The sequence below is a fragment of the Mytilus galloprovincialis genome, chromosome 8 (assembly GCF_965363235.1).
Source record: "Mytilus galloprovincialis chromosome 8, xbMytGall1.hap1.1, whole genome shotgun sequence".
Taxonomy (NCBI): domain Eukaryota; kingdom Metazoa; phylum Mollusca; class Bivalvia; order Mytilida; family Mytilidae; genus Mytilus; species Mytilus galloprovincialis.
In genome coordinates this window covers 90,319,960-90,392,048 of record NC_134845.1, presented here as the reverse complement: position 1 = coordinate 90,392,048, position 72,089 = coordinate 90,319,960, and the positions used below count along the sequence as shown (strand labels likewise).

Here is a 72,089-nt window from a genome sequence, read left to right as displayed (position 1 = left end):
TTTATGTCCACCATATTGGATATCATCGGAAGTAAGGGTTTTAAAGACATATGTCTTATACATTGTATCCATGAGAAGCACCAAAGAAAGGTTCCTGCACAATATAATGATAGTAGCAATACTTTAAAACACATTTCAATTACCCTCCCTAAAAATAAGCTTATTCTAGTACTTTATCCGCCATGTTGGATTTTACCGGAAGTAGGGTTTTTGAAGACATCTTATCTATATCATATATCCAAAAGTAGTACAAAACAAAGGTTTGTACCAAATATTATGATAGTAGCATGATAATAACACATTTTCACATACTAGCCTTCGATATTGGACTAATTTAAGTATGATGTCCGCCATTTTGAATTTTACCTGAAGTGAGTCATTTTTTTCAAATGCCTCCCTATCTGAAATGAAAGAGAAATAGTTGAGGAAGGTCTATGTCAAATTTCATGCTTGTAGCAGTATGTGCACAATTTTTCACAAAGCCGCCGTACTATATACCGCTGTTCGAAATTCATCAATCGATTGAGAAAAAAACAAATCCGGGTCAAAACCAAACCGATGGAAACACATCAAATATAAGAGAACCACGACACAACAAAAACACAACATTCATTAAAATGAAACACACACAGAAACGAACTATAATATAACAATAGCCATTTTCCTGACTTGGTACAAGACATTTTAAGAAAAAAAATGTTGGGTTGAACCTGGTTTAACATTAGTAATTTTCTATAAACGTACATAGAAGTTTATCTATAACTCTCTATTAAAATAAGTGATATAAAGATATTGGGAAAGAGAGAGGAGAGAGGTGAGAAAGAGACATTCATACTATTGAGTAAAAAAAAAAGGAATGTTGATGTTGTACATACTATTTATATAATATTTATAATTAAACTTTAAAAGAAAATCATATATGTCTGAAGCATTTAAATGCAATAATTCTCATAATGCACTTTCTGTGTAGCATTCTGCATTTTATGTGCAGACATTAAATGAAAACCCACAAACATTAAATGCACTCAACAGATGGATATGTGTAAAACAACAATCATAAATGTTACTGTTTTCAAAACTGAACATGCGTATGTCATACACTTATCCGGGAATTACCCTTAACCCGAAAATTTGACTTTATCCCATTACCCTTAACCAAGGAACAAAGATATTCTCTGATAAGCAAAAAAGTTTTTTTTAATTAGATTTACAGTAAACTAATAAGCATTTATCGGTATATAGTATTACGATATTTTTTTAATAATGCACAAATATTGAAATCATTCGATTTTGCAAAGGGAGAATACATTAAAAATTTAAATTCAAGGAAAGGGAGACCACTGCAATGTATAATCTTAAACGGAAACGCGTTTACTCTTATCCAAAAAATTAAATGTTTTATTTATTGACACACATATCACATCTCCTTACTTTTATAAATAATCATAATGTGTGATAAATAATTACAAATACTGATAACGAGTTTAATCCGTAATTTTGATTTTTCAGAGTCGTGAATTCGAATTCCAAGTATATTTTTGTGAGATCCTTTCTAGGTTTATCTATTAAATAGACTAAGTCGATCTTTTATCATTTATAGGACTGTACATACTATTTCTAAATAGCAGATAGATCTCAGTAAAATTGTAAAACATTTATTATGCATACCCATAGTCGTTTTTCCATTTTTTTCTGAGGCCAATCGATTCGCTCTTTTGTGTGCATTATATTTATTTACGGTGTAGACTCTAAATAATATTATAAAATCTCAGAAGAAAAACCAAAAAAATTTTGATTTGTTCTTTCTGTCGAATCAGTAATATTTTAATTGATTTGTGATAATGTTTGTGTTGCTGTACAGTATTTGAGTCTGTACATTCCGATTGAATAAAAAAGTATGCAAACATATTCTCTTATCCACAACATTCACAAGAAATAGTTTTAAGTTACAAATTTTTTAATCCCCCTCCCTTTACACCCTCGCAAAATAAAATGTTCGTCACATTGTCATACAAATGTAAGAGAGTGATGCTCAAAATCATAGATTATATGAGTAATTAGGTTTAGAACACTTGCCTATCTAAACTTAAGATATCTTACGACTTTTCTTTACTCGACAAACCCTAACAGTGTTTCTTGAACTCTCGGTATTTGAGAACATGTCAAAATAATCAAATAGGGTAAATTGGGTTATGGTTGGAGCGTTATAAGTTACACAAATGTATTTTGTTTTTCTCTAATCATTTGGATTAAAATATTTTGACACGAGTAAATACGATTTCGGCTTATTACTTGTACTATGATGATTGATAAAATTGTTTGTACAAGGATTTTTTATCAATTAAAATATAGTCACAAAAACTTAATACATAACTTTTCATTTTCATTTCTGTGAGAGTTGAAATTGTTACCAGAAGAAATAATAAAAAGTTAAACACCATCAAAATTGTTGAAAACTTCATCTTAATAACGATCTTCGGAAACAGCGCGAAACAGAGCTGGTTCCTATTTCAAAGTTTTCTACCAAGGGTAACAGATACATGGGAGACATTATTTTAAATCTCGGAAGCTTTTTCAGTATTAATTTAATTAATTTGTAACCAAATAATAGTAAATGCATAAAAAAAATACAATTCATTAATTAATTTAACGATCTTAATTAATAGAACCGTTTGTTAATTCTTGTAGGTATATATTTCGTAAGAGTATATTATCGCTTTAAAAGTAATTCCCGGATAAGAGTATAACATACGTAAGTAAGAATAGCACATTCAAAATAAAACCTTCAAATTAGTCAAATAATTAAATAAAAAAAGAGCATCATTTCTTAAAAATCAAGACGACAAGCCGTTCCCACATTCAGTTACACTAAAATATAATAATGGCATTCTTATTAATGTTTACCTCCAAAAAATATTCCCTGAAAACATGTAAGTTTGTTTCAAGACTTTTATGATCATATTTATGTTGTATTTTATAGTTGGCCAGTACATGGACGATTTTAGTAAGTTTGTATATATTTACGCATAAACGATGTATTTTCCATACAATATAGCATGGCAAAATATTAAACCATCAAAAAACACAATCAAATTCAGCGATAATTTGCAATTTATGTCAATTGACCTTGACCACTAAATAAAGGCAACAGTAGTATACCGCTGTTCAAAACTCATAAATCCATGGACAAAAAACAAAATCGGGGTAACAAACTAAAACCGAGGGAAACGCATTAAATATAAGAGGAGAACAACGACATAACACTAAAATGTAACACACATAGACAAAATCCCACGAGAATAACAAATATAACATATATATATAACATTAAAACCAAATACATGAATTTGGGATAGACAAGTACCGTGACACGTCTTATCGCAATGTGAATTTACACTCAAAAATAAGAGAAAACAAACGACACAACGTTATAATGTAATACACACAGAAACGAACTATAATATAACAATGGCCATATTCCTGACTTGGTACAGGGCATTTTTAAAGGAAAAAGTGGTGGGTTGAACCTGGTTTTGTGGCATGCCAAACCTCGCACTTTTATGGCCATGTGAAATATAACATCAAAATGACAACACAGGACTACAATATAAATAAATTGGAGAACAAATAATCAGATACTTTAGGTATAGATTATCGGGTTTTCTACACATTGATCGTAAAAAATCCGATTATTTGTTTTTCGTTCTATTAATGATAGAGTCTATCCCCCCTCCCTAACTACCTTAGACAGTTTTACACTTGACAAACGCAAGCTTGGTAACGTCTCCTCACACATTGCGACGTCGCTGTTAACTTCTATTTAGACATTATGACGTCACTGATAATGCCTGTTCTCGTTATAAAGCCGTGACACGAGAAATACGGAGAGACTTAGCAGGATGATAAAGGTATACGGAAGGACAATAAAACAGATTATAAACTTGTACATTTGTGGTTCTGCTCATGTCATTAAAGACTCAGTTTAAGACGGTATCTTGGAATGAATCAAATATTTTAGTTTTTATTAAATTTTGGAAAATCTCAAAAATCTTATCACGAATGAAGATGACATGGTTCAACACAGAGTAACAAGTAAATAATTGACTGAAAATCCTAAAAAGAATTAACTTTAGTAACTTTTATTAGAGAATTCAAAAACAAGGTTCAATAAAAGGTAAGGCATTATATGTTGCATCATAAGAACGGTTTGTGACATGAACTTTCCAAAATATGCTATTTAAAATGATTCTTTCAGTGGAAAAATATGAGAATGTATGTCTTCATGACCAAAGTCTAAATGATAGATATGAATGAAATGTTTAACCGTGTAACGCTTTGATACGTAAATTCAGTAATATATTATTGTACGAATACATTTTTTTACTTTTTAACAATGCTATATTTAAGCATGTGCAAAAACTGTCGGTAAGTGTGCTTTATGTTTACATCCCCTTTCCTTTCGTACGATTTGGCTTTGTTTTTTGTTTTTGCCTTTCCTATCCTTTTCCTTTTCTTTGTTTGTTTCATAATCGCTTCATTATATTTTGTACGGAATGGCTTATGATAATGTGTATGTACTAAAAATAGATATAAGAAGATATGGTATTAGTGCCAATGAGACAACCCTAGATCAAAGTCACAATTAGTGAAAGAAAAATCATTATAGGCCAAAGTACGGTTTTCAACTCGGAGGTTTGGCTGACATCAAAAACTATTTTCGTTTTCGTATACTTTAATCCATCCATTATATTTCGTCTAATTCTATAATACTAAAACAATCTGTGCATATGTTTCAATACATTCATAGTTTTGCATGCTATATAAACCTTTCATGTCCATCGCGATGTCAAAATACAATTATGACTAAATTGATAAATTGATTTTACCTGCGTATTACCAACAAGTTCAGATTGCAACATGAATATATCAGTAGGAGCAATAAGGCCTTTAATTGGCCAGCACGTTACAACAGATTTAACGCAAAACCGAAAAACACGTATAATCCACATCAAGAAACGACAACCATTGAACATCAGGTTCAATTTTTTCTTACAGTCACACTCTCGTTAAGAAAATAAGCGAATAATTGATGTAGTCGTTTTATATACAAGTACAACGTCAAATGCACATGTCTTGTTCAGCTGTCAAATTTTACATCGTTCATTTAAAAACTTTTCGTACTCTTAAGAAAATAAGAAAATTTCAGGTAAAAAATGTGAGTGTTTTGTAAAATATTGAAGAAATTAAATACATGTAAAGTATGTTCATGCCCTGTGCATCGTCTTTATCTTTAAAAGTCATCAATTATCAAACGCATAACCAACGGAGATGTCGTTTTATCGTTACATGATGCTAAATAAGCCAATCAAATTGTCGCAGATTTTTGTCTCACTTTTTATCATATAATATTTATAACATTGAGATGTATAACACTCTGTGCAGTGTGATACACGAAACATCTCGTCATTCAAGCACAAATATGACAGATCGCACATTATCTCATAATGCGTTGGCAATACGATACACACTTACGTCGCGTAATAGCATTCAAACATATGTTATATGAATACTCTATGTAAAGTGAAACCAAACAAACTTACTATAAATGAAAGAAATTGGACATAAGTTTACTATGTAGATTTTAGTTCAATCAGTTGGTATGAACAACCAGTCAGTCAATGTTACCATGTTAAAACAATTGTACATATAACTCATAAGAACAGCAAACACATACCAGATGGTCTCAATAGTAAATATCCTACGGAATAATGAAATGAATGGTCGGGTTGTTGTCTCTTTGACACATTCTCCATTTCCATTCTCTCATTTTATTTTATTTACAATCTTATTTACATCAAACAGTTAATAGACCACTGTAAATACTAAGTTCATATCTAAACGCTTAACTTGTTCGACCATATGCATGGTGTTCCATCATTGGACAAGAATTAAAATGTTACCATTTAAGCTATTTAAGTTGTTTAATAAATAACAAAAAAGGAAGAAAAATAAGAAATAAGCAATTAATTTTAACATGTTATATGTAGTACACCAGGACAACACCAATCAGGAACTGTCGTTGTCTATAAATACAACTTATCTGCTGGTAAATGGCAATATTTGTTCTAGCTTTTTCTAAATTACATTTGTTTATGCATATATCACAAAGAAAACGGATTATAATAATTTTTAACAAAATATCAAATATAAAAATAAATGTATGTCCTATTAAACTTGTTAAATATCATCTCTTTTAGATATCTGAGGTGGTTTTTTCTCAAAGAAGAGAAGAAACAGAAAACTTAATTAACAAAGCAAATATACATAAGAATTCATTGAATTATATACCTATACATGTTATACTTTATAAGAAAATGCTGATCAATTTAACGGTATTTGAATCTGTATTGTAGTGTATAATTGTACAAAGTTTATAAAATCTTTATAACCATGCAGCAAATTTTATTGCTTCTTCTGTTTCAATCGGTTATATTTTCTTTTCCTTCAGATAAATTTAAAACATTTGAAATGTTAATTTGACATGCTATACAATAACAATGTTCTAATCTTTCGGTAACTGTGATTATTTATTTTGCAAGCGTGTTGTCTATTGTTTTTATCTTATTATTTGTTTGTGACAGTATCGATCTTTTGATTAAATCTATTTGTAACTAATCATTAAAGTTTGTTCTTATGTTGTGATGTCACATTACTGTTACAGTTTAGAATGAGGATTTGGCATTCACAAATATGTTTAACTCTGTCAGATAAAGTCAATATGAGTAAGATATATTTATTTTTTCTTTTAACTATGGCATATACTTTCAGCCAAGGGTTTTATTACAAATGAGTTATACTGTGATTACGTAATCACTTTGTGTGTTTAAACAATTAATTGTTTCCTCTTTATACATGTTTTTTCATATCCCTTTGTGGGCCTTTAATTGGTATTAAAATTTGTTCTTGTTCTTGTTTTTGTTCTTATCCATTCTTTATACATAAAAAGAGAAGATGCGTTATGATTGCTAGTGAGACAGCTTTTGACAAGAGATCAAATGCCACGTACACTAAGAACTAATGGTCATCGTACAGCCTGCAACAGTGAGTAAACCCATACTACAAAATCAACTGTAAGTAATACGTCTGTCCCAAGTCAGGACACTAAAGAACATAGGTCGTTTGTTCATGTATGTCATATTTTTTTTCAGTTTTCGTGTTTGAGTATTTCATAGCCGACCATACAATAAATTATTTTTCATTGTAGAAAGGCCGTACGGTGTCCTTTGTAACAACATATTATTGACGGGAATCATATCACATCTCCTCATATTTATAACAATGAAAATATATAAATTGGATCTAACGTTTGTTGCTACAGATAAATATCTAATAACGCAATGTGTCCCTCTTTCTCAATAATGAGTCAGCTTCAAACCTCCTACTATTGGGTTCTCTGCCCTGAACCTTGTGGGGGATTTCATACTCATCTCCGAGGTTCAAGCGTACATTTAAAAATTGCATTACTACTCAACGGTAAATTAAATTCCAATCGCAACAATATTTAATTTTGTCCCAACGAAGACGAGAGTTGCACAAAGTGTACTTGGAACGAGTGAATGTAAGTAGTGTCCGGTAGATATCGAAGTCATGTTTTACCAAAAAGTTAAGCTGTGTGTGACTGACGGTTATATATATTTGCTATTACATTTAATACTGTACCTGCGTGCTGTTGGAAATTGACATCGACGTCTAGTATGTCTCTATTTTATGGCGAAACATGGTCTATCAGTTCCAACACATTGTCCCTTGAAAAACGATAGCGTTTGATCATCTCGGCATCTGTATATATATCAAGTGGGTTCGGACGGTCTCTTAATATTCTTTCTGTACTGAAGAGGCGTCTCAAGAATAACACATGCAACGCAGCAACCATTTTGTAAATAATTAAGATACATGTAATCGTTAGAGTGGACGGAAGTATTTCTTGGACAATAAGTATGGGTAGAGGCACTTCTCAGTTTACTTTTTGTAAGTTTCTTCGTCAGTTTTATGTGAAATTGGATTTTGACTTTTAATGCGTAATATGCTTCATATTTTTTTACAACCATAAATATAAGATGTCAATTGAAACGAAAACTGAACAAAATATATGACATACATCAACAATCGTCATATTTCATGTATTTATTTTATCTTTAAAGGCCAAACACTTATTCGTTTTTCTTTTATCAATTTAGAAAACAACTAGCAAATGCAATGTACATATAGGAATGTAGATATTGTAAATAAGGATCACATACTTTTCTTGACATGATAAATTTAAGGATGCAACTTTGATTAAAGTTACAGTTCTCGAATGAATTCACAGAGTGAGTTGTGAATATACTCATGTATTAAAACATCATCAGACACAATAACATAGGCTAATAATCGAAATTTATTTGCATGTATACAGGTGGACATATGCCGAAATAACTGTAAACTATTTTTAAATTATAATGCAATAAAATTCTAATCAATATAGACAAAAAAATATCATTCAGAAGTGTACATATGACCCAGTCAATCCTTCATATAATACGCCATAATTTGTAAATCACTATCAATCAATCAGAATATGAACATTTTAACGTATATGTATAGTCAAATATAGCACAAATACAAGCAATTGAAATGGATAAATAATAACATATAATTTGCAATTGTCGATATAAGTGTTAAAAGTTAACCCTCTTTGCCAATATTTTATCATCTTCAAATAAGTGTTATCTATAATGACTCGAGTATACGTCTAAACACAGGTATTGACATTGAAATATTTTACCTGTTTTAACTTAACGTTCATAAAGGTGAGATACTGTGTACGTTGGTATTGACATTATTCAAAAATGATATACATTTTAAAGTAAACAAACACGTTGCAATCTTGCTTACATATTATATTATGTATATTGAATCTGATTCAGTTCAACTTTAACATATTCATCGATAAATATCTCTGTAAACGTGTGCATTAATAACTTTCAAAAATGTAGATAGGGTAGCAAGTCCCGTAACTTTCTGTTAGTCTCGTCCGATGTCGTTTATTTTTTAGACAAAGCCTGTGTCAAGGTAACTTAAAAGAAAACCACAAAAATGGCACAATCAGCTTCGAAGTCCTGTGACATCTGTATGAGTGGACCAGGGCGTAACTACTGTGAACAATGCGATCAATGGATGTGTGAAAATTGTAAAACTTTATATTTAAGGTCAAAAATATGTAGAAATCATACCTTTCTAAGTGAGTCAAGTATTAACCCGGAAGAAAAATCGTTTTGCAACGAACACGACGAAAACTTTATATTTTATTGCGTTGATTGTGACATGCCAATTTGCAAAATATGTAGTGTCAAAAAACATAAAAAGCATGATATGTCTGAAATAAACGAATCGACACAAGAATTACAGGCAGAAGTGAAAAAGATCATTGAATCGAAGATTAAATCCGTAAAAAAAAATATAAATAAAATTGAACAAGGTACAGGAGAGTACCAGAGCGAAATAAAAGAAGCTATTCGTGTTATTACAGAAGACGGGAAACAGATGAAGCAGTGGATTGACAAGAAAGTACAAGCACTCATAACATCATTGCAGGAAAAAGTGATAGCAAACCTGAAGGTCTTTCAATCAATTAAAACTGGGTTTCAAAATGATTTAGGAAAGTTCGTGGAATGTCAGACTGCCTTCAACGAGTGCCAGAAAGTAGTCAATGCTAGTAAACTTCTAACACAATTGAAAAATATTAAAGCAGAGTTGGATGTAGAAGGTGAAAAGCAGCTACCGGTCATGCCCAAAATAAAATATAACAAAAAGAACGTATCAGAACGAGAAATGTTCAATCTATTTGGAGACATATCCTTAAACATGTTAAAGTAAGTTATTAAATCTTTTAAGTCTGCAAAGTATTGAAATGCCAATACATTATTTTGCCTATTTCATTTCCGTTGTTAATTTGTTGTTAAAGTTATTTTCAAATAATTACTTGTTCTTCAGGTTAAAATGTTTTAGGCAACAACCATTTTTTTTATTTAGGGGGGGGGGGGGGTAGTTTTCATTGTGTTCATAATTATTTTTCAGAACCTTCCTCCGATAATTTTTTTTTCTTATGAGAAGGAAAGCTAAAAAAATCCTATCATGTGGAACAGAAATACTTTTCACAAAAACCATGAAAATCACATAAAATTTTTTTTAATTCTTAAATTGATGTAAAAAGTAAAGTGCATGACTCTGTCTATATCCTGGCATTGGCTGTTGTCTGTTGTTTTTTTAGCCCACTTTCTACATAATGATATTCTCTGAGTCTGTCATACAGGTACTGCAGTCCTGATTGTGTATGACACAGACTTGTATACCGGTAGTATTTTCCGTTTGAATCATTCTTTTTACCTCTTTTTTCAATGGAATGTCAATTATCATAGTTGGATACAGTGAAGGTTTATACTAGTTGCAATTTTGAGTATGGTCTTAATGTAGTAACACATCATGCGGGAGATTTGAATGCTTTTAAATATTTCTGGATCAAACACTATTACAGGAACATACGAAAATGATAAGGTATAAATAGAAATCTTACCTTTATCTGTATACTGCACAGATGTTTATTATCTGCTGTTTCACTGTCTCGTCTATTGTTAGAATCAGCATCCTAAAATTCAGGAGTGCAATTTGTTGTTCAAGCAGGTGACAGTATAATTTGTTTTCAGCTACAGTGCAAAATCTGAATTAATTTTCGGTCAGCTACGCCATCAAAATATTGGTTTTAACACCAAAAACAAACCAGCTCCCACCCCTGATAAGAAAAGGGTTGTTGCCTTATGTATTTAAAATTCAAATCTCATCGTAATGCATGTAGCAATGTATGCATATACACATTCCATATTACACGCAGATATTGGGTAAAAATAAGACAAATAATATCACGAATAGGGAGTTACATTGTATATGTTTACAGAATACATACCAATCTAGTTGAAATGCCGAACCCGGCCTTTTTTAATATTTTAAAAGTAATAAGTGCATCAGTCAATTACATGTATGTTTTAATTTTTGGATGGTCTGAATCATCAAACAAAATCGCAGTAACCCCTTGGCCCATTAGTAATTAGACGTTGCTTTATCAGATCGGTGTATGTAAATGTGGACACATGATCAGTATTTTAATATTATAAAACACAGACTCGTTGAAAGTAATGTAAAAAAGACTAAAATTAGAAAAATAACGATACACGCATGATACTTTTAAAATCAGAAAAAAAAGTTGCACAGGAATGAAAACAGTGTACACAATATATAGTTGAATGTAATTCGTTACAACATAATCAAAATGTGTTATTAAATTTTCTTTCTCTATGGAAATCAGTAAAATAACAGTAAAATAACTTAATCGAAACTTTTGAAAACATATTTTCATAAGTCAGTGAAACTAGTGTACTCCCTATCTTGTTTTTATGATTTAAGTTCAATGTGTGTGTTCACAAGATTTCACCAATTTACGATGTAAACGTATATACATGTACATGATATATAAATGTAAAAATTTGACACTGGAAGGCGGAGCTTACATTTTAATTTGCATAAGGACAGTCTATTTGAAGATGTTTATCATAAGGATGATTGCCGTTATAATTATAATTGATTTCTTATCGCCTATCAGTATCACCAATCGGATTAACAATGACCATAACTATACACTTCATTGATGAGTTCATCCTGAAACACATATCAGTAGATGGACTGGTCAATGATGAGCGAACCGATTTAACTCACGAAATAGTAAATGATAATTTGTATGCTCTATTTTATTTCGGGGAAAATGTTTACAACGAAGAGCAGTCGTCAAAGAAAAAGACCAGGTATTTTCGTTATTTTGATGAGCTGTTTCCTACTTTCATATAATTCATAAAAAAACTAAGGAAGGAATCTGATTCGTTCTCTTGAATATTATTATATGGGTTTAAAAAATATATGATGAAAGTCATTATTTAGTCTATAATGGAAAACCAAAGACAATGGTGTTTGATATATGTATCTGTAGAGAGGTTTCAAGTGACGTGTACATTTTAAATTGAGTGGTTTCTTGGCTTTGAATGCATATAAGTTTGTATTGTTTGTTCGTTAAATATCGTATTTTATGATCGCAATTGTTTTATTTAATAACAATCATTTTTGTAAGCCAAAGTAACAAAATAAAAATTTATTCAATTTTGATAGCTAATAACCACCCATTAAGCGAAAGTGGTAAAATTTCACTTTAAGGATGTTTGCTCGTCGTGTTTTGGAATTTTTGTCAGATTTTCGAAATCCTCTGGTTTTATCCATTTGAATGTCTTAAAAATGTTTGCCCATGAACCCCCATTTTTCTTTTTATAAATCTTTTACATGTATGATTATAAGCAATTTATAAAAGTCTTATAAAATCTTATTTATTTTTTAATAGTTTTTGACAAGTTTAAATGGTCAATGATCAAGCTATGAAAAAATCAAAATGTCAAAGGCTAATATCTCAAAAAGAAGCACATTGACCCCTATATTTTGTTTGCTATTTTGATTCCTCAATTAATCCCCTATCAATATATACTTGTTTTATGGAAAGTTATTTATTTTGAAACTGAGCAGCAAACTTCCTTAAACGCAGTTTTTAGAAGAAAAAAAAAAACCACTAGAACAACCAGTTGTAATGTTTTCCCTCTCACACCAAGGTTACGATAACTTTCAATAAACACAGCTTTTTTATTTGATTAATTTATTCCTAGCATAAAAAACACTCCTGCTAAATGTTATTTGTTGACAATAGACTCAATGTAACTCTTTTCAATACAATTGAGTTGCTCTTCTATAGAGACAAATTCCAACTTTTTTTTTAATTTTATGCATACAGCCTCCTTACTGCTGAAAGTTTCAATACCTGTATAAATGATTTTAATTCAACTGTTGAGTTTGTTCATTACAAGTTGTGACTTGCAACATAGATACATTGTAGTAGAATTTTTATTGGAGATGAAATTTTTATACTAACACCATGAGTAAATCATTTGGCAATATATATGATGAGAATTCGAACAATTTTTTTTAAAAACCCACACAAATACGTTTTAATATGCATATTATTTAGTAAATGTTTCACTTTCATCAGTTTATATTTCCATATCACTGATTTCAGCGTACAGTTAACGAAGACTAACAGATACACATGCAGCCATTGTGGGTAAGAAGGAGTTTTATTCCTGTTGGATATGAAAAGATGTTTGGATATCATAAACCATCCGCTTGAATAAAATACCAGGATAATCAAAAGAAAAATATCGAGAAACTTAAAAAGCAAAATAACGCACTACACAAACATGCTAAAAAAAAAGATCAGAAATAACATCAGAGGATAACAAATGGCAACATCCTGACAAGAATATCTGAATATCGGCAAACACACACAACACAAATGGTATTGTTACGTTTAGCATACTAAAGGACAAATGTTATTATATGGCTTTAACAGTTTAGTTTTTGAATGTTAAATAACTGTTTAATACCTGAACATCTTTGGTATAATTGAACACTAACAAACGAGCTCGCACATTAGAGGTAACATACTCCACATGCTAAGCTCTTATTAGATCAACATCAAATTGTTAAAAGACAATCAAAAAATTAAAGAATAAAAATAATGAATTGAAATCAGGAATGTGTAAAAGAAACAACAACCTGACCAATGAGCATATAACAACCGAAGACAACCAATTAGTCTTCAATGCAGCGAGAAAATCCCAAACCCGGAGGTGGGCATAATTTTTTGGTGTGTTTTTTTTTCTTGGCTTCCCAGCTTCTTCTCCTAATAACAAGCATTTCTGCGTATTACATGGCAATACACAGTCCCCTACCAGTTAAACATTCTTAATTTCGGTAAATTTTCTAAGTCAAAGGACCATTACTCTGCACAACATCATCAGACGGAACGAAATTCGAACTTAATCTGTAACTACTTACCTGATGCAACAAAACATCAAATATCAAATCAATGTCTTAAAGCACAACGCAAAGTGTGGAAAACTGATTTGTCGGACTGACGGATGGACAGACAGAAAAAAAAGACAGACAGACAGACAGACGGACGGAGTACAAACTTTTAGTCCCCATTGACTGCGTTGGTAGGGCACTAAAACTGACCGCCATGAAATAGCACAAAATTGCGTTATAAAGACCAATGTATCAATACCATATGCGCAGAACAACATCATGAAGTTGCATACAAACGGACAAGGTTAAATAAATTGAACTTTTCATGAGGATTGGTCAACATTGTGAAAAGAACCCATGTCTTAAATGGGCATTACCTGTCACAATCCTTTTGAAGGATTTGACTCCAATTCTCATATTATGATTTATAACATACTTAAAGGTATACTCAAATTACAATGAGTCTGAAATAAACAGTTAACAACAAATGTACTACATGTAGATAACATTTTATCAGTATTTCGTGTGAGTATTTGAGTGTATCTGCCACCTGATTAACAATCGTGATGACCTCCGAAGACTGTCGCCGGTCGCATGAAGCCAATATAGACATGAAGATAAACATAAAGAAAGAAAGATAACGACCTCTTGCAATTGGACCCGTCTGTGTCAGTTTTATTTAATGTTTCAGGTTTTTTTTTTTAAAGTTCATTATCTTTACTTATAGAAGAATTATTTTTTGTGAATCGAATCAGTCAAGGAAATGGTTCACCTTTATTTCACTTTCAATGTTGACGTTCGTTTTCCTATTATTGTCTGAACATGACTAAAACATGCGGAACTAATATTTAGTTTATGGGTTAAATCAAAAGTAACACTAATACGGATTCACTTGCAATAATTCATCAGCGATATTCATTTGTTTATTTGACAAGATTGGTCAAAATTGGCTGTTAAAGGCGGATGATCACTTCATTATTTCACTTTTATCAATGATTGAAACAAAGAAAGTCATATTCTAAAAAAAAATCACATCTCATAGCGCATGTCCTTATCATTTAAAGGACCCACAATACTACACTGAGTCATACCCAGAAAACAATATTATTTATGAACTTGCTCAATTAATGTCTTCATCATGTTTATGTCCTTTTGCAGGGGCTATGGAAACGTATTGTAAGTTTGTATATATTATAAACATTAACAGCGATTTTTTTCTCTCTCTTCAATGCTACAAAGCTGAAAATTAAATTGAAAACATCCTATAAAACAAGTCAGCGATATCTTGTCTATTATCTTATTTAAACAGTGACAACTAGATTCAGATATTACAAATACTTGGAGTCAATTTCACTAAATAAGACTAATTCATTAACTTGTGTTCAATCTTAGTTGTAAGTTTTTTGGTGAAACCGACTCCAAGAGTTATTAAGCTATATATCTTGGTTTTCCTCCTAGGTCCAGTTTAAAAAGGATATAAGACACTTTTGGATTTGATTTAAAAAAAAAGAAAATATAGATTAGATGGTTTGATAAAGAATCAAGGTAAATACTAGAAGAAATGACTTGTGAATCCCGATTGTGATAAATCTTCAAAATTTTACAAACTTTTCTGTACAATTTCAGGATCAGTCAATACCGGGTAACAAATAATGACCTGCACCGTAGTGACATTAATTGAGGCCTTTGAATCAAAAGGGATAAGAAAATGACAGTCGCACATTATCAAAAATGTCAAACTATTCATTCGTTTATGGTCAAAGTCTAAATTATTACTCTGAATGAAGTATCTTACTTTTTGTAACTAGTAAACGTTTATTTCAGGAGCTGTGATAGGTGTCAGTAAGTATATTCTAAGCTGATAGTTGTTTTTGCTTGATTATAATTTTTGTTTAGTATATACTATTTCTTAAACAATGTTTCGATCTTAAAAGAACTGTTGAAATCTCAAATGACCAAAACATACTTGACAAGACAATAGAAAGTAAAGCAGTGGGATTAATCCATCAAATATTAGGTCACCGTGATTTCATTCATTAAAGTACATTAAAGACATGTCACTCAATATCAACATTATACTTCTTTCAAAGAAGAAAACTTTCTACAGTTCACAGATTTTTAACCTAATCATGATAATGAAGGATACAATTATTGAAATAAAAGCAGTCTAACATTTACAATGTAGATTTCAGTTTCAAAAAGTTGGTCATGTATAGAATATCCAGATAGTAAACAATAAATATAAAATAGTAATCTGTCATATCATGATGCATTGCAAAATAACAAACGCATATCTAGGATGTTGCATAACGTAAATCATTTGATCTGCATGTATTAGTGATCTTAAAAAGACATGTTTAAAGTCATCACATAGGCAGCCAATATTTATCAATTTTATTATCGACCAGACCAAACACAAATATTTTTTTACAACATACCAAGTATTCAATGTTTTCGTCACTTAACATGTATTTGTCATATTCGCCATCTTAGTACTTCACAAGTATATATGTATAATATTTATATATTTCAGATATCGTAATATTTGTTACAGGTATAGAAGATGGTTCGAGTCGGAAAGTAGAAGCTAAGCAAACAAGCTTTACAGTATTCCAGCAGCCACATTTTCTAGTTTTACCTTGAAAAATTATGTATTATTATCCAAAGAAAATTCTCATTTTACGGTCATGACATTTACTGTTTGATGAATATTAATATTCTAGTATATGCTATCACCTCCATTATAAAATGTATTTTTTGTTTTGGCAGGATGTTGTATCAAAATTGTACATGTTATGAAACACGGATTAAATGAAAATACATAGCTATTGGTGCATATATATGATGATGTGTGTTAAAAGAGCACATTGATTTCTACTTTGTGTATTTTTATTCTACATTTGCTAGAGTTGCAGGGATAGGGTTGAGATCTCACAAAACATGTTTTACCACGCTTCAATTTTACAAGTGCCAAGTCAGAAGTCCCTGGATTTGTAGGTCTTTTATGATTTTTTTTTTTTAATTTAGTTCATTAATATGTTTCTGACTTGAGTCACACGTCCATTTTCACTGAAATAGTAAACATTTTTGTTAATGAGGCAAAATGGAGCACACCCCGGGGTGGGATGTTCTCTCAGTGTTGAACACCCATCGGTGGCTTTCGACTGTTTTTTTCTCTTTAATCGTGTTGACACATTCCCAATTTCCGTTTACAACGTTTATAGTTGTTTAAAACAGTCAAGAGGACGATAAGCCAAACCTTTCCACATAGTTTCTTTTTATTTCAATTAAAAAAAGTTCTGGGAGTGCCTTCACTAGGTATGCATTTCTTTGAAATTAAAGTTAAGTAAACTGAACAAAGCTACACTTACAAATTGACAATAATCTGTTTGTCAAATAAAATATTTCAAGATTTTTATTAAACCTGTTATATTACCTCAAAGTTTTACATCATTATAAAGCCCATCATAAATTCATAGATATAGGAAGATGTGGTGTGAGTGCCAACGAGAAAACTCTCCATCCAAATAACAATTTATAAAAAAAAACATTATAATTAAATGTACGGCCTTCAACATTGATAAATGTCAGATATATTGAAAATTATAAGCATTCTGTGAGTATTGCATGGCAATACTTTGCCCACTACCGGTTAAAAAATTGTTGCATTGGCACAAACTTTTTTTAAACTTGATATATATATAACTTGTCATGGAGTTAACTATATAACAAATATCAAGTCAATATATTCAAGCATGTTAAAAAAGGTACAGAAAACTGAATAATTTATTTGAGTTTATTTTCTCTAAGTCCAAGCACCATAACTCTGCACAAAATCATCAAACCAGAACAAATTTTAAACTTGATCTTTAATTTGTCTTAATATAAGTATAAACTATTTTTCCAATCAATATCTTCAAAAAAAAAAAACATGTATGGAAAATTGATAATTTAAGTGAAGTTTCTAAGCCAAAGGACCACAACTCTGCACAAAATCATCAGATCGTAACAAAATTTTAACTTGATCTGTAACTAGTCAAGATTAAACAATACACAAAATATCCAATCAATAGCTTTAAGCATGAAGAAAATAGAGTGGAAAACTGATTTGCCAGACTGAGGGATGGACAGACAGACAAATGGACAGAATTTAAACTTTAAGTCCCCTTCACCCTCATATGTAGGGAACTAATTAATCAAAGCAGGTTACCATTCATATTACAAATAACATATGGATAAGGCTTAACTTTTCGGTGTTTTGATATTGTTGGTGGGTTCTGTTGTTAATCATTACTTTTTAGAACTCTTGTTTATAGCAGGTTAATATTTTTTTCTGAGTTTCATCATTGAACAACTAACTCTGGCCATAGATATTAAAAGCATTTATCTAATTCCTAACTATATATAATTATTTGAAAGCCTAGAACACATACTATAGAATTATGTATCAGATCACAACATTTAAGTGGTAAAACAGTAGTTAACAAGAGTATCATCAGCTCAGTAGTCAGTTCATTTCTGGCATGATTTATAACAAACCCTGACTTAATTATTCTGTTTATAAATTTATAAATTATGGAAAAAATAAGGTTTTACTCCTTCTGTCATATTACCCATAGATGAATTAGGTTATTATTTATTAGGTCCTTTTTGTATTTCAACTCTTCAACTTTTCTGTTGTTATACAACCTTGTCATTCAAATATGTGGCTTTCAGTGTTTCCTGATGAAAGAAAATCCAGAATGGTGCAATATAGAAAGTGTTGTTTTTATTTTTAAGGTGGTACCTAACACTACAGGGAGATAACTCTATAAAGTCAGCTTAACGTTTTAATTACATTGTGTAACTTGTACAAGGAATATGAAGCTTCTCAATGATCAAAATTGGTGTTTGTCAAATTGCTATATAACCAGTGTATTTTTTCTGACAAAACGGTTGGTTCAAATTTTTTAAAATTTTTATATTTTTGTTTAAGTGTCAAAGTAAATACTTTGACCAAATTTTATGATAATTAAATGAGCCAAATTTATTTTAGTGAAAGTGTTGGGTACCACCTTAACATGTAAAATCTATAGTTTCAAAACCTGATAATATTGTTTCTAAAAAGATGAAGTATGATCACCAATGAGAAATCTCTTCACAAGAGACCAAATGACAGAGAAATTTACAACTATAGGTTACTGTACAGTCTTCAACAGCAATTTTAAACACATACAGTACTTGCAACCTTAGGCGTTACTATTTCAGCGATCAATCAGCGGTCATCGATCAGTCACCGATCAGTCAAGTTCGCGTCAAACTCACGTCAACAATCCGTCAGACTTATAGTAAAAGTAATTGACTGATCGGACTGATAGTACCGATCGACCTTGATGACGGATTGAACTTTAATACGTCACATGATGAACTAATACAAATTACGGAATCTTAGTTTCGTTTAATTTTTATTAAAATTGCGATTCGTGAAAATCGAACGTTCAATGATATATTTTGTTTATTAATTATTTAGCAAAGTTTTATGAATTGAAATGAAAAGAAATGTACAGATAAAACCTAAATAAAAATATCATCATTAAATAATGGTCTTTTTCGTTTTATTTAGGTTATATATTTTCAAACCCGGCGAGTGTCTACATCGCGAAATTGATTTTATTATTTTCCGAACATACTCGGGAAAAACAAAATGAAAGGATCAGTTATTGAAAAATGTAGTCTATTTTTTTCAATATTTTAAATTTTTGTATCCTTATCATCATAAAATTAAAATCATAATCATGGACTTTCTATATTCTCGTCACAATCGAAGCCTTTAAAATAACAAATTACAAAAATAACTACTAAACAATAAAAAGTACAAAAATCCAATGGTGGTAAACATAAATACATTCCTTAAAAAGAAAGAAATAATCTTAAGCAGATTTATTCTTGAATAATTCACATTTTCTACAAAAATCATATGAAAATCACTTATAACAACTGATTGCAATTGAAATTACAATATTTTCCAATATGAGAAGAAATATTTGCATTTTGGCAAAGAGTACAAAAAAATAATATCTTTTTCCTTAAAGTAAACATAATTTATGAAGAACAACCAATCCTGATGAACGAAAAGTAATGAAATCATATGGCAGTTAATAATTTATATCATAATAAAGCAATAACTGCATTCTTATTCCACACAAAAATAAAAGTTTAAGCATTTTAAGTCTCATTATATCTCAATTCTAATTAGAAGACATGTCTCAAGATGGAAAAATAACTGATTTCAAATAAAATAGTATCATTTACAATAAAAAGAAGAATAGTTTTGGTTATTTTAAACGATGCGAATAAAATTTTAGTATGATTTCTCTGACATTCTTTTAATTTTATAAAAAAAACTATTCTAAACTATAAAAAGTACAAAAAAATAATGGCGGTCAATAATTTTCAGTAAAATGAAGAAATATTTGCATTTTAGGGAACGCGTACAAAAATTTAGTATCTTTTTCCTTAAAGTAAGCATATCTTATCAAGAACAGCCAATCTTGATGTATAAAAAGTATTGAAATCAAATGACGGTTAATAATTTGTATCAAAATAAATCAATAACTGCATTCTTATTCCACCAAAATAAAAGTTTAAGTATTTTAATTCTCATTATATCTCAATTCTGATTAGAAGACTTGTCTCAAAATGGTAAAAATAAGTGATTTCAAATAAAATAGTATCATTTTTGATCAAAAGAATAATAATTTTGGTTATTTTTAAACAATGCGAAGAAAATGTTAGTATGATTTTTCTGATATTCTTTTAATTTTATGAAAAAAAAAACTATTCTAAACTATAAAAAGTACAAAATTTAATGGCGGTCAATAATTTTCAGTAAAATGAAGAAATATTTGCATTTTAGGCAACGCATACAAAAATTTAGTATCTTTTTCCTTAAAGTAAGCATATTTTATGAAGAACAGCCAATCTTGATGAACAAAAAGAACTCAAATCATATGACGGTTAATAATTTGTATCAAAATAAATCAATAACTGCATTCTTATTCCACAAAATAAAAGTTTAAGTATTTTAATTCTCAATATATCTCAATTCTGATTAGAAGACTTGTCTCAAGATGGTAAAAATAACTGATTTAAAAAAAAATGGTATCATTTTTGATAAAAAGAAGAACAATTTTGGTAATTCTAAACAATGCGAAAACAATTTTAATATTATTTCTTTGACATTCTTTTAATTTCATGAAAAAACAACCTATTCGAAACTATATTCGAAACTATAAAAAGTTCAAAAATCCAATGGCGGTCAATAATAACCATTTTCGTAGGAATAAGTTTATGTTAACAGAGTCATATAATACAATATGATGTTAACAATATTTAATACAAAACTATTAATCAACACAAACAATTTAACGCTCTAAGCATATTATTCTGTATACTATTTTCACTTTTTTATTGCAACCAATTTTATTACAAATTAACGTGTAAATTAAGGTGTCTTCGTAGAGGTCCGCGTTCATCGTTTGTAAATACTGTCGAGTTCGGTTTACATAAGAATTTTAAATATATACGTATCCGTCCGATCCGTGCATAAATTTAATTTACTGATCGATCGGTGACAGTTGTCAGGGTAACTCTCACATAGGTTATTTGACTTATCTGACGGATCCTATGGGTCACCGATCACCGATCACTCATCGATCAGTCAAACATCCGTCACCGATCATTCACCGATCAGTCAAGTTCACGTCAAACAGTAACGCCTAAGGTTGCAAGTACTGTAATTGAGATTTATTTGTCCAAATATTCAAATTTTGTAAATGATTATAATGTACAGATAAGATGAATACATGTAGTTTCAAAAAGTACAACATTTTTTATTTAATACTTAAACAATAAACAAAGTCATTTCTACATCCAACAACTAAACAGTTATCATAAACAACAGGTGAGGAAAATATTTGTCCTGACAGGAAGTGCTTTAAAATTATCTCCCCTGAACAGAAGTCAACAATATAAAGATTTCCAGCAGTAGAAGCAAATGTGACAAATTTCTTTACTTTTCCATTCTTTTGTATGGTATTAATCTTTAAAGTATCAGTTTTTAGTTTGTTACTTTGCTCACCTTCAAACAAATTACAAGAAGATTTTTCAAATGAAATATCTTCTGGTTTGGAATTTTTTTTAGGACAATTTGAAAGAAAATACATATTGTTTTGAACATCTTTTGTTTTAGTTTTGATAATGTCATGATCTTGTTGAAAATAGTTCAAAGTGAAAGTAAATGCTGAGGAATAAACAGCTGACTCTACTTTCACTTTCCAAATAAGGTATCCATCCATTGATAAACAATACAGGTGACGATCATTTGACCCAATTAGAATCACATCATCAACAACAGTAGGCGAGGAAAACACTAAATCTTCAACAGTGTACTTCCAAGTCTGCAAACAAAAATAAAATTCGATAGAATACATTAAACAGATTAAAAGTTGAAAAAAATTTGACCAGATGATGAGTTATCTGCCCCTTTTTTTGTGATTTTAAGATAATGGATGAAGCATGCAACTTGTAAATTTCTATTGTTACATATTTTGAGGTTCATCAGTAATATGAATCATCTTTTGACTGATCACTTATTGATTCAAGTATATTCAATCTCATTTATTAAGTAATTGTGTGCAATAGTTTGTGATTATCTATTTTAGTGTGTTCTTCAAGGCCTAAATTAAAATATTGTTTGTTTCCCCAATCCCGACCCTGCCAAGCCAGGTGTGGGTAGGTAGGTAGGCAAATAATTTTATTTTTCCAAAAAGCTTGAATATTATCAGACGATCCGGCAAGCCTGAAAATCCAAAATGAATAAAATAGTATTTGACTTAGTTTTGACAATAAAATTTGATGAGTAGCACCAATTTTGCAGGGTCGGTCGGGATTGGGGAAACAAACAATATTTTATTTTAGGCCCAATCATAAAAGTAAGGTCAGCTTTAAGAATAGGTTAACCATGAATTCCATATTAACTATTGGAAATAAAGTAACATACAGGTAATATATGGTTTTCATTTACCTTTTGTTAATTGTGCCGCAAAGAGGCAACCAGAACTATTCAATTTTTGTACACACTGAATTAAATCTATATTGAATTATTTTTTTCACTCTTGATGAACGGCTTAGTGAAAATAAAAATCAGTGCAAACAAATTGAATTGGTTTATTCTTCATTGGACCAATAATTGTAGTGTTTGATAAAGTAATCACTCTCATCAGGACAGTTTTATCTTGTCCAGAGGTTGATCTAAATATGCATGGATGGCATAAGTAGTAAATGTATATCTATAATATATGACTTTATTTGCAAATTTACCGCTCAAAGCAGCAATAAAGTTACTACCCCATGTGTAGGGTTAAGAAAGGAAGTGTTAACTATTCTTTATAAATATTTACCTCTTGGCCTTGGAAATTAATATGATATATTTTCTTTTCCACACAACCAACACATATGCCATGTTTTGTCAGCATAGGTGAAGAGAATATTGGTTTTCTACAGTTAAATTGCCATAACAATTTTCCATTGTCCTGATAAAAAAACAAAAAAAGTTAAAGCACATGTTTAAACAGTGTAGATATAGAATAAAAATTACCTGTTTAATAATTTGTGGATGTAGCTGTGATGCTGCTGTTAAGTCTCCATTTTTCAACTTCAATGAAGATGGCCAAGGTGCAATTAAAAGGCAATTTTGGGGGGGGGGGGGGGAAATACCTTAATAAAATTGGTAACCAGACATATCTTTGAGAACAAAATTCATACAAAAATGACAAAAATGATAAAAATTGAAAAATATTACATTTCAATGCTATTGACCAATTATATTCACAGACATTTACTTAAGGTGTAATATTTTAAGATAATACTTACTCCATGTAATGCTGCTAAAATTCCTCCCAGAGTTGCACATAAAATCAAATGTGGTTGAGATGAAACACAAGGTGATGCAAAGATACTGCCATGGCCAATCATGGTACACCAAACTTTCTTTTTAAGCTAAAATAAATATGCATTAAAATTAATTACTAAAAGAGACAATGTGTTCTTCTCATATATGTTATGATGGTAAGATACTAAATCTCTAACAGAAGGGATTGTGTCTGATATTCATATGTTGAAGACATAATCTTTCAATCAGTTTTATTGAAGTCTGGAGCTGGCATTTCAGTTAACTGCTAGTAGTCTGTTGTTATTTATTTATCATTGTCATTTTGTTTAGTTTCTTTTGTTACATTTTCTGACATCAGACTCAAGACTTTTTTTAATGTGCGTATTGTTATGTGCTTACTTTTCTACATTGGCTAGATGTATAGGGGGAGGGTTGAGATCTCATTAACATGTTTAACTCCGCCACATTTCTGCGTCTGTCCCAAGTCAGGAGCCTCTGTTTGGCCTTTGTTAGTCTTGTATTTTTTTTCACTTTAGTTTCTTGTGTATAATTTGGAGTTTAGTATGCATTCATTATCACTGAACTAGTATATATATTTGTTTAGGGGCCAGCTGAAGGATGCCTCCGGGTGGGGGAATTTGTCACTGCGTTGAAGACCTATTTGTGACCTTCTGCTGTTGTTTGTTATATGGTCGGGTTGTTGTCTCTTTGACACATTCCCCATTTCCATCCTTAATTTTAATATAATCTTAGCTTTAATGATGTTATCCCAGCAAACTCTTTTTTACTTTTTTATTTTTTATCTCAGATTAAATAAAGGAGAAATCCCTATCTCAATGATTACAAGTGATTCAGTTAAAACTTCTTGGACCATTTTGAGTATAGTATATACTGTGGATTTATCATTATCATTATTCGTAAAATATAAATATTCCTGGATTTTGTGGGTATACGTGAAAAACAAATTTGAATGTTTAACTTAGTAAAAATGGTATGCTACATATATATATCATAAATTCATAGAATGTGCTAGTACCATGTACTAATGACACCATTATCAATTCAGAATATGACAGTTCGTGTCCATTTGTTTTTGATGCATTTTGTTATTTGATTTTGCCATGTGATTATGGACTTTCCGAATTGATTTTCCTCTGACATGTCTGAGTTCAGTATTTTTGTGATTTTTTCTACTACATCATACTCTCTGAATAACCAATAATGATAATGGAAATCAAATTTTTAGATAAATGTCATGATAAAGGGTGCCTTAAGGTGGTACTCAACACCTTGACTAAAATTAATTTGGTTCATTTAATTTTCTTAAAATCTTTATAAAATATTTACTTGGACCCTTTGAAAAAAATATAAAAATTTCAAAAGATTTGAAACAATCAATTTCTCGTAAAAATTTGGTTGAATATATAGCAGTTTGACAAACACTAATTTTGATCATTGAGAAGCTTAATATTTCCTTAACAATACAATGTGATTAAAACGTTTAGCTGATTTTACAGAGTTTTTTCCCTGTAGTGTTAGGTACCACCTTCAGTTAACTTTCAGCACTTAGTACAATTAACTGTACATGTATAAATAACTATGACAATTTCTAGTCAATTCGTAATCCTTATTTGAGACACTGTCAATTCAAAAGACATTAGATCAATTACTGCGATTTCTCTATCAGATATCGGAATCACAATGCTATAATTGAGATCAACAGTTATTGATTCAAGTGCACATAAATACAAAATTCATCATAATTTTTAAATTTACAGTATTCAAAATTCTTTCTGCAGACCAAAATATATGGGTTTTGCTGATTGTTGAAGGCCATACAGCGGTTTCTTCACTTCATTTGGAGTTTGTTGGTTAGTTATCTCTTTTACAATCATACCATTTGAGTATCTCCTTATTTTATATCAAAGCTTACTTTCACATCTACTGCATGCAAGCATTGATCATGTGACCCAAATATAACCAATGAAGTGACAGGATCTACAACTGGTGAGCTTTTAATCTCTCCTCTAGTTTGGTATTTCCACCAAATATCTCCATTCATACTGTTGACAGCATATAAATTATAATCGTAACAACCTGAAACAAAGTGACGATATCATCTTGATGTTATATTAGCATGCTATTAGTTACACAGTGTGCAATTGTCCTAATACGAGAATTTATCGGGTCAATAAAATTCATATCAGGTGAGGCGAAGCCAAACCCGATATGAATTTTATTGACCCAATAAATTTCGTATTAGGACAATTGAACACTGTGTAACGAATTTATCCTGATTTTGTTAAATTACATATTATTATATTGAAATTAAATTTTAGAACAACATCAACAAATATATTTTAGATATTTAATCTAAAACTATGAAAAATAAAAAAAAAATTACGATTAAAGCAACTCATTTTTTTTTATTAGGTCAATGGTATAAGGGAGATAATTTCAATTGACGAGATAAATAAGGGAGATAATTCCAATTGACGTGATAAAAAATTGTACTGAAATTTATTAGGACAATATCAGCCAATCAAATTGCGAGAAATTACTCGAAATCAGGATAATATGTTTTATACATGTCAATTTAAACCCTACACTTGGAATGAATCAACAAAAACTTATACATGACAGGTTTTGATAAATGACATATGATTTCATTTGTTTTATGTGGGTATTTTTAAAGTGTAAATCAACCACTTAGTAAATCATACAAGCACCTATTCTAAGTCAGGAAACTGTTATTCAGTGGTTGTCATTTATTGATGTCATGAATGTGGTTCATAAGTGTTTTTTATATATATCTTAAAATTAGACCTTTGGTTTCCCAGTTTGAATGGTTTTACAGTAGTCATTTCTGGTGCCCTTTATAACTTGCTGTTCATTGTGAGCCAAGGCTCCATGTTGAAGTTCCTTCTTTGGCCTAAAATGTTTTACTCTTACAAATTTGGGCTTGGGTGGATAGTTGTCTCATTGGCACTCATACCACATACTCTAATGTCTAAAATCTATATTCAATTTAATTACATTGCTGGTGGAAGTCAATGGAAATATTTTCAAATCTAAAATATAGATATTGTGCATCATATGTATATCATGTTTGTAAAGAAATAAAAGTTCTAACTTTTTTTTACATTGATAACAGTATATGTGTATGTATGTAAAAGCCATTTCTTTGTGAATAAAACAATCAGGAGCCTGTAATTCAGTGGTTGTCGTTTGTTTATGTGTTACATATTTGTTTTTCATTAATTTTTTTTACATAAATAAGGCCGTTAATTTTCTCGTTTGAATTGTTTTACATTGTCTTATCGGGCCTTTTATAGCTCACTATGCGGTATGGGCTTTGCTCATTGTTGAAGGCTGTACGGTGACCTATAGTTGTTAATGTCTGTGTCATTTTGTGGATAGTTGCCTCATTGGCAATCATACCACATCTTCTTTTTTATATAATATATTATTTCAATGAACAAAAAAAATGAATGGCATAATTATATGAAAAACATAAAATCATAAAAGTTTGCAATGCATTAAGATAACATACCAACAACAACAAACTCTCCACATAATGTAATGCAGGCTGAAGATTCTATTCTATCTCCAAGAGTTGTCTCCCATAGCAACTCACCACTATTAAACAATATGGCAGAAAATTTATGAGAATGAGATCCAATGAACACGGCCATTCTACCATCACTGAAAATGGATATACAAAATAAGATTAAATAATTTTTCCTATGTCATGTCATGTGACCTGATTTTTATTCTATCAATTTACAGTTATTCATTGGTAATTAAAAAGATCACCAGGGGGACAACTCGTCAATTTTGTAATTTAGAGTGTTTTTCTATTCTTTGTGTTGTAAAATGCATATCTACCTCTGCACACAAAAAAAGTGTAGAAATACACAAAATGTGCTTGTTTCAGTAGAAATTAAAAAAATTCCGTGTCCTTTAGTCTCTGACAGATGGTTGTTTATTTTACCGTCTCAAAGCATCACTTTACTTTTATACATTTATAAAGAAATACAGCTTTACAAAACATGGTAATACACCTTATCATTATTTGTCCCTCATTACTGGACATCATCATTATTTGTCCCCACTTACTGGACATCATAAAGGTTACTGTAAAATTTTGATGTCACATTAGAAAATATGTGAAGCAACATTGAACGGAAAAGTAATTGTTATATGACATCAATCAGTCAGGGGCATTACTTAAACAACAAAAAATGAACAAGTAACTTTTAAAATTACCTATATAAGTAATGTTGAAAACGAGGCTATTTTAAAAATTACTTATATTTATAAGTAACTTTTCTAAATATTATTTTTATAGGTGACCAATTAAACAAATTTTACTAGTTTTAACAAATTTTTACAGACATCTGGTTATTTTTCCCATGAAATATAAAATCTAATCCTTCTGAAACACTTTAGAACTGTTTTTCTGACGCACTTATCTCTGATATCAACGCCTTTTGGTCAAAGATTGGTCTCTTGGGACTATTAAAATATCGTTTTCCTTCAAAATCTTGAAGGTAGACAGATATAAATAGATAGAAACTTATGAATTAATTAAGACTTGAAGTTATAAATTTTATAATTTGTAACCCAAAACAATTACATATGTTCCTAAAATAAGTGTTATTACTAATTCTTTCAAAGATGTACAAAATAACTTATTCAAGTAACATTTTTGTCATTATTTTTAAAGTCACCCTATATGTCTATTCTCCTTTCAAATCTTACAAATTCTTAAATTTGTGATATAAAATGATGTAAAAATTCATAAAACTACATTTAGTCCCTGCTTTTATTGAAATTTAAAATAACTCTATTGAGTAATTTTATATTTTTTAAAAACAAAAATTACCTATATAAGTAACTAAACTAGAGGCTCTCAAGAGCCTGTGTCGCTCACCTTGGTCTATGTGCATATGAAACCACACAGATAAATTCATGACAAAATTGTGTTTTGGTGATTATGATGTGTTTGTAGATCTTACTTTACTGGACATTCTTCTTGCTACAATTATCTTTATCTATAATGAACTTGGCCCAGTAATAACAGTGGAAAATATATTCTAAAAATTTACAAAAATTTACAAAAAATTCATGAAAATTGTTAAAAAATTACTATAAAGGGCAATAACTCCTTAAGGCCTAGGGTAAACTGACAATTTTGGTCATGTTGACTTATTTTTAGATCTTACTTTGCTGAACATTATTGCTGTTTACAGTTTATCTCTATCTATTAGTATTATAATATTCAAGATAATATCCAATAAACAGCTGCGCCATGAGCGCATGATACGCCCGACGTCTTGTGTGGAAGTTTTATGCAATAATCATAAATAGTTTCTGAGAAAATTTTAAGCAATAACCGTATATTGTTTTTGAGACACGGCGGGACATGTTAAACCCCCAACCCTGTTTTTTTTTTAACAAAAAACTAAATATCACTAAAATAAGATTTTGAATCAAAACCAAAAAGTATACAGATCTTTAGATTAATATAACAAAGAAGTGTGTAAAGTTTTAAGCAATAGTAAATTATTTTTGAGATACGGCGCTACATGATGTAAAAAAAACCTCCCCTGTTTAACAAAATACTCAATAACTCCAAAATAAAGTTTTGAATCATCACCAAAAAGTAAACAGATCTTAAGATTAATATAACAAAGAAGTGTGTAAAGTTTTAAGCAATAATCATAAATTGTTTTTGAGATACGGCACAACATGTAAAAAAAACCTCCCCCTTTTTTACAAAATACTCAATAACTCAAAAATAAAATTTTGAATCATCACCAAAAAGTATACAGATCTTAAGATTAATATAACAAAGACATGTGTAAAGTTTTAAGCAATAATCATAAATCCATTTTGAGATATGGTGCGACATATAAAAAACCCTCCCCCTTTTTTACAAAATACTCAATAACTAAAAAATAAAATTTTGAATCATCACCAAAAAGTATACAGATATTAAGATTAATATAACTAAGAAGTGTTTAAAGTTTTAAGCCATAATCAAGAATTGTTTTTGAGATACGGTGCGACATGTGAAAAAAAACCACCCCTGTTTTAGTTACAAAGTGCCGTAACTCAAAAAGTTTTAATCTTATTTTCACCAAAAAGTATACAGATCATTTGACCATCATAAGAAACAACTATGTTAAGTTTCATGAAATTTGGATAGGTCGTTCTCAAGTTACAGTGCGACATGTTTACGCCTGACAGACAGACGGACGGATGGATGGACGGACGGACAGTACGACGGACGGACGGACGGACGGACAGACAGACAGACAGACAGACAGACAGACAGACGGACGGACACCGGACATTTGTATACCATAATACGTCCCGTCAAAATTTTGACGGGCGTATAAAAACTGCAAAATTTCCATAAAATTACTAATTCTGGAGCAGCGACCCAACAACAGGTTGTCTGTTTTGTCTGAAAATTTCAGGGCAGATAGATGTTGACCTGATAAATAATTTATTCCCTGACAGATTTGCTCTAAATGCTTTGGTTTCAGAGATATAAGCCATAATCTACATTTCGCCCCTATGTACTATTTTTAGCCATGGCGGCCATCTTGGTTGGTTGGCCGGGTCACGCCACACATTTTTTGAACTATATACCCAAATGATGATTGTGGCCAAGTTTGGTTTAATTTGGCCCAGTAGTTTCAGAGGAGAAGATTTTTTAAAAGAATACTAAAATTTTAGAAAAATGGTTAAAAATTGACTATAAAGGGCAATAACTCCTTAATGGGTCAACTGACAATTTTGGTCATGTTGACTTATTTGTAGATCTTACTTTGCTGAACATTATCAGTCAGGGGACTTACTGAAATAAGTGATTTTTAAATCACTTATTTGAGTAGCAAATTCGAGGTTTTGTCACAAATTGGGATTTTGTAGTTTTTTCAAAATTTTAAACACATAGGTTTAAATAACATCTTTTAATTAGTAAAAATCAAAAATATGAACTTTTTGCTTCTTTTAAGTAGCAAGTTTTATGCCTTTGATGCTATCATTTACCTGAAAATTCTATTTTAGTTGAAAAAATGCTATAATAATGGCTTTACATAATGAACTGATACTTTCTTAAAAGATTTTTCACAGTGCTCAGTGGGAGTATTTTTCCTGTAAAGTTCAAGGTTTCATCTTTCAGATTATGTAATAAAATTCTACTGTTCGTGATAAAAATTACACTGCTCGGGGGTGTTGAATTAGTGGGGGTTATTAAAAGAATGATACTTAAAGAAGTGATTTTTGGGAAGGAAATTGAGGTCTGATACTTAAACAAGTGATTTTTATGTCATTATCCTAGATTCAGTACAAGGTCATCACCTGAAATGACCTGGTCATCCTAGACAACACAGATGTTGGTTCTGATAAGTTTAGAAACATAATTAGTCCCTGGATCATTAGTATTCTACATTTAAAGCTACACTAATATTAAATCACTTCTTCTAGTGATTAATTTGTACTACTTAAATAGGTGATTATTAAAGAAAGACAACTCTAACTTCCAACCTTTATGGAAATAATGTTACTTGAATCAGTGATTAGGAAATCACTTGTTTAAGTAAGTCCCCTGACTGATTATTGCTGTTTACAGTTTATATATATCTATAATAATATTCAAGATAATAAGCAAAAACTGCAAAATTTCCTTAAAATTACTAATTCAGGGGCAGCAACCCAACAACGGGTTGTCTGATTTGTCTGAAAATTTCAGGGCAGATAGATCTTGACCTAATACATTATTAAACCCCATGTCAGATTTGCTCTAAATGCTTTGGTTTTAGAGTTATAAGCCAAAATCTACATTTTACCCCTATGTTCTATTTTTAGCCATGGCGTCCATCTTGGTTGGTTGGCCGGGTAACGCCACACATTTTTTGAACTAGATACCCCAATGATGATTGTGGCCAAGTTTGGATTAATTTGGCCCAGTAGTTTCAGAGGAGGAGATTTTTGTAAAAGATTACTAAGATTTACGAAAAATGGTTAAAAATTGACTATAAAGGGCAATAACTCCTAAAGTGGTCAATTGACCATTTCGGTCATGTTGACTTATTTGTAAATCTTACTTTGCTGAACATTATTGCTGTTTACAGTTTATCTCTATCTATAATAATATTCAAGATAATAAGCAAAAACAGCAAAATTTCCATAAAATAACTAATTCAGGGGCAGCAACCCAACAACGTGTTGTCCGATTTGTCTGAAAATTTCCGGGCAGATAGATCTTGACCTGATTAACAATTTTACAATGTCAGATTTGCTCTAAATGCTTTGGTTTTTGAGTTATAAGCCAAAAACTGCATTTTACCCCTATGTTCTATTTTCAGCCATGGCGGCCATCTTGGTTGGTTGGCCGGGTCACCGTACACACTTTTTTAAACTAGATACCCCAATGATGATTGTGGCCAAGTTTGGTTTAATTTGGCCCAGTAGTTTCAGAGGAAAAGATTTTTGTAAAAGTTAACGACGACGACGGACGCCTGATGCCGGACGCAAAGTGATGGGAAAAGCTCACTTGGCCCTTTGGGCCAGGTGAGCTAAAAAAGTTACTTGTTTAAGTAACACCCCTGACTGTCAATAGTTCTAGAGGCCCAAATATGATAAGGTGTATAAATGACATCTAAATGACGATTGCAATATTTAAAGTGTTCCGGTAAAGCAATGATCATTTAATCCAACCTTATCATAAAATTACATACCTCAATGAAGCTACAAGTGGAGAAGCATCTACACATTTCCCTGTGTTGTACATCCACTTTTCATTCAAGGAAAGACTGTATGTATTTTTTGTTGATTGTGTTTCAAAAGGCACATCTTTTATTCGATACGCTATCTTTTTCAAATTAAATTCAGAATAACAGTCAGATGTAAAACTAGTCAAATCTGACTCTATATCCCTTTCATTTGCAATATAGCTCAAATATTTAAATTCAGAAATTGTGTTGTCCATATGAATCAGCCAATCAGAGCATCTGTTACATCTAGATACACATTTCATTTTACATTTAATAGGTGTCAAGTTCAGTGAGGACACATCAGTTTTCTTTTTACAAACATTTTTCTTGATGAGATCATTTCCTGGGGAATGCTGTTCTTTGTAGATTTTTTCAATGTCACTAATTTTCCTTTTCCTAGAAATCTTATGTAGATCAAAAGTATCTGTTGTCTCCATAGCTACATTTATATTATCTAAATTATCACAATCTGACCCTTCTTTAGTAAAAAATGGTATCACAAGGTTTTTGTTAGGAATTTTGTCAATTTCAACAGTATCTCCTTCATTTCCAATAGTAAGCATTATTTCTTTAATAATTTCACCAAAAAGTTTGTTCAAAATAAAATCCAGTAACCATGGCAACTGAATATTTAAATCTGCTTGTATCTGATTGGCTAATTGAACTGCCTGCACAGAATTCCCACCACTAAATATAAACATTGCCTCTTCTTTCACCTCTCCTTCAATAACTAGAATTTCCTAAAATAAAATAAGAATAGCTTGTGTTTATAAAGGGGGTTGACTAGGGTTTTTTCTGTATGGTTTATAAAAGATCAGGGAATAACCAATTATCATCTTCAATTATTATTTTCATTCCAGAAGAAAACTCAGATCTAGTATCAAGAAACTTTGAGATCAAATGAGTTGTTATTATAGCTGTTTGTTTCACAATATCAGAACTTTCATAACTTGTTCAATGTAATGTCTGCCTAAAATATCATTGCCAATTTTCATACCAGAAATCTTGTGCAAAAATTAATCTATTAAGCATTATGAGTATCAAATCAGAAGATTGCTATTTTTTAGAAGAGAGACCAGAGATACCAAAGAGATATTCAAACTCAAAAGTCATAATCAGACTTAGAATGCCATGGCATAAATGACAAATGAGAAACAACAATACACAAAACACCTCATAAACAGCACATATTCAATTTTCAGGACTTTGCACTGGTGATTTAACCCTCGACTATAAGATGGCATGCTAAGACACATGAGTTAGTTTTCCTCAAACTTTTAAATTTATAAATTAAATAAAAACAAGATAATGTCCATAGTACACAGATGCCCCACTCGTATTATCATTTTCCATGTTCAGTGGACCGTAAATATTGGGGTCAAAATTTTAAATTGGAATTAAAATTAGAAAGATTATATCATAGGTAACATGTGTACTTAGTTTGAAGTTGATGTTACTTCAACTTCATCAAAAACTACCTCGACCAAAAATTTTAACCTGAACTTCGCACTATCATTTTCTATGTTCAGTGGACCTTGAAATTGGGGTCAAAACTTTAATTTGGCATTAAAATTAGAAAGATCATATCATGGGGAACATGTGTATTAAGTTTCAAGTTGATTGGACTTCAACTTCCATCTAAAACTACCTAGACCAAAATCTTTAACCTGAAGCGGGACAAACGGACGGATGAACGAACAGATGAACGGAGCCACAGACCAGAAAACATAATGCTCCTCTACTATCGTAGGTGGGACATAAAAATAATATTAGTCAATCAAACAATTTTTACTGCATGTAGATTTAACATACCTTCCATACTTTAGTCAGATATTTCTCCATATCCTTTTGGGTTTCTTTGGACCCATCTAAAGATTCAGAATTAGCTTGTACAATTCTCCACAATGCTTCTACATCACATTTACCTGTAAGAATATAAAAAGTTAATAATACAACAGTTCTGTTAGGTGGAAAAGAACAGGGTGCCATAAGGACCTTATTTGACCAAATTTTTTATTAAACTTTGAAGTTTAGTTTTAACAGTTCTATGTAAGAATCAGGCAATTAAGAAGAATATCAAAGCATGACAGAAAAAATATCCTTCGAATCTAACCATCCTATCTTAAATAAGTTAAAATTACCCAATATCCTGAGTTAAAAAAATATGTCTTTCTTGCCTGTGTGTCTGGTAATTCTAGAAATCTCCTGATAACTTTTGGTAAGAGTGATAGCAAATAACTGAGTCAACACCACTTAAGGATGTTTGATTCTCATGTTTTGGAATTTTTGTCAGATTTTTTAAATCCTCTGGTTTTATCCATTTGAATGCCTTAAAAAAAATTGCCCATTGACCCCCATTTTTCTCTTTATAAATCTTTTACATGTATAGTTATAAGCCTTTTTTAAAAGTCTTATAAAATCTTATTTCTTTTATAATAGTTTTTGAGAACTTTAACTTGTCAATGATAAAGCTATGAAAAATCAAGAGATAACATTTTCCCGTCATTGAAATACCAGAACAGGAGAAAAGGAAACAAGTGTTTTATTCATACAACATTTTGCACATACCAACTATATAATTTATCACTCTCTTTGTCTTTATTATCATCTTTAATGTAAATGTGTAGGTGGTACTTGCATCTGCTCAATATTTTCCAATAACAAATCTTTAATTTACAGAAAATCTGATTTGTAGTTTCTAAGAAACATGTGCAGGAAATTTCATAAAAGACTGACAGACAGGTCTAAAACAGAATACTTTGCTCCAGTACAGTATAATGAATACACTAGTGTACAACATACTACATGAAAACATTAAAAATAGGGGAAATAAAAACACTTATAAATAAAAACGGAATAAATCGTTAAATCTGAAATGCAAATATGGCTTCTGCTTTATTAAAAAAACATATAACAGTAATATCCTATTACCATGGTTAGTCATTGGAATATTCTCTGTTTTTACAACGTTATCCAGCCAACAATGAGAAGGCAGGCAGTGTTCTATTTGAGCTCTCACTTCAGAGACTAAGTTAACAAATGACATTGTTGCATTGTCTGACCTTTCTACAACTACAGCTACTAGAATGCTATCTTTATATAGGATCTTACAAGTCTTTATTCTTTTTGCCCTACATACAACCTGTGAAAAAAAGAATAAATTTTGAATTACACATTTAATATGTTATGTTATTGTTGGAGCTGAAAGGTGACCAGCATTATTTAACTTTTTTGTTATTTGGTCTCTGGTGTAAATTTGTTTTATTGACAATCATCCCACACCTTGCTATTTTTAGGAGACTTTATTTACAAACAAAAACCTCTTGCCAAATTTCATTATACTTTAAAATTACTATGCACTTTGGACAAAACATATAAAGGTTATACATTACACTACCAACAGTTGTCATTTATTATTATGATATCCATTTATGTAACAGAGTATAAAAAATTTCTTGTAAGACCAGTTTGAAAATTTGGATTAGAGATTTATTACAGGCCAAAACAGATTTACCAAGCAAATTATCAAATCTGAATTCTGTGTACTGAATATTGACTCAAATGCATCTAAAATATTTAAGTATTGAGGCATTGCTTTTGCATGAATATAAGACTATTAACCTTCTCAATCTCTTTTAAATCTATCCTTTTCCCATGCCTTTTGATCTGGTTATCTGTTCTCCCAATATATAGAATTTGACCTTGACTATTAATATTGACAAGGTCACCAGTAGGTCTCAATACTTTTCCTTGTACGGCCTGTACTGGGTCTTCGTGGTTAAGGAAACAAACTCTATTCAAACTTCCTGAAAACAGAAAATTGAAAGTGTTCTTTGAGTAACTAAATTGTTTGCTCTATCAAAATTGATTCTTTTTTTAAAATCTGTGATTTTTAAAACTTAAAAAAATGGTTTGAAGTCATTTGTAAAATTCAGAAATCTTATAATTTTTTTTATGTTAAATTAGATCTTGCAATGTGTATACTGCTTTTCACTTTTAACTTCTATTTACTTTGCTTATGGATGTACCTTACACTACAGGGAGATAACTCTGTAAAATGAGCTAAACGTTTAAATCACATTGTGTTAAGGGCATATTAAGCTTCTCAATGATCCAAATTAGTGTTTGTCAAACTTCTATATAACCTGTGTAATTTTTCTGATAAAACAGTTGGTTCAAATTTTTTTAAATTTTCATATTTTTGTCAAATGGTCAAAGAAAATACTTTGTCAAAATTTTATGAAAATTAAACAAGCCAAATTGATTTTAGGATAGGTGTTGGGTATAGGTACCACCTTAATAATTCAAAATTGGTTGTTGGGTGGTTCATGGTCACATCCAGTACTCTGGCTATATCATGTGCAGTTAAACCTGTTTAAACTGAACCTCATCTGAACTGAAGATTTTGTTCAGTTTTGGCCAATGTTGGATTTTATCAGTTTATAGAGGTTTTTCAGTTTATGCAGGATTGGGTTAAGCCAGGTTTCACTGTATATCATATATATAGTGACTACAAGATTTTACTAGAGGAAGCCAGAGCAACCGTTGTAAACCACTGTCCTTCTGCAGTAAAAAAGATAATATTAGTCAATTTTTAAAGTCAGAGTCAACTCCATGAGAACTCACAGCCTAAGTTTGCCTGGCTTGTGATAGCTGAAAATTAACTACTTAAACCAATCAGCCACTTAGGCCCCACTTAATTTGAATACTACAGCATGGTGATTGTTTCTTATTTCACATACCTATGTACAGATATCCTTGTCCATTTTTTATAACCTTGCCATTATCATCTTTCACTATGTATTCTGTATCAATCATTGGTTTTCCAATTGGAACATCTTCTTTTACTTCCCTACAAGAAAAGACTATTTTGAGTGAAAAAAAAAAAATTTCATCAGATTATTAATTATCAGTTACCATAGAGTTTAATATTATCAGATTATTAAATGGCATTTTCATATCGCATCAGCCCTAGGTTCAATATCAGCTCAAGAGCTGCATGTCTCGAGGGCTGATATTGTATGTGTCTGTCCCAAGTCAGGAGCCTGTAATTCAGTGGTTGTCGTTTGTTAGGCCGTTATTTTTCTCGTTTGAATTGTTTTACATTGTCATATCAGGGCCTTTTATAGCTGACTATGCGGTATGGGCTTTGCTCATTGTTGAAGGCCATATGATGACCTATAGTTGTTAATGTCTTTGTCATCTTGGTCTATTGTTGACAGTTGTCTCATTGACAATCATACCATATCTTCTTTTTTATATTTTTAGTATCAAAATAATTGTTTTTACACTACTTTTTTGCATTGAGATGTATTTTTCGGAATTTGCTGAAAGGTATGTGATAACAGTAGAAGCATGTAATAAACTTTTTATATCAGCCCGCTAAGCACCAATTAAAAAAATATGGAATTTACTTTAATTTAATGTTATTATCATACAGTAAAATTTATATGTTATTTAGTCTATGTATATGATAAATATATATATAAGAACAGACTGACAAGTTAAATAATGGTTGCTTTAAAATGTTTATATTTCTATGTATACAGTGAAACAAGTTATAGTGATATTAAGTGTTTCATATTCTGTTGATGTCAAGCAGAGCTTAGAAACAGACACAAAACAAAAATGTGTCCATAGTACACTGAAACCCCACTCGCACTATCATATTCAATGTTCAGTGGACCTTGAAATTGGGGTCAAAACTTTAATTTGGCATTCAAAGTAGAAAGATCATACCGTACAGGGGTCACCACACTTCAAAATTATAGGGAGAAGTCACTTCTCCCTGGCAGCCAAACAGGGAGAAGTGAAGACCCAACAGGGAGACTTCAGGGAGAAGTGAAGGCCCAACAGGGAGACTTCAGGGAAAATCGACAGATCGCGTTTATACTTTTATTGAATAAAATTTGTTGTTACTTTTCTAATCATTTTTTCATGACAATTGCTAAGGAAGTACATTTTGTAAGTCCTTGTCTTGCCATGCTTGTAGTCTGAAATACTTTTTTATGTAAATGTGACCCTATACAAATTGTCAAAAAATATCATGACATAAGGACCATAAGTTAGTGACATAAGAGCTACGTTTATTCTGGTAGGTCTGAATGAATTGAAGATTTGACTTGGATCAAATTATGCTGCATTTCAAAGATTTTAAAATTAAACCAAGTCCAAGAACCTTTTAAAACAAAAATGATATTCAATTAAGAAAAGTTAAAATACGGTTTCACTGTCCTTCATAGCTAATATCATGATTCAAAATGCATTTGTTGTTAAAATAATATTTAATAAAAATTCAGAGAGAAAACTGTTTGACATGTGTTGAAAACGTAAAGTAAAACTGTTAATTTCAAATCGTGTACATGTAATCGCACACATTTGCGGTATTTTCATGGAAATGCCGATTTCCAAAATCAAGTTGCAGTTAGAAATGTATGTTATTGATTCTAAAACACTTGACGAGTGTTTAAATATGACTTTATATTTTTCAAAAATATACGACTTTGGAAGTAAATATTGCCGTTCCTTATCAAATTAATGAGCAGATATTCATTGAAATACTGTTTAAAGGACCTTTAGCTGAAACAAAGCACATGTATCAGTCTGTAAAACAAAATCATGAACAAAAAACCGACTGCGTTTTGTAGTTTATAATTGTTGTGCTGGTTCCCGGCAGCATACTTAAGGTAACTACATACGTAGTAAAAATACAAGCAAATACCAGTTGATAATATTCCGTTTTTGAAAAGAAATCTGAATTTTTTTATGAGACATCACATTTTGTCAGTAAATATAAGAACATAAAAATTAATAGTGCATTTCAATATGGATAAGGTAAATGATGAGAGATGAAAAGATGAAATGGCGCCATCTACAATTTTCAATAACAAAGATGGCGGACAATAAACAATCATAACAAAATCGAGATTTTTCTTTTTTCTTGCTTATAGTACACCGGGCATGCAATTTTTACGTTGATGTATGATACTATCGCAGAGAAATCAGTTCTGAATTTGGGGAAACATGCTTTGTATTTCAATACCTATCGGTCGTTTACGTTTGAATCGAGAATTTCTCAAAAATCATGAGGTGACATTGGGGAATTTTACTGAAAATCGAGGGCGACATAAACTTCTCCCTGGAGCTTCTCTTGAGCGAAGTGGGGAGATCTAGAGCGACTTTGTCGCTCACTTCGCCTGGTGTGGTGACCCCTGACCGTAAGGAACATGTGTACTAAGTTTCATGTTGATTGGACTTCAACTTCATAAAAAAAAACTACCTTGACCAAAAACTTGAACCTTAAGCATGACAGACGGACAAATGGACGAAAGAACGTACAGACTAGAAAACATAATGCCCCTCTACTATCGTAGGTGGGGCATAAACAATCAAATTTGAATGAAATAAACATAATTTAATCTTAATTTTTATAAATTTAACACCACAAAAAAATAATCAGGATATGTTTCGTTACAAGTTTTGTAAACATTTTGACATCTCTACAAATTCTTGACCCTTTACCATGTTTACAAAAAAATGTTTTAAGATAATACTTTTTTAACAAAAATAAAGTTTTTACTGCAATTTTACAACAAAATTATGGTCCTAACAACTCTTTTTCAGAACATTTTTGATAGTGAAAATATTTATGACTGCAAAGTATTAATTATAAGTGTTTACTCTTATCTTGACAAGATAAACAAATTATTGAAGTTATAAGTACATGCAAATCAAAATACCTAAAATCTGATTCTGTCACCTCATAGATAGAGGACCAACAGGATACTTCAGTGATACCATATAAGTTGTAGAATTTAGTCCTGTTTCTAGGAGCTCTCCAATGTCGAAGGTAAGAAAGTGGTGGAAATTGTTCTCCTCCCAAACCAATAACTCTTAATGGTGAATATTCAGAGAGAAGTGAGGTTTGAAGATCTCTGAATCTGCTAAGTAAGGTTGGTGTACACTGTAAATGGAAAGTGAAATGTTGTAAAAATAATATGTTGTTTATTTCCCTCTTAAAATACCCTTCTTTTACTACAAATTATTTCCTGACTAAATCTTTATAACATAAAGGAACCATACGTTTATTCTCTTTTTGTCACAGAATTTTACATGTCCAGCTAGTAAAGAATATTTTTAATGTTTCTTGACTTTGTGTCTTTCTTCTATATAGATATACAGTAAAGGGGAATACTGTCAGTTTCACAATTCTAGGATATGGAAAGTCAGTGTGATTAAACATTGCTACATAGATGCCAACCCCCTTTTGACACAATCAGTAACAATCTATCAAATTTTCTGTAATTTTGAAAAGTTTTCAGTAATCATTCTACCATAAAAATTACTGATGAGCATGTATGGTTTTTGCTCATTGTTGAAGATCATGCAGTGACCTAGCTATAAATGCTGAATACCATTCCATTTGGACTCTGTTAGATAGCTGACTTTAGGTCAAGGAACAGTAAATGGGCTATGTCGCAGATTTTGCTAAAATTTTGCATAGAACCTTGGCTCGTTGAACTACAACTGAAAATCGAAAAAATAATACATTTATCTCTTTTATTATCTGAAATATTGCAGATTGATTTCTTTTAATATAGGTGAATATTTGTATAGAAAGCACATAAAATCTTCTAAAATTTGTCTTAAAATCGCCAAATCTCTAATTCTACTCCATAGATTTTTCTTAAAAAACTATATATTGTTGACACATAAATTTCTGTTTTAATGATATAAAATAATCATAGGGTCACCAACTTCGTTTTTTGTCTAATAATCAATTTGTTACCTTGTTGGTAGTGCAAAACGTCAAAAATCAACGTTTTACGGACTGCAACGCGGTAACGTTACGATTATTTCGACGTTTTGTTGGATTTTTCACAAAGAACGCAACTTTGAATGATGTATACCGTAAAAACGAAGTCGGTGACCCTATCTTTATTTTGCATCATTATAAGGGAAATTTATGTATCAACAACATATAGTTTAAAAAAAAAAATCTATGGAGTAGAATTAGAGATTTGGCGATTTTAAGACAAATTTGAAGGTTTTTCGCCGATTTTATGTGCTTTCTATACAAATGTTCACCCATTTTGTAAGAATTCAATCAGTAATATTTTAAATGATAATTGAGATCAATGCATTATTTTTCGATTTTCAGTTGAAGTTCATAGGGCCAGAGTTGTATGCCAAATTTTACTGAAATCTGTGACATAGCCCATTTACTGTAACTTGACCTTAATGGCAATTATACCTACATCTAGTTATTATTATACTTTAAATTTTAATAGCATCATTTATATTGAGTATTACATTACTAATTTCTGAATTAACACAAATTAATTAAAAGAACCTCAGTAAAAATACTATGGATTCATTTATTTTTGTTGGTGCAATTGTACCAATTTTTTGTGGATCTAGGAATTTTTTTTATTCTCGTGGATACTCGATTTCATCATGTTCATAGTTTTGCCAAAGTCTGCTTACATTGCTACAGAAAATTTGTAATTAGTTGGACATTGGATTTTTCCCAGGTAATCACAAAATCCAAAAAAAATTGGTATCCAATGAATAATAATGAATCTACAGTATAGTAAAATTGAAATGCAACACACAAAACAAACCTGCACAACACTGACATGATATTTTGTCAGTAACCATAGTAACTTATTTGGCACAGCTTTCATAGCATCTGATGTCATCAGTAAACATGATCCACTACTCAAGGTCACAAATATGTCTACAATACTTGGGTCAAAGGTTAAAGGTGATGACAAAAATACAACGTCTTCTTGGCTGATTCTAAAAGAACTCCTGAAATGAATGACAACCATTATTTTAAGTTTGCCGTTTTTTATATATAATTATAATCCGTTTTGATTCTTATAACTTTTTAAAAATTTCTTAATGTTTTTTTAACAAGTAATGTTGTATAAGTGAATGTATAGTCTGCTGTGGTCTGATAAATTCCTGTTCAACTTATCTAAACATTGTGCCAATGTGTGGCTGAAACCTGGTATGGATGTGATTGTATATACGGTAGCCATAACTTTAGTCTAAGACTATATATGTAGTCCTACAGGTGCAGGATTTTCTCGCTGTGTTGAAGACCCAATGGTGGCTTTCAGCTGTTTTCTGCTCTTTGGTCGGGTTGCTGTCTTCATTCTATTCTTAAATTAAATTTGAATGCTTTAGTTTTTTTATTTGATTGTCTTGTTTAAGTTATGTCTCAATGACCTTAAGTTAACATCTCTTTATATTGAAGAACAACAATGATTGTTAATTGTTCGCTTAATAAAAAGCAGCAAATATTTCTTGTATTTTAATTTTCAAGACAAATATAAACAAAATTCCTGGAAGCTCAGATGTGTATACTTAATACCTGAGAAAATTGTGACAGCATTTTAAAGAATGGATGAACAGAAACAAACTGTATCCCTGTCCTTCAAATAATTCTTCAGAAGTAGGGTAAAAAAAGGTTAGGGAGAGAATGATTGACAGATTGTAAGTACCACTTTAGTTACCAGTCTTAGGAAAAATATGTGTGCTTCAAGATCTGTTTGACAACTTCTAGACCTATTCTAAATATGTGTGCATCAAGATCTGTTTGAGAACTTTTAGACCTATTCCATAACATATTTATCAATGAATGGGGTAGAGCAGGAGGGACTTCCAAAGTTCCACAATTATCAGTACACCTCCTTTATCTACTGTAAAATTTGGAAATTATATATACACATGGAAAAAAGTATTGCAACTATTGCAACACCTTGATTTTTTAAAATTTGAAAAATCAGCCTCTTTTTTTGGATGGAATATAATAAAATATGTATATAATATTATTGAAACATAGTTCACGATAACATTGGCATTGAAACGAACAAAAAATGTTTAAAAAAAAATGATTTATATAACCACAATTTTAATAACAAAATGAAGTGTTTTTTGTACAAAAAAACGCATTTTACAACTTTCACTGTAGTCGAACTTTACAATGTCAGACATTTCAAAATTAATATTCAGATGACTGTTCACATCATGGTTGATCGTTATACGCCAAAGAATTAGTACTTTGTGCGCAGCCTCCATTCAAACGGATATCCGCATCTTAACGTCTTCTGATTCCTGCCATAAATCAACTAATTTGTTGCTAAGGTAGCAGCAACCATTTCTGATGAAGGGAATTGTTTATTTCATGTTGTGTTTGAACTGGGGTGTCCTTTCGCTCACTTTCCGCCCAATAGTGTCCCAAATAAGCTCAATATGGTTCAAAGCCGGGCTACGATCGGGCCAAGGAAGATGAACCAAATTCCATTTGAACATTGGATCTTCCTCCACGATGCTAATTTCCAACTTTGGCGAGCTCTGCACTACATTGGATACGGAAAACTGTAAGTCTGCTCGTTAGCAAAGGTCTCCGAAATGGAATTATCGCACGGTAACCAGTAGTGATGAGTTGATCTCGAACAGTTCTTGTTAAAAGGCTCTTGTATGGCCACCACTCTCATTTTAGGATTGTCTTGTATGCAATGGGTTTCCTTCTGACCAACCTTCATTATGCTTGATTTTCTCTAGCAAATGGTATAGGGAGTCTTCATTATCTCGGAAGGTCTTTTACAACGTTTATTGCCTGATTTTTATTCTCAAAACGACTTTAGTGGAATGGTGATGACCAACAATGCGTGCAGTTGTTACAGCGACATCCCTGCTTCTCTTATGCTGATAATCTGCCATCTTGCTGCAGTTAAGAGTTGTCAAGGACCCATTATAGGGTGTCAATCACATAATTTTAAAAACTTGGTTATTTAAAGTGCTGAAAACAATGAGGATCAAAACATCTTTTTTGCTGTTTATGGGTACAGTAGCTGCATGTGCAGATAAAAAATTATCGAGTCGATATTTACTGATTAAACTCAGGTGATACTTAAATAATGTTTAACTAGTTCTATTTTACCAAATTATATCACAAAAAAATAATGAGTGTTTTTTTTTAATTCAATTTCAATTTGGTGTTGCAATACTTTTTTCCAGGTGTATATATTATGTGTATCTATCGTGGAAATTTATTGAAAAAAATGGTCAACCATGCAAAATAAATAATTGTGATTTTGGGAAAATCTGCATACAGATATTTGTATCCTATATCATAATGGTAGTTCTTATTATTGCTATACTCACAGAGTAGCATGATTTGCATTTAAAAAAACTCACAATATATCGATCTGAATTTACAATTACGTTTGCATAAATGACTCAAGTTAAAAACTAAATCTTCCTTCCCTACCCTCCCATATTAATTAAATGGAATAGTCCCTTACCTTTGATATAAAATATTAGGAACAATACAACTGTGAGGTACTTTGACAATCTTTGGTGTACCAGTGGTACCAGATGTTGTGATGCAGTATGCCAGGTATGTTCTCTCTGTCTTCGGAAGTTGTGGTCTGTTTAGCTTTACTAATACAATGTCGAGATCTTGTAATATATCACTATGGATAATCTCAGTATCGTATTGAACATGTTGAAAGAGAAGCAGTTCTAAAGCCTAAAAAGTTGTATGGAATACTCGTTAAACAAAAATTATAAAGAAACTAGAAAATGTTAACTTGTTGCCATGAATGAAGATTCTTTATTCATTTAATTCCATGCATGATAAATTTCAATCTAATTAAAAACCTATCTCTCGAAAATTGAACCGATGATTAGATAAAATATATTAACAAGTGAAGGCAAAAAAAACAGTCCCAACATACTAGATTTTTTGTTGTTGTTTTTGTTGTTAGACCATGTACACCTAGATCTAGAAAAAAGTCAACAAATTGGGTATACTGAAGAAAGCGTGAATATTTACTTCATTTATTTCATTTTAACTTGACAAAAGGTTCAGACAAATAGCATTCCATTAAATCATATTAAAGTTAAGCTTTTGGTATTTACTGAAAGCAAAAAAAAAATATTTTGAATTGTTTTATAAAGTGTAGTACAATGAAACTACTTACTTTCAAATTAGAAGACTGAATAAACAGAATATTGACTTTCAGTTGTTCCAACACATTCTGTAAATACCCTATGCCACTCGCCGTAAAATTCAGGAAGGCATTGCCACTCTTCAAAACTCTACAGTACAAAAGATTATCAAACGTTACTACAACATAACCTTAAATATATCTTATCCATTATATATTCACAATCATGCTTCCTAGTATATAATGGTCAGGTGATCATTTCAGGGTTTATAGATGACTATACGGTATAGGCTTTGCTCATTGTTGAAGGCCGTACAGTGACCTATAGTTGTTAATTTCTGTGTCATTTTGGTCTCTTGTGGAGAGTTGTCTCATTGGCAATCATACCACATCTTCTTTTTTATATGTGGTTAAGCATGCTAGTGTTGAGAGTGGACAGTTGTGGATTAAATAAAGCTAACAATAAGTTATGGGGTTTCCTCATTGTAAAAGGCATTTGTATTTTTGTCCTTCTGATGAGTTAAGCCTTTTTCAACTGATTTTTATAGTTCATTCTTATGTTGTACTGTTATACCACTATTCCAGATTAGGGGGAGGGTTGGGATCCGCTAACATGTTTATCCCGTCCACATTGTGTATGTATCTACATGTGCCTGTCCCAAGCCAGGAGCCTGGAATTAACACATGGTCTGTGGTGTTTGGACTTATTTAAGTTAAATCGTATTCACATGGTCCATGTTATTCAGACCTTTTTAAGTTAAATCGTGTTCAAATGGTCTATGATATTCAAACTATTTAAGTTAAATGGCGTTCAACTGGTATTCAACATGGTATTCAAACTTATCTAAGTTAAATTGTGTTCCCATGGTCTATGATATTCAAACTTATTTAAGTTAAATCGTGTGCATGGTCCTTGGTATTCACACTTATTTTAAGTTAAATCGTGTTCACATGGTCCATGGTATTCAGACTATTTAAGTTAAATCGTGTTCACATGGTACGTTGTATTAAGACTTACCCTATTAGAACAGCAGGAACAAACTGATTTGGTTCTAAGCACAGACCAATGACATCTGGTGGTTCTGTTTGGCCTGCAATCAAACTGCTTATCTACAATGTAATGTTTAGAAAACAAAAGATCATGAAGTTGAAAATGGTACAAAAATACCTTGACTAAAATTAATTTTGCATGTATAATTTTCATAAAATTTGACAAAATATTCACTTTGATCCTCTGCAAAAAATACAAAAATTCCAAGTTTTCAATTATGCGCTTAACCAGACAGACGTTGTTATTTTCAAAGATGGGAACTGTACATGTATGTCCCTATAACTAATAACAACCTACTTTAAGTGTCTGCATGATTTACAAAACAAAGACACAGTTTTCACATCTTTGATGAAAATATGTCTACACTACCATTTTTGGCATTTAAAGTCATATTAAACCTCAAATTAAAAAAAAATGATGCATATGTTTTTAATAACCAAATGGATAGTTTTCATTATTAAACTTATGTACATGTATTTTTTTCTAAAGAAAATTCTTTAATTGTTGACCATTAGAAGAAGTTTACTTTTTTAATTGCTTGCTTACAGGAAGCAAGTCGTCGACATATTTTCCATATGCAAAGTGAACTTAGTGTGAACTTTCTCAAAAATCTGGTTATCACAATATGCATGGATCTGTCACTGAAATAAACTGTTATCTGTTTGTAAATATAAGTTAAACACATGCTCTATATCCAGGCTTTTTTGTTGATTGTTTACTAAAAGGTGAAAATCTAAAAACTTCAGTCAAAACACAGCATTTAATAAGCTGCCATATTTGTTAAATCCTAACAGACAGAGAGAAAAAAATTGACGATTTTACGATATATTTGCGTAAAAAATGATAAAATCGTACACAGAAGACTAAGTTTATGATTTATACATGCATTGGTTCAAGAATTGGATAAACATTATTTTTCATCAGTCACTCGTTTCATAGTCCTTTAAATTATTGAAACCTACCTTCCCAGCTATTATCATAACTTGGTTATATGTCATGGTTACTGTCATCTGTCTATCATCATAAACCACAGCTATTCTGTCTTGCCATTGGTCACAATCTGAGACAAGGTCAAATAAAGTTAACTCCTTTTTCAATGACTCAATCATGATTGGCTGAAACATAAATTTCACATTTTTGATATTTAAGCAATACATTTCAAAACTCTACTTAAGTGTTCTAAAGTAATAACACATGTCTAACCATCATGCATCAAGGTACAAATAAATATCCAGAGTGTGACATACATACCAGTAATTTTTTTGTAAACAATGCTAACACTTTTTACTGTAATTTAAAATTTCACGTGTGCTGTTATTTTTATGACGCATTTACATTTAAATGGAATACCAAAAAAAATTGACAAGCAATTTTCAACTAACATGTTTATTTTTAGGTAATGAGTTGATTATGACTGAAGACTGATTCAAAGAAAAAACTCATATTGAACAAACTGCTTAAGTGATCTGACCTTCCTAGATCACTTGACCACTGAGGACCGGTATTTCAATGAGCTATACTCATAACTGATTGCAGCTGTCAGGTTAACATGTTTCCTCCCCACCCCAACCCGACGGTTAAAGAAAAAATCTAACAGCTTATGAAAATTGCCAATGAAGTATACTGTTTCTGCCGATTATTCAAAAGAGACATGTTCTTGTATCTCATTGTCCAAGCTATCTCTGGTTTCATCACAACAACATTTTTGTTTGTTTTTATAGTTGCAAAGAGAGAACCGGCATTAAACCTCCTTTGACAAGGTTTTTTTTTGTTTTGCCTAGCACTTATAAGAGACCATCTTAGCTAAATTATGGCCTTACTATAAATAGGGAAACTTATAAAACTAGCTGAGGCTATCACAGCGGCTTTTACACTCTTTTGTGAATAGACATTTGAAGTTACTGCAACCTCTAGCTATTTCATATCAATGAACTTCTGCATTATTCAGTTGTTGAGTGAAGTGATATAAATAAGAAGATGTGGTATAAGTGCCAATGCGACAACTCTGACATCCAAGTCACAATGTTTAAAAAGTTAACAATTATAAATCAAAAAGTACAGTCTTCAAAACAGAGCTGTTGCTCACACCGAATAGCGAGCACAGCCATGTACCAACCAATTATCAATCCATTTGTTTAGTCAGCGATGACAGACCCTTCGTATAGCTATCATGCCATTAGTCTCAAGTACGACCATGAATCAACCATTTATATCAAACCATAATACTGATTCAATGCCTGTGTTGTGACCTAATGAACCCTCAAACGCTCACTCCATAAGTCCAGTCAAAGAAGACAGACCCATGGTAAAGCTAACATGCCTTCAGTCCCAAACATGGCCATACATCAACCAATTGTATCAAGTCATAATACTGATTCAAGTAAATGTATGCTTCCTCCCAAATTGAAGTGACATTGTGCACTTGATTTCCCAATGAAGAACAAGTTTGACCCGATATATCATATTGCCACTTTTTACTCATTGGCGTAATCTTGTGGTAAAATAGTCATGTGTCGTTACAGTTATAGTGAAAGTGTTAAATGTTTTTTTTAAGACACACCAAATTTGCAAGGTATCAGCTTACACACAGTGCTAAGATTCCCTGAAGCTCAACCGTAATGAACAGAATCCTACTAGTGTTTCAGTGGATCCATTACAATTCTTTGGATACCAAATTTGTGAAATTTGAGGGCACTGTTAAAATCCAATTTCAAATGTTCAAGGAAGTACACATTTTCTATAAACTTGTAATCCGAATATGGCTAAACCATAAATTTTAAATATCCACAAGCGTACAAGTTTTCTTTAATCCACGAAATTTGGTACCCAAGAAAAACTTATGAATTTGCAGTACTAGTGTTGCCATCATTTTGCCAGAGAATGCCAGCACAGTAATGAGTTTTATATGTGTCTAACTTTTACGTGTGCTTACAAATTATCTTTAATGTGACAGATGGTTCACCCACCCATTATTCGATTTCCGATTAAGATTTAAAATTGTGATATGGAAATACATTCTCAAGATCATTGAGATTATCTAGAGTGCCACAAAACAATTAAGCGATTGTTCAAATTTAGTCCTGGTATCTATGATGAGTTTATTTACATTATTGACAAACATTTTATAATGTGAGCCATCTTGAAAGACCACCTTCATTGTAATATGGGAGTGTCTTATCAATGACATAACGGCATACAACATCTGCCATACTGATTCAGAAGAAACCCATTTGTCCATTGGTCATTTCAGAAGAATCAAGTTCTGGCTAATGTTTACGTTCCTTTGTGCAAATGTCCCATGTGACCTGTTTAATCATGTCAGGAGTAAAAATAAGATACTTTATTCAGCAGTTGACAACAAAATCATTTTAGCCTGCCTTAAACTGTGGTATGTTCTATAAAAACGAAAACATGAAAACTATTTTGCATTTTTTTTTAGGCCCAACACGGTCTGGGCCTTAAGACGCAATTGCTGCTTATTAAATTCCTTCAAAAGCATAAATATGCAAGCTTTTGGCATATAGAATCGAAGCATGCTTATTTCTACCCCAACATTTGCTAATAAACAGTCCTCTTACAAAAAAGTGGTCTTTCAAGACAGATCCCTAAGAAGTTATCCATATATACCTAGTACCAGTTATTGAATCCTTTAAAATATTGCCTTCAGTTATCTTTTAAACTGGATCCGTCAATGAAAGCATGTGTTCCATATGCTCTTAAGAAGTCGGTTGAATCTTTGATATTTTCCCGTCTTTCCAATTCCTTGAGTGAATCAGGCTAACCTTGACATATATCCTTTGTGAAACAAGGTCAACCTTTCTATTTCATTTGTGTAAAGCAGTCAATCCTTCTCAAGTTTGTTATTAAAATGATTCCTTTCTGAATTCCTCTTGTTGAATTCATCATCATTTCCAAGTCCTCGTATGAAATAGGTTAAATTTATCACATCAGTAGGGTTAAACTATTCATATGGTGTTGAGAACGGGTTCAGCTATGAAACTTAGTGTGTGAAATTATCAAATCAAAGTGTCCTGTTTTTAACGAAGGCGTAAATACTCCACGCTATACACAAATATTGCAACTGTCAAGATGAATGATGCTTACAACTTTCACAGTTTACATGATTTATGACCGAAGTTTGACGATACACACATCACACTGTTTATTGTCAATCATGATAATTGTTTTAGTTCATGACACAAAGATTGGAAGTGAAAAAATATATTAAGGAAAGCTTTACGATTAAAAAATAGGACATGTTCTAAAACAAGAGGCTCTCAAGAGCCTGAATCGCTCACCTGAATTTTTTTGGTTTAATCTCTCATCAATGATTATTTTGGCTTTTCAATTTATTTAAATGTTCTTTGAATCGTCCTATTTTCTTCAAAAGCAAAAAAAAATCATTTTCTCCTATGTTCTATTTTAGCCATAGGAGCTATGTTTCTTGACATACAAGGAAATGAAATATAAAATTTATACTAGATACTCTGAAACTCTGAAACTCATTTAGCATAAGTTTGGCTGAAATTGATACAGCAGTTTCATAAGAGATTTTTTAAAGAAAGTCAACATGGTGAACAAATTGTGAAAAAAGTCTTTAAAGGGCAATAACTCCTAAAGAGGTCAATTGACAATTTTGGTCAAATTGACTTATTTGTAGATCTTACTTTGCTGATCATATTTGCTGTTTACAGTTTATCTTTATCTATAATAATATTCAAGATAATGACCAAAAACTGCAAAATTTCCTTAAAATTACCAATTAAGTGGCAGCAACCCAACAATTGGATGTTTGATTCATCTGAAAATTTCAGGGCTGATAGATATTGACCTAATGAACATTTTTACTCCATGTCAGATTTGCTCTTAATGCTTTCGTTTTTGAGATATAAGCCAAAAACTGCATTTGACCCCTATGTTCTATTTTAAGTAACGGCGGCCATGTTTTTTGACGGATCAAAAATCAAAGCACACACTTTGTGCAGGATAATCTAAGGAACAACCATGCTAAGTTTTAACCAAATCCATTCAGTAGTTTCAGAGGAGAAGATTTTTTAAAGTTAGCAAATATGATGAACAAATTGTGAAAAATTGTCATTAAAGGACAATAACCCCTTAAGGGGTCAATTGACAATTTTGGTCAAATTAACTTATTTGTAGATCTTACTTTGCTGATCTTTTTTGCTGTTTACAGTTTATCTTTATCTATAATAATATTCAAGATAATGACCAAAAACTGCAAAATTTCCTTAAAATTACCAATTAAGTGGCAGCAACCCAACAATTGGATGTTTGATTCATCTGAAAATTTCAGGGCTGATAGATCTTGACCTAATGAACATTTTTACTCCATGTCAGATTTGCTCTAAATGCTTTCGTTTTTGAGATATAAGCCAAAAACTGCACTTGACCCCTATGTTCTATTTTAAGTAACGGCGGCCATGTTTTTTGACGGATCAAAAATCAAAGCACACACTTTGTGCAGGATAATCTAAGGAACAATCATGCTAAGTTTTAACCAAATCCATTCAGTAGTTTCAGAGGAGAAGATTTTTTAAAGTTAGCAAATATGATGAACAAATTGTGAAAAATTGTCATTAAAGGACAATAACCCCTTAAGGGGTCAATTGACAATTTTGGTCATATTAACTTATTTGTAGATCTTACTTTGTTGATCTTTTTTGCTGTTTACAGTTTATCTTTATCTATAATAATATTCAAGATAATGACCAAAAACTGCAAAATTTCCTTAAAATTACCAATTAAGTGGCAGCAACCCAACAATGGTTTGTTTGATTCATCTGAAAATTTCAGGGCTGATAGATCTTGACCTAATGAACATTTTTACCCCATGTTAGATTTGCTCTAAATGCTTTCGTTTTTGAGATATAAGCCAACAAGAGGCTGTCAAAACGACAGCAAACCGGATTTATTAATATTTATTTGTGTCCTGGCAATATCACAAGAACCATTACTGATGAATGGTGAAAGTGAAAATCGTCAATATCAAATTTGACCTCCATTTTGTCATCAGTATCAACATCTTAAAATTTGAAAAGCTTAGATTGAATGGTTCATGAGTAAATGCAACAACATGAATGGAAACGCCATTTCACAATCTTTCAAGAACCATAACTCCTGAACAGTAAAAGTCAAAATCGTCATAATTGAACTTGACTTTTAATTTGCCATCAGTAACAACATATAAAAATTTCAAAAGCTTTGGTTGAATGGTTCATGAGAAAATGCATGGACACGACTGGAAACACCATTTTTCAATCTTTCAAGAACCATAACTCCTGAACGGTAAAAGTCAAAATCGTCATTATTGAACTTGACCTCCATTTTGTCATCAGTAACAACATATTAAAATTTGGGAAGCTTAGGTAGAACAGTTCATGCGTAAATGCACGGACACGACTGGAAACTCCATTTTTCAATCTTTCAAGAACCATAACTCCTGAACAGTAAAAGTCAAAATCGCCATTATTGAATTTGACCTCCATTTTGTCATCAGTAACAACATATTAAAATTTGGGAAGCTTAGGTAGAACAGTTCATGCGTAAATGCATGGACACGACTGTAAACTCCATTTTACAATCTTTCAAGAACCATAACTCCTGAACGGTAAAAGTCAAAATCGCCATTATTGAACTTGACCTTCATTTAGTTGTCAGTAACAACATATTAAAATTTTAAAAGCTTTGGTTGAACGGTTTATGAGTTAATGCACGGACAACATTTGATTCCCGCCCGCCCGCCCGCCCGCCCGACCGCCCGCCCGCCCGCCGTACATCCCCAAATCAATAACCGACATTTTTGTCACAAAAATCCGGTTAAAAACTGCATTTGACCCCTATGTTCTATTTTAAGTAACGGCGGCCATGTTTTTTGACGGATCAAAAATTGAAGCGCACATTTTGTGCAGGATATACTAAGGAACAATCATGTTAAGTTTCATTCAAATCCATTCAGTAGTTTCAGAGGAGAAGATGTTTGAAAAATTGTTAACGACGACAGACGACGACGACGACGTCGACGACGACGGACGCCAAGTGATGAGAAAAGCTCACATGGCCTTTTAGGCCAGGTGAGCTAAAAATAACATTAATTACAATAAATTAATTAAAATTCATCATGTTGACTAAAATTGATAAAAGTAACCTCAATGTCAAACACGAACTACTTTTACTTAATAACTTGATAGTTAACAAATGCACTTCTTTAACAAATTACTTTTAAAACAACTAATTTACATGTTTTAAAAACAGATTAGGTGGTACCAAACAGCTGGATCTAAATTAATTTGGCTTCATAAAATTTTAACTAAAAAATTACTTTGACTCTTTGCCAATAATGTTTTTTTTTTAAACTTGAACCGCACACTATATTGGAAAAAAATCCTCGGATAAATAAAAGTTTCAAAAACACTAATTTTGATCATTGAAAAGCTTAACATTCCATTAAAAATAGAATGTGAATAAAAAGTTCAGTTGATTTTTACAGAGTTATCTCCCTGTAGTGTTATTAAAATTCATCATATTGAAGACATTAAATAAATTTGATCTGATAACAGTAATCTCAGCTTTAAACAAGAACTTTTACTCTATAACTTGATTGTTAACAAATGAACTTTTCGAACACACTACTTTTAAAACAACTAACATTCATGTATTAAAAATCAGTTAAGGGGGTACTAAACACTTTGACTTAAAATAATTTGGCTTCTTTAAATTTCATAAAATTTTCACTAATATAAAATTTATTTTGACCCTTTGACAAAAATATTAAACTTCAAAAAACTTGAACAGCATTAGCATTTTATTAGAAAAAAAAACTTGGATATATAGTAGTTTAAAAAATACTAATTTCATCATTGAAAATCTTAATATTTCCTTTACAATAGAACATGGATATTAACCTCAACTGATTTTTACCGAGTTATCTCCCTGTATAATGTATTGTTTTGTACCACCTTTAAATATGAGTTTCTTTCTTCCAATCGGATATCATTTATCAGGATTTTTTCACATCAGGTTATGTTCATGGTATGAGCATCAGAAGGGGCAGTAAAATCTTCCCCTTGTTCTTAATAATCAACCATGCCTTTATTGCATTTCAAATAGGTAGTGCAATGTTTGTGTAGTAGAATATCCACAAACATTGGACATGAAAATTTCCAAATATATGATATCTTAAACTATCTACATAAGATTCCATCAAAACAATTTTCATTATATATACATTATGTACAATTCAATGTTAACGTTAACATTTTTCTAATAACCAGGAAATTGGCGACTATTGCCATTCCCTGACCACATCTGTTGATTTGGAATGTTTCCTTGGAACTGATCATGATAATCTAATCCTTGACCCCACGTCATCCCATCCAAAGAATTGAACCCAGCATTGCCAGTGTTGTGACCTAATGACCCCTCAAATGACCGATCCATTTGTCTAGTCAGAGAGGACATTGAGGACACACCCATTGATCCTACTGATATATTTTCAGTAAATCCAAGACCTTGTTGTCTTCTGATGTTTTCAGTTTGAAAGTCTTCATTAAAGGTACCTCTCTGATACCTTATCTGATTAAAATTTTGAGACATTGAAGTATGGTCTGGTCCTATGTTATTTGTAATCTCAAAGTTCCTGTTTTGTGAAGTGTTTCCTGATCTGGAATATTGGACTTCACTGTCAAATAATGACCTTATTTTTCTTTCTCTAGCCTGAGGAATACTGTTTATAGACATTGTTTCTGAATCTCTAAGTCCCATTTGATAGTTAGTGTCAAGGTTACCTTGAGAATAAGAGCCAAATGAATCAGCTCCATCGTCATGACTACTATTGTTTACATTTGAAGATGGTTGATAAAATTTCCCACTTCTCTGCCTATTTCTATTGCGAACTCTGTTTCTTTTCCTCTTAAAATTTGTATCTGAAGGATTCAATCTTTGGTTATTAGTGTTCTGCAAAGTGTCTTGGGAATTTTTTGAATTTTCTGAGAGATTAGTCCTTCTTGCTTGCAAATTTCTTAAATGGCGATTACTATTCTTTGACTGTGATTGGGAGCTATTTTTCGAAAACATTTCAGACTGCAGAAGTTCTTTTGGTTTGTTAGATGAATTTTTAAAAAGATCTGAAGAGGGACGATCCATAGACGACTTTCCTGCTGGAGGAAATGCAGAAAGTATGCTCGTACGTCTCTTTTCGTCTAATAAGCTGATCAAAATCAGTATAGGTCTCCAGTGGATCAGACCACCAGGAGAATTGATTGGATTTAAACTGAATCGGTCGGGTACCTTCCAATCTTGATCTTGGCAAATTTCCACCATGGCCCAATGACAGGAGGACAACTCTTCATTTTTTGAGACATCAATACCTATACCATTGACAAGATCCATTAAGGCATTGAATGAACTTTGAGGTCCAAGAATGGCCATTTTCAAAGCACGAAGGGCTGCAACACGAGTTGGGGTTACATTTGCTTGACTGATTTTATCGGAATCTTCCACCGTTTTAAATATGCCCGGTATATGTTTTTGAGATGCATGATAGTACAGATCATTGCACTCAATAAAGCACCCTGGAATGGGACACTTTTCAAGCTTGCGTTGAAAGGGTCTACCTTTTCCCACATCAAATTCCTCCCTTTCTGGATAGTCTATTCTGCGATTACGTTCTTCCTCGTCCCTCCAATTGAATTCTCGAGAAGGAAAGTCTTCCATTACATTCTTTCCTCTCAAAGTGTCCTTCACAAATCTGTCACGTTTCGAATCATCCCTCAAATCAAACTCCTGAGAAGGATGATCTTCTGTTACATTCCTTCCTCTGAGAGTATCCTTCACAAATTTATTTCTTTTTTCCTCATCCATCCGATCAAACTCTCGAGAAGGAAAATCTTCCATCATATTTCTTCCTCTAAAAGTGTCCTTTACAAATTTATCTCGTTCAAAATCATCTTCATTGGTCATCCTTCTCCTCTCTTGACCAAAACTCCTATCATGCCTATCAAATCCAAAGGCATTAAATAATCGGTCATCTTCCATCGATGAAAAGTCCTTTCTAAAATCATTTGGATCGTTTCTGAAGTTAGCCAGAGCTCTACTTGGAATGACTTCATTGTCTTCCATAAGAACAGGACCAACTCCGAAACCCTGTCTGTTCCCTTTTTCTGCTGATGGGCCCATGTAAAAATCTCTATGGTCCGGTTCAAAGTTTGGACCTTGATCCATCACTTCCATATGTCTATGATGCATGTCATTAGGTCTTCCCATAGAAAAGTTAGCATGTTCTCTCATCATTTGCCTGCGTTCAACTTCATCAATATCAAAAGGTCTCCTCATGAAATCTTCCTGTTCATCAAACCCTCCTCTCATCCTTTCCCTTTCTTCATTAAACATGACATCACGACGTCTTCTCATTAATTCCTCTTCATCATGATAGAAGTTAGGGTGCTCTCTTCTCATTTCAGTATTTTCAAATCTAGCGTTATAAGGTTCATACCCGAAATCATTCTGTCGTTGTCCAAAATCAAACCCTTCTCTAAAAACTCCTCTATTTTGAGTGTTGTTATCAGGATTCATTGGTCCCATCATCATGTCCCTCGGATTCATTTGAAAAGGGTCATTTGGTCCAAATGGCCGATGAGCAAAATTCTGTTGCATGGAAGGAAAACCTGAACTAAAATTTGGTCTATTAGCTGCTGCAGCTACTGCACGAGCAGCCTGTCTCAATCTTCGAGCACGGCGTCCTGCAGAGCTCTCCTGAAATCTTTTCTTTTTAAAACTCCCAAACTTTGGGTCTGCTTTTTTAGAGGTATCTACCAGTGTGCTTTTGTTTTCTTTCGTTTGAGGCTTTGAATTTGTAGCAGCTTCAGCTGCCTTCGCAGCCTCTCTGCGCTGTCTTTGACCTGGTCTGATTCTTTTCCCTCTTTTTCTCGGCATTTTTAAACTAGACACAGTCTTAATGGTTGGTGATTTTCCATGATCCTTCTGTGAATATCAAGAAATTTGACTGATTAAATTTAGTGCTGTTTTATCGGTCAATTTTTTAATGAAAATAATCACATGGAAAATAAGTTACAGTCATCATTAATTTTCCATCATTTTCAATTTAAACAACCCTCTGCCTCTTCCTCCCCCCAAAAAAAACTAATATCAATTTCAACTGGGCTATAATACATGTAATTATGATAATGAAATTGGTGTTTAATGTCAATTATTTCATGCATATAAGGATGAAAACATGTTAACATGAAATTAATCTTAGATATATACTTAAGGAATGACTGTAATATTTTTTCTGTCTACGAAGAAATAACATTAAAAAGTTGGTGCACACTGAATAACGCCTGTAGCGAGTTATTTAACAGTGTGCATCACATTTTTTATGTTATTTCGAATAGACAGAAAAAATATTACAGTCATTTCTTATAATTTAATTCTAAATTCCATTTTAAACCGTAGAAAACCATGAAAAAACGTTTATGACGTCACGGTCACATGACTAAATTATGTCTATGGGCTCATAACAAAATAACGTCAGCCAATCAGAAGATGTGTTACATCCAAAATTAAATTATATTGTAATGGACAAACATGTTGAACTTGCCTTTTATAGTACTTCTTTGGATTGTTAACTTTTCATTGGAAGATTTCATGAGTACATATGAAACACAAATAGAAATGGTCAATGAATTACAAATTTTCTATGGGAAGGTATGCTGACTTTGTCAAAAGAATTTTAAAATCAACAAGTGAAACTGCGAGCTACTGCTCACTGATGATACCCCCGCCGCAAGTGGATAATATTAATTGTGTAAAAATATGCAAGTGTTCGGTAAACAGGAAGTTGTCGAGTAATGAATTTGAAAACGCATCACACGGTATAGCTGACTTATATTAACCCTTAAACCAAATTTCAGAAATCCTTGTATTGCATTTCCTGAGAAAAATGTGACGAAAAATATTCATGGGACAGACGGACTGATGGACTGACGGGCTGACGGAAGGACAGACAGAGGTAAAACAGTATACCCCCCTTTTTTTCAAAGCGGGGGTATACATATCCATTATATTGAGTTTGACTCAATCCATGAAATTTGGTACTATGAAAAACCAATAAAGTCCACAGACTTTCACCATATCTGGACAAAATCATTGTATTCTGATGTTACGTCTGATTCAACTATTAATACATGTATTATTATTTCCAAGGGGAATTACTCTTTTCAAAATAGTTAATCAGCACTGATTTTCTAACTTGTCTTAGCATGCTGAGATTATTGATATAAATTTCAAAAACTGGATAGAATTGTACACATGAGAGCGCTAACAAGACAGAATGGGTTAATGCGTAATATTTCCATGTCCCCTCACAACCCAATGTTCAGGTGACAATAAAAGGTAAAGTGGCATATTTTTCTTAATTGGCATTAATACACTAAACTGTAAATATGCTAAATTCTAATATGACGTGCTTCTTTCGCTTTGAATACAACACTGTGAAAAAATTCTCGATACGTCTATAATTAGCGCAGACTCAGAGATATACATAATAATGGCTGTTACAATATACTTCCCACATAAATCTACATGTAGTGGAACCTATTTGCAGACCCTTTGCCGTTTTTATTGATTTAAAAAGTGCCATTAAAAAAATACAAAAGAACTGTTATTCTTATTACATGTATAACGCTAAGGATAAAATTCGAATATCACCGCCCAGGCCATGTGTAAATTTCCAACAATCTATTGCTTCCATGAACTATTTCTTAAATAAAACATTCATCACCATGTCAGACAGAGTTCTAGAAAAGGGGTGGTCCAAAGTATTTGATCTACAAAACTTGCAAAGGGGTGGTCCAAAGGATTTGATCTACAAAACTTGCAAAGAACAGACACAATTTTGGTATTTTGTTATAGAAACAGTACATGTAGTAGTGAGGACCAGCAGTTTATCTTCAAGGAGCACCAGGTAAAAAAAGATTTCTAGAACTCTGAACATGACCAAAAAGATAAACAACAGATGAGTAGGACTCCTCCAATCTTAATTGACAAGGCATGCCAGTTTTCTTGCTAACAAGAATGTGTCCATAGTACACGGATGCCCCACTCACACTAACATTTTCCATGTTCAGTGGACTGTGAAATTGGGGTCAAAAGTTTAATTTGGAATTAAAATTAGAAAGATCATATCATATGGAACATGTGTACTAAGTTTCAAGTTAATGTGACTTCAACTTCATCAAAACCTACCTTGTCCAAAAACTTTTACCAAAACTTTAACCTGAACTTCACACTATCATTTTCTATGTTCAGTGGACATGGTGGATCTTAAAATTAGGGTCAAAACTTTAATTTGGCATTAAAATTAGAAAGATCATATCGTGGGAAACATGTGTACTAAGTTTCAAGTTGATTGAATTTCAACTTCATCAAAAACTACCTTGACCAAAAGCTTTAACCTAAAGCGGGACGAAGGGACGGACGAACGCATAGACCAGAAAACATAATGCCCCTCTAATATTGTAGGTGGGGCAGAAAAATCATGAATTAACAAATAATAACACAAAATATTTCAATTTCCTGTCGTCTGCTCAGGGTATGCCACATTTCACAAACTAAAAAACCATCAACTTGTTTTAAAATACCTGACTCTGTTGACCCGATCCTGACTTCTCACTGGTACCTGACTTGATAATATTGGCATGGTTTTGTGATTTCTACAAATACATAAAGAATAACCATACACCGTCTTGAAATATAAATTTTATTTGTACAAGTGAAATTAAAAAGATAATAGCTGAGTAATTACATAGTTTTATATTTTGAGAGAGTAGTGTATGGTGATTTTTTTATGCTGCAACTCATATAACTATTCCAAATGAAACATTTAGAGAAAAAAAAAACATATCTTCTTTTTATTTGGAGTGAACAACATAAAAATTTAGCAAACATGCACTTTTAATGACTTCATAAATAAAATTTAAACAGTAACACATTTTCACAGTGATAAACTAGGTGATATATATGCATGATATGGTTAGAAATTGTATGTATCACAATTGCACAGCTGCAGTAAATTATATTATTTACACAAATTTATGCAAGTAACATGTTACAGTCCTTGGACCATGTAAACTTCCCACTTACACCATACACCATTATACCATACACCTTGTAACATTACACCATACACGTTACACCTTTGCACCATACACCTTACACATTACACCATACACCATTCCCCATTCTATCTACATGATCCGAAATTACCCATAATGCAATTAAATTTCAAATATTAAGATTATTATTATTGTTTATGTTTGCACTTCGAAAAAATAAAATAAAAAGAAATTCATTTTCAACCAATCAAATGTCGTACACCATCATTCACACCATTCCCGATCGCATGTTACACAATCACACCATTCCTCTAACACCATGACACCATTCCCCTTACACCATACACCATACATCTTACACCATTGCACCATATGCCATACACCATTACACCATACACGTTTTTTTGGGAAGTTTACACCATCCAAGGGCTGTAGTAGGACAAAACTGACAAGGCATGCCAGTTTTCTTGCCTTAAGTCATGGAATGACAAATTATAACACAAAATATCTTAATTGGCTGTCGTCTGCTCAGGGTATGCCACATTATACAAACTGAAAACCATCAACTTGTTTTAAAATACCTGACTCTGTTGACCCGATCCTGACTTCTCACTGGTACCTGACTTGATAATATTTGCATGGTCTTGTGGTTCCTACAAATATAATATATATGTGTCAATGCAATGAAAAACAAAAACAAAAGATATATGGGGCAAACATCCATGACCCAAAATCAGTACAAGCACAGCAAAAAAAAACCACACAAAAAGCAAAGGAACAGCGCTTATATTGCTGTTCTTCATCTCAAAGTTACAGTTCCCATCTTCCATCTGTAGGACAAAAATGTTCACAATTCATGGCATCAATATACCATTTGAGCATTCTACATGGAGTTAGGGTTGTTTCCAAATGGCATAACAATTAACAGTTTACTCAAAATTGTTTTATATTTGTAGTGAACATAGTTAAATTGAAAAAGAATATTTTGAGCCTCATACTTTTATCTTTTGTTTTTTTTTTATTTGAGCATCCCTAGTGGATCCGACAAGACACATGTGTCTGGCGTACAAAAATTGTAATCCTGATATCTATTATGGCTATGACACGTTTATAGTGAAATACTATAATATAGTATATATTCACTTTAAACTCATTAACTCATAAAATATGAATAAAAAGATTTGTTTTCAACTAGACAGCATTACAACAACAAATTTATCATAAATAGTTATCAAAGGTACCAGGATTATAAATTAATACGCCAGACATGCATTTGGTCAACATAAGACTCATCAGTGATGCTCATATCAAAATATTTAAAAAGCCGAACAGTATTGTAATGTAATAATTCAGCCTCTTCTAGTTCATGAAATTCTGTCATAATAAATCCTTGAAACATTTTTGATTTGCATTTTTAAGGAAAGTTCAAGATTGGGATTAAAATTATGTATAACATGTGGATCTATAAATAAACTTTAAAACAAAAAATGTCTTACCTTCTTAATTGTATCAACCCCCTGATCCTCTGAAGATTTCTCCAAGCTTTCATTTGACTCCTGTAGTATAATATGATAAACATAAACAACTTTTATCTGAAGATTTCTCCACGCTTTCATATTTGACTCCTGTAGTACATGTAGTATAATATGATAAAAATAAACAAAAACTTTTATCTACAGATTTCTCCACGCTTTCATCATGTTCATTTGACTCCTGTAGTATAATATGATAAAAATAAACAAGAGCTTGAACATAATGAGAAGGAGGAGGATCGAGCAGATTGCTATGAATCTAACTGGTTTTTTGCCCATGTTTTCAGTAAACTGATGATGATAACAATGGATGGCTGCTTATCATCCTGCATCGTTATACATATTCAGGACAAGATAAAATTGAGAATGGAAATTGGGAATGTGTCAAAGAGACAACAACCTGACCATAGAAAGACAACAGCAGAAGGTCACCAACAGGTCTTCAATGTAGAGAGAAATTCCTGCACCCGGAGGTGTCCTTCAGCTGGCCCCTAAACAAATATATACTAGTTTAGTGATAAAGAACATGTTTAAGAAATATGAATATTAACCCTGCTTTTGAAATGTATAAAAGTTTTGTGGTTTTGATTTGGCATACCATTGAAATCCAGGGAAAAAATTGATACTGTGGAGTTATTATTATTCGTTAATAATTAAATTAGATGTATGTTTCATTATAATACCTTATTCTGATTGGCTAACTGCGCATCACATGTTATTCCTTAAGCAATTGCATTACACAATAAAACTTACCATTCATGATAACCTGTGGTTCCACAATAAAGTGCACAGGTAAATTAAATAAAAATAAAAAACGATAAAATTTGTGTTTTCACGATCCTAGCTAAAAAATGTAGTTATAAGTATTGAATGCTTCTTTTAGTAACTTCATAGGGTGTAAAAACGTTCACCTTGCGCACATTTTTAGAATTAAGTGCTTCCACGCTTCGTACAAAATGTACTTCAGTCAACGTTTTTACACCCCAATGAAGCATTCAATTCTTAAGTAACAATTTTCATGGGTTATGGTTACAAGTTAACCACGAATTCAAATATCTAACGAATTACAAATTTTCTATAGACTTAAACTTTGTACTGTTGTTTGCGGAGATTGGCAAAACCATGAAATAAAAAATCCCAAAAATACCAGCTTTGTGGAATACACAAAAATTGATACCCACGAAAATAAATGAATCCACAGTACCCAAAATTCAACATGAATCAAAAGTCATGACAGAATATAATTTATAATATAAAAAAACAATACAAATATATACTAATGAAATAATATCTAATTTTACATGTACCTTTTTTATTCTGACCACTTCTTGGTCAGTTGGGTCTTTTATTGGTGCCTCAGTGGGGTCTTTTATCGGCACCTCAGTTGGTGCTTTTATTGACGTTTCAGTTGGTGCTTTCATTGGCAAGTCTGTTGGTGCTTTTACTAGCACCTCAGTTGGTGCTTTCATTTGGTGGTCAGCTGGTGGTTTTATAGGCGAGTCAGTTGGTGCTTTTATTGACCCCTCAGTTGGTGTTTTTATTGGTGAGTCAGTAGGTGCTTTTATTGGTGAGTCTGTAGGTGCTTTTATTGGTGAGTCAGTTGGTGGTTTTATTGCAGAGTCATTTGGTACTGTTATTGGAGAATCATTTTGTTCTTTCACTGTAGAATCAGTCTTATCCTACAATAAAGATTGAAAGTTCTAAGATAGAAATATATACAAAGTGGAACAATCAAACGATGCGGGTCATTTATGAGGGTATGAATGGAATTGGCAATTCAATTCTGCATTCTCAAATTTGTTAGCCATTTTTCTTTATTCCTTATAAATTTTGCACATTTTTCTTTATGTTCGTGATTTATTTATACAAGTTATATTTGTGTGCCCAAATGTTTCTTAATTCTTTTTTTTGTTTGCTTACACATCATGTACATTTTCTCTTATCACAATCACCATTGGCACTGCTATATAGCTATAGGGAAAGGTCGGTTTCTTTCCTCAAAAGAAACATGGAAAGGACAAAGAGGGAATCTAACAAAAAATTCATAGTGAATATTAAAAATTTATAAGTTATAATCTTCAAAATTACGTGTGTAACCATCTTTATCTTTAAAAGGGTTAAAATATCATAATTTTACAAGAGTCTATAATTTCGAAAATTGTAAAAAATTTTCAAATTTGTTTTTACAAAGACGAAAATCAAGGTCAAATATATTTTGGCAAAATTTGTTTCTCTGTGAATTGAACATGTTGAACAGGGAAGGCCAAGGGAAAAAATTCTCACCGTCGGAAATAAACTGTTGGACATGCCCTTAAGAGAAGTGACAGGCGCCATGCAGGTAACATGATGAACATGTTGGATCCTTTCTCATTCTGTACATGCCTGTGTTTCAGTGGTTGTAGTTTGTTGTTTGATACACATGTATCAGTTTTGTTTTTCATGTTATACATAAAACAAACCGCTATTTTTTTTGTTTAAATTCATTACATTATTGTTGAAGGACATTCACAGAGACATCTGGTTGCTTTTTTTTCTACATTATTTAGTCTCTGTTGAAGAGTTGTCACATTGGCAATCATACACCAGTCAGGGGACTTACTGAAATAAGTGATTTTTAAATCACTTATTTGAGTAGCAAATTCGAGGTTTTGTCACAAATTGGGATTTTGTAGTTTTTTCAAAATTTTCAACACATACATGACATAGGTTTAAATAATATCTTTTAATTAGTAAAATTAAAAAATATGAACTTTTTGCTTCTTTTAAGTAGCAAGGTTTATGCCTTTGATGCTATCATTTAGCTGAAAATTCTATTTTAGTTGAAAAAATGCTATAATAATGGCTTTACATAATGAACTGATACTTTCTTAAAAGATTTTTCACAGCAGTGGGAGTATTTTTCCTGTGAAGTTCAAGGTTTCATCTTTCAGATTATGTAATAAAATTCTACTGTTCGCGATAAAAATTTCACTGTTTGGGGGTGTTGAAATTAGTGGGGGTATTAAAAGAATGATACTTAAAGAAGTGATTTTTGGGAAGGAAATTGAGGTCTGATACTTAAACAAGTGATTTTTATGTCATTATCCTAGATTCAGTACAAGGTCATCACCTGAAATGACCTGGTCATCCTAGACATCACAGATGTTGGTTCTGATAAGTTTAGAAACACAATTAGTCCCTGGATCATTAGTATTCTATATTTAAAGCTACAATAAAATTAAATCACTTCTTCCAATGATTAGTTTGTACTACTTAAATAGGTGATTATTAAAGAAAGACAACTCTAACTTCCAACCTTTATGGAAATAATGTTACTTGAATCAGTGATTTAGAAAATCACTTGTTTAAGTAAGTCCCCTGACTGTACACAGTGACAGCTTCTTCCTTTCATAATGTATAATCAAAGAGCTGATAGCTCTGAAGTGGAAGAAGGTGAATAAAAGGTAACTTGAATTACCATAAAAGCAGCCCCACTTACCCAGGCTGCTTTGTTCCATTATCGTTAAAATGTATTTTTTTTCTTCAAACAAGAAAAGGTCATAAGTACATGGATTTCCCATCCGTACAATCATTTTTTATGTTCAGTTGACTATGAAAATTAGGTAAAATCTTTAATTTGGCAGTAATTAAGAAGATCATATCAAGAGGAACACATGTGTACTAAGTTTCAAGTTGATTGGATTTCAACTTCATCAAAAACTACCTCGACCATAAACTTTATAACCAGAAGCAGGACGGACGGACAGACTAGGAAACATATTGCCCATAAATGGAGCATAAAAATAGTAAGACTTGTTACATACCTGCCAACTTTTGAAAGTTCCCTTATGGGTTTTTACTGCACAACAATTTTAAAGGTTACAATTTTTAGCGACGTATTTTGCAAGATCTGGATTGTCTAGAAAAAGTGTCATATTTGTATGATGAACTTACATGCCTTCTCCTTAAGTCTGTTTGCATGATTCTAGTTATATATTAAATCGGTAGAAAAAATATACATGAAGCTAGCAGACCAGGGTTTATTTTCCAGATTAAGAATATTAGATGCTTGTTGAAATTTCCAATTTTGAATTATGCACAAAGATGGACCTTTAACAGGTTGGGAACAACACTCCAAATGAGGGTAACCTAACTGGAAGATCATCACAACCCATTTTAAAAAATGAACACAAAATAAAATTTTTCAATAAAATGCTGAAAATAGGCTTTAAAGTATTAAAATGCATTGCAAAAAACAAATATTTCATTAAATAAATTTAAGTAGAATATTCCTATGATATTCCTTTTCATATTGGATACAAATTTTATTGAGTCTACTGCAGACACTTTGTAGTCAAAGTGTTTCAACTGAGGTACTACACATGCGTCAAAAGGCGTCATTATGGAGTAAAGGGGGTGGCGTCAAAAAGCGTCATTATGGAGGAAAGGGTTAAGTACTGAATGGTCAAAACATCATGTTTTTTTATCGACATAAATTTTGTCATAAATGTAACCAAATGATGTAGAAATTGTGTTTTTTCTTCAAATTTCCATCAAATTGTAATGTTTATAGTTCCATTATTGCCTCTCTATTTGAATAAAATAAAATAATAAGAAGAATCTGTTTCTTGTTTTGTTTTTGACAAATGATTGTTCACTGCTAGCAAATGAATCATTATATTTACAGTGTTCTCCCCAGGCCGTTTTAGCGCCGCGATTTTTAGCGCGATTTCAATTTCCCGCTGTCCTATTGCACTGACCGCGTCGCTATCCCGTTCAACCGCGTCGCTATATTTTTTTCCTATCTTTTTAAATTTCCCGCTTATTTTTCTTTTCGGATCACGTGATTGACTGGTTAACGATTTTTGAAAGAATTATTTCCGTTCTATTAAAGTAACTCCGCGGGACCAGTCTAATAAATTTTACAAAATGGCGTCGTTGAGAGATCAAAATAAACAAAGATTTCAACATTGACATCTATTTAATGAATATATAGAGGCATATATGAATGAAATGAGAAGAAATAAATTGACCGCATTTCCCAACGACATTCACAAACTTGTTTAACGAACTTTGAACAAACAGACATGACAGATTTTAACAACGATCAAATTGGCTTCAATGAGCTAGTCTTTGAAGTATTAATTATCACCCAAGCGAACTAATACCTGTTTAATCAGCAATTCTACAGTAATGAATTTTGCCCTTTGAAAACAATTAAGAGGATATGATTAGAAAAACAAACCCCAAGCTGATACTAGACTTGAGAAATTCACTTTCTCGATGTCCAGCTTGGGTGAAGCCAAGTTAAACGTCGTAAGGTTAACCAAGGAATTGTATATTTAAATATACAATTCCTTGGGTTAACAGAACACTGCTACATTTTTTCGCTTTATAAAGATGCCGAAACGTATGAAAGGAATGGACAGTGCTAACAGAGACATATAATACATGTCTCGGGTGCTGAAAAGTTCATTTCTAAATTATATAAGGGAAGTTTTACCCCCTTCTCTGACAACGTTGTCTCGACCATTTTTTGAACCATCTACGATTATATCATTACTTTTTTTGCGTTTACAACCGAACTGTCGAACCTGTATTGCTTGAAAGAAGCACCCCTGTTATCAAGGGATTCATTATAAGCCCGTATTTTACGATTACTTGACCATACATGGCTCTTTTTCAAATGGATAAGGGAATAAAACAAAACGAAAATTTTGTATAAATATATATAAAATATCGATATTTGTCAACCAATCATCAATATATCTTAATTAAATATTGCTTTAAATTTAATGTAAACAGAGGATGGCTTGGATAAGGAATAGTATTTAATGCTAAAAAAAGACACAGGTGTAAACAGGAAGTTATGTCAGCCAGTAAGGGAGATAATTTGGAAGGGAAAGACCTAAAAGAAGTATTGTCAAATCTTGACAAACTTATCTGGTGGCATGTATTCAAATGTTTATAAAATTATCAAACAAAACCTTTAAAGGTGGTAGTTGTTTCAATTGGCATACATAATGTATTTGATTGGTAATTCACCTTTGAAATAAAAAAATCTCTTTAAAATATTTTTAAAGGATTTCTTTCATATTCATAATTGGAATATTTTAGCCTTTTTTTTAAGCAAGTCTTTGATAAGATTTGAATATTATTAAAAGGGCAATTTCATTTCTTCCTTTGAAATACTATACTCATTTTTATTGAAAAGTTGTACTTTGCTAGAAATGTTAATAAAAGTAAATGTAAAAAATACCAATCTTGTCATTAAAAACTTTCTCACAGAAGCTGACAATGACTTTATTGTTGGTCCTACATGTTCTGCAACATCACCTGTTAGTGATAAGAAATCTTCACATCTAGGCAGTCTGGTATAGACCCACCATGGAAAAGACTTCTCCTTGGGTTTTATAGACAGATGATATGAGGATTATATGTATTTACAATGGAGACAAAAAGACTTTTCTTCTATCATGTCTATATCCAGACAATAACATTAGCAAACAAAGGGGTAACTTCCATGAGCATGATGAGGACATCATTACAAGAGAAAACATCTATAGCATTATATAAGAAAAACACATAACAAATCAATTACAAACCAACCGCACGCCGCGACAAAGTTACTGAGAATTGTCGAAAATCACGCGCTTACCACAGCGCTATCCAAAAATCCTGGGGAGAACACTGATTTATATATCTTATCTGTATATATTTTTGTTCATGTCTTCATCTCCTTATCATTTGTAAATGTATAGACAAATAAGAAAGAAATAAGCTCCACATGTATATTTGCAACATCGTAAATTAATTATAAAAACATTCTGTTGTAAACAAAATTATGATATAAACTTCAATTTAATCCTTGAAAGGAGGTCTAGATTGCTAAATTTTAATTTTTTTATTTGTCCAAAATCATTTAAATTCATTTAATCAACATCCTTTTATGATTATTTGATTAAAATATTAATCATTTATAGTCTTTTTACAATTTACATTTTTAAAAGCAAAATAACTGAAAACAGGATAAAACAAAGGGAAGTAACAAAAAAGTATTTCAATATTCCCAATACACATCGTTTTGATAACACAATGGCAGTTAGCCGGAGGTAAACATCGTTGATTACCAGTATGTTTGACACCCAAGCTGTCAAGTGAAGCCATATAATTATACATCTTCTTTGATGTTCAGGTAAAATTTAACACAGGTGTCAATTACACCCGTACAGTAGTAAGAAATGATCAAATATGGCGTCTGAAAAATTTCATACACGGGAGTTTTTTCTCCTAAACGGGAGGTTCACATGTATGTTACGAAGGGCATCTAATTCACATGACAAAGGAAAACCATGAATAAAGACAACACTTTATATATCCTTTTTATTTATATAAAAACAAAATCTTCTTGTCTGCAGGATTGCAAATTCGTAACTTCAAGGTCGAACTTGTAAACAGGGCGAGTTGTCCCTATACCAAATTCACGCATGCGTAATACAAATATCTACAGTTAAAACATCCTGTTACAAGTAAACAAATAACGTTCATGTGAATGAGATGAAATCTAATAATTTACATAAATAAAAGGGTCATATTTACGATAGTGATTGTTTTACAATCATAATTTACAAATTAAATGATTCAGATGCCTAATCATGTGTAAAAATCGGTGTCAGGAATCTAAGTTGTTTTGAAATTGTAATACACGAAATGAATGCGGCATACGGAGACTCAATGCCAATGGTCAGCCCCTTAAGTCTTCAGAAGACTTGACGTCTTCTTCCACTAAAAACACCACATAGCCATCACTTGACCTTAAGATTAACAGACTGAGAGAAGGGATGTGATTGTCAGATTAAATTCACACCTGTGCAATGGTATCATCCTCGTCAGAACCTATTTCATCAACCATAACCATATCACCAAAGTCTTCTGGGAAATCTGGTGCCTCATCTTCATCCTCATGGACACTCTGCAATATGTATAAAAGATCAAGCAAATCATAAAAATGTTAGACACTAGAACAGTCAGGGGACTTACTGAAATAAGTGATTTTCATATCACTTATTTGAGTAGCAAATTTGAAGTTTTGTCACAAATTGTGATTTTGTAGTTTTATGCTAAAATAATGGCTTTACATAATGAACTGATATTTTCTTTACAGATTTTTCCCAGCAGTGAAAAAAAATATTCCTGTAAACTTCAAGGTTTCATCTTTCAGATTAAGTAATATAATTCTGTTGTTCGTGATAAACATTTCACTGTTGGGTAGTGTTGAAATCAGTGAAAAAACTATGTGAATTAAGTTTTTTATCCTTCATTGAACTTTTGATGTCATCCCTAAGATCTTAATTAATTTATACAAATCTTTGAAACATTGTAATCATGACAATGTCAATTGCCATGATGACATTCTATTGCACAACTGAGAGCCTGAGGAATCTCCTCTTTGAATACAAACACAAATAATTTGAAAATGGTCTTTTATTTAAAAAATAAAAATAATGGGGGAAAGGGGGCAAGGAAATAATCCCAAATCTGCACGTGCTGTGATAATACTGATATGTGTACTTTCACTTTAAACAAAAATTATGCCACAAAGAATAAATAATACTTCAATAATAGAAAGAATATATACATTTATGTACTATTTGTGTAATGGAGAATAATTTTAAGCGAATCATTACCATTTTTCAACAATAGGGAGAACAAAATCAAAGCCCAAAATTTCTGTGTAGAAAATCAAAATAACGCTACCATTGTGTAGAATTAGTGACTGGTAACTCAACACCCAGATTGTTTCAGGAAAAGCTTTTCTATGAAATAACTAAACACCAGTAAGACAAGTAACTATTATAACGTACAATATGGCATTTAATGAAATTGTGGAACAAAACTATAATTTTCGCTAACTTTGTCTTTTTGATATATTTTTTTAATATATAGATATAGGGGAAGGTCTATTACCTGTTACCTGTTACCTATTCTGTATTTTCCACCTTTACCAGATGAACCACCTCAGTTGGAAAATCCTCTTGAAGTGTAGAATCCCTTATTGATTACTCGATTGATTATTCACTGTTGGATTAAAAACATCATCTTTATACACTTATATACACCGCCACCACACTTATTTAAAAGTATTCAAACTGTATAATATACGTTTTTATATATTAACAGTATTAACAGGACAGATAAAACCAGGACAGTTATTTTCGATACGTTTTTATCTGTAACTTTTGTTTTACTCAACAAATTGTTAAATTGTAAATTGTATAATAAAGAACAGTGTATTTACTTATATTATTTGTAAAAAAAATAAAAATAAAAAATAATTAAGTTAAAATAAATCTGCCAAGACAGTAATTTTATGAATTTATGAAAAAATGGCTAAAATTGCCGAGAAAAGTTTACTTATAATTGAAATATTTTCTCCAAAACAACTGTCTGGCATAATATTTTTGTACGATTATAAAGTTTATGGAATATTTATTCTAAAAATCTATGATTCAATATTTTTTTCATCTTTTAAAGGTAAAAAAAATCTGCCAGGACAGTAGCCTTCATGTTAGAAATGTTGTTGAAATTATTTCAAAATCAAAATACAAAGTTAAATATCTTCTCTAAAATAAATGTCTGTTGAACAAATGTTACTTCATTGGAAAGTTCAGAATATAAGCTTTATGAAAATACAAAATTAAATGAACTTTTATGTCAC

The 72,089-nt window shown here is 31.6% G+C and overlaps 2 protein-coding genes across 7 annotated transcripts in view; one reads left to right on the top strand and one right to left on the bottom strand.

Annotated features, from left to right (window-relative positions):
• The window catches only part of LOC143042820 (E3 ubiquitin-protein ligase TRIM45-like), a 13,692-nt gene extending 6,724 nt beyond the window's left edge, over positions 1-6,968 (top strand). Inside the window, exons 5-7 of one of the 2 annotated variants that reach the window (XM_076215290.1) lie at positions 2,981-3,004; positions 4,408-4,425; positions 6,258-6,968. In XM_076215290.1, the coding sequence (XP_076071405.1) occupies positions 2,981-3,004; positions 4,408-4,425; positions 6,258-6,265 (50 nt within the window). In that variant the 3' untranslated portion in view covers positions 6,266-6,968. The remainder of the gene's footprint in view (positions 1-2,980; positions 3,005-4,407; positions 4,426-6,257) is intronic. The other variant, XM_076215289.1, reaches the window with a different exon arrangement.
• A 14,871-nt stretch (positions 6,969-21,839) lies between these two features.
• Positions 21,840-71,167, bottom strand: LOC143042819 (beta-alanine-activating enzyme-like). 5 transcript variants are annotated; one of them, XM_076215284.1, is made up of 22 exons: positions 71,059-71,165; positions 70,239-70,343; positions 63,700-64,071; positions 62,357-62,416; positions 61,442-61,513; positions 60,387-60,458; positions 47,691-47,843; positions 46,696-46,787; positions 45,711-45,828; positions 45,030-45,256; positions 42,336-42,525; positions 40,452-40,675; positions 37,455-37,564; positions 36,334-36,518; positions 35,644-35,854; positions 34,525-34,637; positions 32,677-33,452; positions 27,474-27,625; positions 25,854-26,017; positions 23,902-24,027; positions 23,430-23,561; positions 21,840-22,427 (listed from the first exon to the last, which is right to left on the bottom strand). In XM_076215284.1, exons 1-22 carry the CDS (start codon positions 71,059-71,061, stop codon positions 21,861-21,863), a joined length of 4,224 nt encoding a protein of 1,407 aa, XP_076071399.1. In that variant the 5' UTR covers positions 71,062-71,165; the 3' UTR covers positions 21,840-21,860. The 5 variants fall into 5 exon arrangements, with proteins under 5 accessions (XP_076071399.1, XP_076071400.1, XP_076071401.1 ...); XM_076215285.1 differs by lacking the exon at positions 62,357-62,416; XM_076215286.1 differs by lacking the exons at positions 60,387-60,458; positions 61,442-61,513; positions 62,357-62,416; ... (1 more) ...; positions 70,239-70,343; positions 71,059-71,165 and adding an exon at positions 50,356-50,992.
• Between the last annotated feature and the right edge of the window lie 922 nt (positions 71,168-72,089).

Coding starts and splice junctions, on each gene's coding strand:
- LOC143042819 (XM_076215284.1), bottom strand. Junction 61,514..62,356: donor GGGTTGATACAATTAAGAAG/GTAAGACATTTT, acceptor TTATATTTGTAG/GAACCACAAGACCATGCAAA. Junction 23,562..23,901: donor TTTTAGCAGCATTACATGGA/GTAAGTATTATC, acceptor TTTTTTTATCAG/GACAATGGAAAATTGTTATG.